This window comes from Phyllostomus hastatus, unplaced genomic scaffold, assembly GCF_019186645.2.
Source record: "Phyllostomus hastatus isolate PE091 unplaced genomic scaffold, TTU_PhHast_1.1 phas_contig_86, whole genome shotgun sequence".
Lineage (NCBI taxonomy): Eukaryota > Metazoa > Chordata > Mammalia > Chiroptera > Phyllostomidae > Phyllostomus > Phyllostomus hastatus.
Genome location: NW_025333977.1, coordinates 4,004 through 76,092, shown reverse-complemented (window position 1 = coordinate 76,092; position 72,089 = coordinate 4,004). Strand labels below are relative to the sequence as shown.

The 72,089-nt window shown below is 43.2% G+C and overlaps 2 protein-coding genes and 1 non-coding gene across 3 annotated transcripts; all 3 read right to left on the bottom strand.

The window, feature by feature from the left end:
* Positions 1-18,327: 18,327 nt before the first annotated feature.
* On the bottom strand, positions 18,328-19,284 carry LOC123826926 (vomeronasal type-1 receptor 3-like). Its single transcript, XM_045851148.1, has one exon. It carries the CDS (start codon positions 19,252-19,254, stop codon positions 18,328-18,330), a length of 927 nt encoding a protein of 308 aa, XP_045707104.1. The 5' UTR covers positions 19,255-19,284.
* A 16,890-nt stretch (positions 19,285-36,174) lies between these two features.
* Positions 36,175-36,278, bottom strand: LOC123827601. The gene has a single exon (XR_006787261.1). It is a non-coding gene; the product is annotated as a U6 spliceosomal RNA (small nuclear RNA).
* A 75-nt stretch (positions 36,279-36,353) lies between these two features.
* On the bottom strand, positions 36,354-67,976 carry LOC123826925 (vomeronasal type-1 receptor 4-like). The gene is made up of 2 exons (XM_045851147.1): positions 67,136-67,976; positions 36,354-36,502 (listed from the first exon to the last, which is right to left on the bottom strand). The coding sequence occupies exons 1-2, from the start codon at positions 67,974-67,976 to the stop codon at positions 36,354-36,356; spliced, it is 990 nt and encodes a 329-aa protein (XP_045707103.1).
* Positions 67,977-72,089: the final 4,113 nt, after the last annotated feature.

Genomic DNA, 72,089 nt, shown 5'->3' with positions numbered 1-72,089 from the left:
AGAACACGCATACTTACCAGTGAATATATGTCATTTAAGAACGGAAGGAAATTATTTCTTTTGTGTTTTTAAATGTCCCCCAAACCTGACGTTCTGTGACAGTGATGAAACAACAAATCTGCCAGAAGATAAAATACACACGTGGCTTGGAAGTGAGCAGTGGCTGGAGCCCACTGCTGGCTCTCTGGAAATGCTGCAGGACTTCGGGTCAGTGGGGCTGGGGCATTCAGCCCAGAGATGTGCCAAGAGCTTGTAGTGCAGACAGACATGGTGACATCCAAAGTTTGTCCAGAGTGCATGGACAGGTCACTCCTGTTAACATAACAGATCATGAAAGCACTGCTTTGAACTTGAAAGAAGATGCTTATTTTCATCAACTTCTAGTCTCTCCTGCCCTTCGTTCTTTGATATAGACTATAGATCAAAGATGGCGACGCTTACCCACCCCCGACCTTGGAAGTGCAGGGCTGTACAGCAGCTATTTCTAACCCTACATGCTGCACAGAAATATAAAGCCTAAGGACCTTTGTCTCTTCATGATTTTACATCCTTTTTAAAGGAAATGGCCAAGAAAACATTTTAACAGAAGTACCATCGTAAGTGTCCTCTCATATTTCATCTCGTTTAAGCCCTTGATACGTGAGTGCCCATTGCCTGCCAGGCACTGCGATATGTGCTGCGGTTCAGACAGAACAAAACAGAAGACATGTGGGCAACGAGCACCAGCCACTGGCGTGCTTCTGCCCTCCAAAGACAATGCGGTGAGTGCTGTTGGAAAGGGATGTCCTGGGTCGTGTGGGGTCTCCGAGGAGGGGTTGCACATGTGAAGGGGACTCCCAAAGGCAGAAGACTCTGGGTCATGGACATTCCTACATGTCTCTCTCTGGGTCCCAGTCCACAAAGCTGGTCTTCCCTTGCCCAAAACAAAAGCCTTTGAGAGGTGGGGTGTGGAAAGGGACTACAGGTCAGGGTCAAGGAACTTGTGTGAATAATGTTTCCCAGAGAGACTGGTGTAATGGATGATCAGCACATAGCTAGAATATATACCAAATCCACTGCAATTTCCCCACCCCCTGAGAGAAAGATGCCATCTGAACAAGAAAATCCTAGACATTGGGTGAGTCTCAGTCTGGATTATAATTCCCCTCTTCGGAATGCCCCACAGAAACCTGTCTCTCCCTCCACATCAAATTTTGCTTGTTGTTAATACACAGATTCTTCTCGAATAGGGACTATGCAGGATTGAGGCTTTACTGGAAGGTCCGTTTGCATCTGCTCATCACCTCCCCCTGACAAACAGTACAAGTGAGCAGCCAGAGTGTGTGTGCAATTCTCAGTCTTCATTTACCCGGACGTAGCAGAACGCCTCTTAGGTAACATCGGCTGTTTCTTATCTAAGCATCCACAACAGTCTCCAGCTGAATATCCTGCCCAGCACACTCAGCATCTAGAAGCTAGCTTTTCCTGGGACATGCCCACTGGTCACCGTACCAGTGAAACCAGTGATGCCCTGACGGGCCTCAGCAGTTGTACGTGAATTACTCACATCCTCCATCCCTGCCTCTCATTGTGTTCTCCTTTTCTCTATGGGTTACCAGTGTTTTGAGGTAACTTCCCCGCCCACTCCCCACCCCACGTTTGTTCACACACAGATTTTGTCCTTATCTGACCTTTTAATAATCTGCTTGTTCTTTGCCAGCCACTGTCTGCTGTCCTGCTGCAACACTCTCCCTTCCCATCCACCGCCACTTGAAACTTGTAGACCCAAAATCCCCAGTTGCATATCAGGGGTTCAAAATGAAACTGTATCTGTGTTTCACAGACCCACCTGGTCATCTAGAGAATATAAAATAGGGTCAAGTTTGCAAAATAGGCTCCCTGAGTTTACTGAGGACACTTGAGACTCTCATACACATTGCATTTACTTATACAATAAATGTCTGTACAACTTTCAACTCTGACGGCCTGAGTACACCATTGAAATCTTGTCGTCTTCATTTTTCACAGTTGTCTGCCATAGTCTGTCTACTGTTGGCTATAATCAGAAATGTGGCAAGGCAACTTTTCTTTTTTTTAATGTATAAGCATATTTGCAATTTTGAAAACTTGGATTGCTAAAATAATTTACCCTGAGCTTCCAGTCATGACAAATGCTTCCAAATGGATAATGCTTCACAAGTCAGAGGGGCAGTGAGGAACTGTGGCATGGCCTATGTACTCACACTGATCAAGCCTGCGCCAGGGAAGCACTCTAAGATGATAGGCTGCCCCCATACCTCGAGTGGTCACTGGGCAGGGAAGAGCTTGTCTGTTCATCAAGGTAGACAGTGTGTTAACTAGGTGCTGCCATGTAACATGCTGCCTCAGAATATAATGGAACCAAAAACCAACCCTTTATACAGCTTAGTCAGCAGGCTGTCAACAGGGCTGCTCAGCTCTGTGCCATGTGTTTCCTCTTTCTCCAGCAGGCTACTGGGCATGGTATCGTGACCTTGGAAAGGCTCCAGGAGAGAGCAGAAGAGCACAGGTATTTTAAGACTGTCTTAGCTTTCTATCTCTGCATTACAATTACCATGAACTTGGCATCTTAACACAACAATCATTTATTCACTCATGGGCCTGTAAATCAGAACTTCAGCACAACGTGACTGCCTTCACAAGGCTACAAACAAGTCCAGGTGAGTTCTCATCTAGAGCCTGGGAGGGGGTGGGAGACAGGAATCTGCTTTCCATCTCATCTTGGTGTTGGCAGAGTTCAATTCCTTGTGGTTGTAGGATGGCAGTTGCTGTTTCCTTGCTGGCTGTCAGTCAGAGTTCACACTCAGCAACCAGAGGCTACCCACACTCCTACCACAAGGCCTTCTCCAAGACCAAGGGCACTCCATAGCTTCTCATGCTTCAGATTTCCAACTTCCTCAGTCTCTGACCTCTAGATCCAGATTTTAAGGACTCATGTGATTTGGGCAAGGCCCACCTGGACAATTTCTTCATCTTGAGGTCAACTGATTTGGAAAGTTAATTATATGTGAAAAATCCCACCTGCTAGAACATGGCTCTTCACGTTCACAGATGCTTGCTGAGGTCAAAACAAGATGCAGCATGGGGGAGGATCACTGCAGGTCCTTGTGCAACTCTGTTTCCAGCAGAGGCCTGGACTCTGCTGGCTCATCATCAGGTCAACCACATTCTAAAGACTGAAGTGGATGGGCCCAAATCCAAACTGTGAGGAACTAGATGCTATCTTTTGATGGAAGGAACTGCAAAGTCACTTTGTAAGGGGACGCAGACAGAGGAGGAGTGAAGGATTGAGTCCCCTTTTTTTTATTTTTTTTGCCATCTGCCACAAAGAGTACACCTGAGACTTGTTTTCAAAGTTCATGTAACCATACCTACTGTAGCTCTTGCTAAAACAAGGCAACCTGGAGAGCAAGCCTATTTCTAATAATGAGGATGAGGATGTGGACAGGCAGACAGTAAATGTCTGGTGGACACTGTTCCTAGGGTAGACCCAGCATCCTTTACCTCCTGATCTTTGCCCCGGGCTCTCTCATCAGCAATAAAACATCAGGATGCCCTCCCACCTCACCTAGAGAGGCTCCAAGTGGGGGAACTTGCTGATGCCAGACCAGAACCCCGAGGAGGTTAATATCCTTTCTAGAAACCCTGCTGAACCTCTTCCCAGAGGAAAGGATGAGAGAGGCAGGAGCAAAGGAAATAAACCAGCCCAGATGGGAAAGTCAAAATGGGCACATAGGTTTCTATCGAGATTTAAAGATTCCTAGTGTTCTAAATATTATCTTTATCATAAGTCCTAGGAGCCCTCGTCTCCCTTCCACACTTCAAATGAGAAGAGGGGGAGGTTTGAAAGGAGCCACATGACAATTCTAAACTAGAATAGAAAGAAGCAAGGGTCTCAACTAGTACAAACTCTTAGAAGGAAAATATTTTCTGTCCTTAGTGAAGTTTTATCGATTTATATTTAATGTTTTTGAGGCTTTGGGGCAGGTCCAAGAAAACAAGACTTCAAATATCATTCAGCTTCTTTTTTGGGGGAGTGGGGGTGAAGTGTTGAAATCATGGCCTACTCATGTTTAAATGGTTTTTCAGAGCCTAATTAGTTTATAGGATGTTAAAAAAGAAAAAAGATAAGTTGATCTATGATTTCTGGGCTGCCTTGGAAATACGCACACACTTGGTAATGAAAGCTTGCAGGGAACGTGTATTTCTTTTCAGAATTCTCAGCAGCTGTACAGAATCATGCCTTTACATACATCACTTTACTGCTCTCACGTCTCAGCCAAATGCACTGAATTTACCAAGCTCTGCATAATTTCACAAGCCGGGCCTGCCAAAACTCTCAGGAGTTTTGATTGCTGATTGGAGTCCAACCAGTAATACACACCTAACATTCAAGAAGGGCAAGAGGGAAGCTCAAAATAAAGAATCACTTTCAGGAGAAATGCAGTGAAGAGCAGGTTGAAGAGAGACACAGAACAGTGAATTACACTGTGTTTTTATTTATTTGGAGATAGATTATTGGAGGGTTCCAGGGTTATTTGCCAGTTTCTTGACATTCCATTCAGGTCATCACTACAGGTGGAGAGCTCAGAATAGCAATAACTTGCTGGCAAATTTGAGCCTCTTTCTACGTACTATTCATTTTCTACCTTCTATTTATGTATGTGTTTAAGTAGCAACAGACATGTTTAACTTCCTTTTTGAAAAACTATTAGGTTAGCTGGTGGTCTGTACTATTTCCATATTTAAGCAATAAACCAGTGTTTCTTTTAAAAATCTGACTCTTTTTTTCAGTTAAGTTTGTTGCCAGATCGCCCCAAAAGACAGCTGAAGTCTACTAAGTATATTGATTGCTATTATTGAGATAAGGTATTGGCACTCTCACAAGTGGGTCACAATGTTGCTGATGTATTTGTCTTCCAGTGTAAGGATGAGGCCTTTCCAGGGAAAGGTACAGAACCTGGGTTTTTATGTGAAGCTAGGGAGTGACTCCCTTCTCACTGTCCTTTTCCTGCTTTCCACCAATCTGAATTTCGTTATCACTTTAAAGAGTAAATCCCAGCAGAGACACTTGGGTCAGCCTTTCAGAATCTTGTCTGTGATCCAGGAAACAGCCCCGTGGAGAGGCAAGAAGCCTTGGCCCTTATCCTCTGGACCCCAAAACAGTAAGGCCTAGGACCAAGAAAAACCATCCAAGGAGGACCCTGGACCCCAGTGTTTCTAATTCAGAGCATTCCTCACTCCATAGTAATACCTGAACTGACTCTCACATTTAAACTCATTCATGCAATAGAAGCCAACAACACAGACTCTTTAAGGACACTTGGGTTTACAATGGGGACAAAACAGACAGCATTGGTGCCATAAAGGGCTCGTTAGTAATTTTAATGCATTTTGATTTCAATTTGTTTTTCCTAATAGAATTATCACAAAATTAGCATTTTGACCATTTTGGTGGTATATGATCATTTTTGAGATCATTAGCTACATCCTAAAACACGAGGTCTGTCCAGAAGGTATCCAGCTATTTAATATGAAAAATAGAGACATTTATTGAAGAAGATACAAGACATAAGAAATACTTTTCATTAGACAATGATATCTTAGTTCTCTTCCCACAGTTCTCCCAAATGCCGTCAGCTGCCCTGTGATATTTTCCTGAATCTCGTTGACGGTCTGAACTCTCTTCCCTTTCAAAGATGATTTTAGTTTTGGGAAAAGCCAGAAATCTCAGGGCACCTAATCTGGACTGTAGAGGAGCTGAATCACCTGGGTGATTTGATGTTTCAACAAAAAACTCAGCATGAGACATGATGCATGAGCAGATGCATTGTCATGATGAAGTTGCCAATCACCACTTGCCTATAGCTGCAGCCTTCTGAATCATCTGAATAATTTCCAACAAGCTTAATACAAAATTTGATGCAAATTAGTTGCTCTACTTGGTCAAGACATTTTGAATATGACAGCCAAACAGTATGCACACTCACTCCACAGTGTCTACTGACCCACAGACTAGTACAGTAAAGTAGTTATTGTTTATGCATACTCATTCGAGTCCACTATCCTTGGCTGCCATGTTACATCAATTTTGTGCAAACTGTTCTTATATTAACACTGGTTGGACTTTTTTCAGACACACTTTGTCCTATACGTATACTAGGTTGTAAACCATGATTAAGAGTTAAAAGTCTCACTTCTGACAAAGATGGAGGTGTAGGTAGATATACTTTGCCTCCTCCAACAACCAAAAGAAGGACAATAAATTTAGAAACAAAAAATAACCAAAACTGCCAGAAAATCGAATTGTATGGAAGTCCACAAACCAAGGAGTTAAAAAAGAAACATTCTTTCAGAATGGTAGGAGGGGCAGAGATGGGCAGTTGGGGCAGAAAGGACTTGTGGCAAGGCAGTGGCTGGAGGACCAGGCAGTCCTACATTTGCATGCAGATAAACTGGGAGGGACACAGACCTTGCACCCCAGGGTTCCAGTGTGTGGAATTAAGCCTCAAAACCTCTGACTGAAACACCTATGGGGGTTGTGGTGGTGAGAGAAACTCCCAGACTCACAGGAGAGTTCACTAGAGAGACCCACAGGGTAATAGAATGTACACAAACTCACCCACCCGGGTATCAGGACTAGAAGGACCCAATTTGCTTGTGGGTAGCAGAGGAAGTGACTGAAAGTTGGTGGAGAGCTGAGCAAGAGGCATTGTTCCCTCTTGGACTCCTCCCCTGGTGAATACCTATGGCTCCATACCTTACTACATAACAGGCCCACTGAGACAAAAAAAATATGGCTCAAATTGGAAATAGATCAAAACTCCAGAAAAAATACAACTAAGCAATCAAGAGATAGCCAACCTATCAGATGCAGAATTCCAAACACTGGTAATCAGGATGCTCACAGAAATGATTGAGTATGGTCACAACGTAGAGGGAGAAGTAAAGGCTAGGAAAAGTCAAATAAAGGCAAATGTACAGGGAACCAACACAGAAGATAAGGAAACAGGGACTCAAATCAATGGTTTGGACCAGAAGGAAGAAATAAACATCCAACCAGGAAAGAATGAAGAAACAAGAATTCAAAAAAATGAGGAGAGGCTGAGGAACCTCCAGGACAACTTTAAACATTCCAACATCCCAATCATAGGGGTGCCAGAAGAAGAGGAGAAAGAGCAAGAAATTGAAAACTTATTTGAAAAAATAATGAAGGAGAACTTCCCTAATCTGGCAAAGGAAATAGACTTCCAGGAAACCCAGGAAGCTCAGAGAGTCCCAAAGAAGTGGGACCCAAGGAAGCACACACCAAGGCACATCATAATTACATTAGCCATGATTAAAGAGAAGGAGGGAATCTTAAAAGCCACAAGAGAAAAGGAGACAGTTACCTATGAAGGAGTGCCCATAAGACTATCAACTGATGTCTCAAAGGAACACTTACAGGCAAGAAGGCGCTGGAAGGAAGTACTCCGAGTCATCAAACTCAAGGACCTACATCCAAGATTGCTCTATCCAGCAAAGCTATCATTTAGAATGGAAGGACAGATAAAGTGCCTCCCAGACAAAGTGCTTGTCCCAGACAAGGTCAAGTTAAAGGAGTTCATCATCACCAAGTCCTTATTATATGAAATATTAACGGTACTTATCTAAGAAAAAGAAAAAGATCAAAAATACAAACAGTAAAATGACAACAAATTCACAACTATCAGCAACCAAACCTAAAAAAAAATAAAAATAAATTAGTTAATTTAAAAAACATGAACTAAGCAAACAACTAGAACCGGAATAGAATCACAGAAATGGAGATCACATGGAGGGTTATCAGCAGGGAGGAGATGGGGGGAAAATGGGGAAAAAGGTACAAGGAATAAGAAGCATAAATGGTAGGTACAAAATTGACAGAGGGAGACAGGGTAAGAATAGTATGGGAAATGGAGACGCCAAAGAACTAATATGTATGACCCATGGACATGAACTAAGGTTGGGGAATGATGGTGGAAGGGTGGATACAGGGCAGAGGGGAATAAAGGAGAGCAAAAAATGAGACAATTCTAATAGCATAATCAATAAAATATATTTAAAATAAGAGTTAAAGGTCTGTTTCCTGATGTTAAAATCCATTCAGAGTGAAACCAAGAAAAATCTAATTTAGGTGTTCACAGACGTCCTTGTGGGAAATTATCGAGAGGACCCAGGTAAACTGACAGGCACGTTTCTGACTGCAATTTGAAGACCTGAAAAGTTTCCTCCCTCTTAATTTTCTTTTGCTACACCACAGCCTTTTCCTGTTTGGCACGAATTTAATTAAATAAATGAACATATAAATAAATAAATAAATAAATAAATAAATAAATAAATAAAACAGATCTTCGTTTTTTTTTTTCCCAAAGAGAATATGGAATTGGCCAGTCAGTTATTTCACTAAGGATTAGTGAGGACATTTCAACCACAGCTAATTAAGGAAGTGTTTCCTAGAATTAGCATATTATATTTAACTACATTAGAAGGAACTATATATAAAATGTCACACACAGAATTATTAAACAGAATTATTCAGAAATAGGGCAGGGGGAGTTATGAGCAAGTGTTAATTAGGGCTGAAGAAAATGGGTGTTAAGCTGTCTTCTCCAAAGTATTCTCTTTTAAGACTTCTCAGTTGGAAGAAAACTAAGTCTTCAACATTAAAAACAACTCCGTAAGCAAAAATTTGCTTTGTCACGCTCTGGAATAGGGCACTGCCCACTTAGAGTGGTCTGTGACAGTGAAAATGTCCTGTGGTAAGGAGAATGTTCCTGTATCTGTGCTGCCCCAATAAGGTGGCCATGAGCCCCACATGGTTATTTAAATTTAAGTTCATTGAAATGCAATCAAATTCACAATTCAGTTCATCAGTCACAGTAGCCATATTCTAAGTGTTTAATAGCAATGAGAGGGTAGTGGCCGCCTTACTAAGCAGCACGGCCATAAAGACCAGGAAGGATGTGTCGGCACAGAGTGAAAACACATATTCACGGTTTGCCAAAGAAGGGTGGAAGTGGAAAATGTTTCCCAGAAAACCTACATGGAGCCCAAGAAAAAAGTCCACTTTGTATCATCTGGAGGATTTTTTTCTCTTTCCATCAAGTTCCAGACAGTAAGTGAAACAAGTTCGCAGTGCTCTTCATCCCAATGCATTCAAAAAATTCTCAAGTCTTTCTAGAAGCATTCCCTGGATATGCTCTTACACAGCCCGTCTACAGAAAGCCTGCTTCCCAAGCACCCAGTGTACGTTTCTCAGGTGAATTCTCTCTCCTGGTCCTTGCATTACATGTTATAGTGGCAATTCCCCTTGCAGAGAGCCCATCTGTATCAGTGCAACCGCACTTCCTAAGGCCAGCCCACAAAGCAGGCTTCTCTACGTGGTTTTGTCTATTTCTGCAGCCCAGACCAGGCACTCAGATTTCCAGACTGGGAAGAAAGATGAAGATAGACAAAGTCCTTGACCATACAGGTAAGCCTCTGGGATGCCTCTATTTCCCTCGGAGAGCTGGCAGAAAGCAGGAATTCACATGACCACATGTCGGGATTTGAAGACCAATCCCAGATTTTTGCCTAGTTTTCAGTTGGTGGGGATCACACTCCACGCACGGGTGATAGAGTTTGTTCATAAACTAATCCACACCAAGTTTCTTCTTACAAAATGCAGCTTGAGGGGGTTTTGTGCGAGAGAAGAGGTGACTTCAACCAGCTTCAGTTTCATGCTGAAAGGCTTCACTCCTAGAAGGTTCTTAATTTAATTAACATTCCATTTATTTATTTTTAGAGAGAGCAGAAGGGAAGGAGAGAGAAACATCAATGTGTGCTTATCTTTTGCACGTCCCCCTCTGGGAACATGGCCCACAACCCAGGCGTGTGCCCTGACTGGGAATGGAACCTGCAACCCTTTGTTTTGCAGGCCAGCATTCAATGCACTGAGCCACACCAGCCAGGGCCCTGTAACATTCTTATAAGCTGAAAATTACAGTGAGACCAGTGGCTATTAAAAGCATCTCTCCGTGCCCCTGAAGACGTGTACCAGCATGAACTCTTAGATGTGATTTGCCTTATTTTTCTGGGGTCTGCCCCAGTCTAGATAGTCGGGAAATAAGCAGAAGTTCAATCTCCTCAAGGAATCTTAAGCAAAACAGCCTGGGACCACCCAGGGCTCAGGCCTGCCAGGAGGAGCTCACATTTGCTGATTTCCACGAGCTCATGGACATATGGACATGACCTACATGTGGACCGTCTCCAACCAGAGGACTGACACCGGGCAAGTGAGCCACATTTGGTCCTGGCCCCTGGGGGACCCGCCTATCCCAAAGTGCATCTCCTTTTTGAAAACTGCTCAGTGCATTCTGTTACCTTCAGGGAGGGTGCTGCTCGTAAATGCGTCTCCATAAGCCCTCTAATATAATCACCAACCTCATTTACTCCCCACGTGGTTGTTCCTTCACAGGCACACGGGTACCCACGAGGTACCTGAGAAGCATCTGCTCCATGACCTTCATACTTAGCCAGTTCCAAGCACAATCTCAAGTCCAACCCTTTATTGCTAAGGTTAAGTAAGACCCAGCCAGGAAGTGATGGGGAGAAATAAGTGAAAAAAGGAGTCATGCCCGGGCCAACATCACGCTTAGACTCATCTCTAAATCAAGTTCAAGAGTCAGTTCTCTAATCCACCCATCCTCACATTTCACCTCCAAAAAAGGTAACATGAGCTCCTGCCTGAAACATATGTGGAAAGTAGCAGCATTTGGGAAGAAGGAGAAAAGCAAGGGTGTCCAAAACGTCCACAGAGGAGTTCAGACCTAAGGCAGTGAGGTCTTTTCAGAAGGACAGTAAGCCCCAGCTCTGAATAGACAAGGCTAGCTATGGCCCACCACCAACTCTGCCTGCCTGCCTGCCTTTGTAAAGAAAGTTTTATTGGGAAACAGCCATGCCCATTGGTATCCCTATTGCCGGCAGCTGCTTACCACAAACAAGGGGCAGAGTGAAGAAGTGGCCATAGAGACCATGTCCCCCCCCAATCACTAAAAAAACCCCTGAAAATATTGACCGTGTGCACCTGTACAGAAAACATTTTCTGACCCCTGGTCTAGAGTTTCAGATTTTTGCTGAGAACAGTCATTATCAGCGTTCCCTGAAACGATTGTTTTTTCTGAGAAGAATATGAACAGACGGAAGTTGAACTGTGTCTGAATGTCTGTCACAAAGAACGAGGAGGTGTCTTCCTCGGTATCAAACGTGGCTCTCAGCCTCGTTACTCTGTTGCCCTGAGTTCTGAGAATTTTTCTTGTTGCTGTTAACATTTCGTAAACTTATCTTTAAGAACTTGAAAGGTGGTTGGGAGCATTTCTGAGGTTGAATTTCAAAATATATTTGAATCTAAAGCTCAGGTTCTCCAAGTGGGTAGGTAAAATAACAAAGTATTTGCCTACAGTTTTTCAAGGGGTGTTGCTGATGGGTGCTTTGTAGTACAGGCCATGGGAGCGAACTCAAAAAACAGGCATAATTGCTTTTCCAAGTTTTCACCATAAATAATCATTTTTAAAAGGTTCCAGTAACTTCCCCACTAAGGAAAAGAAAAAAAAGAAAAAGGAGGGGAAAAAAGTAGAATGGGACAATGACACAGTGGTTTTGCTCTAAAATAATCATGAGTGATGTCAGGCTGCCATCTACAGTATTTCAATGTTTTCACCCAAACACGGACATTTCAATGAGCACTGTAGATCCGGGCCATTCTATGGAGATGGAGGGAAGGGACGTTTTGCCAGCAGGACAGCGAGAGAATCTCCTTGGTCACATTCTTCTTTCCTCCCCACCCAACACAGCACTGTTTTTAAGTTTGCTCCATTTTCTGATCACGCGTGTGTACGCAGTGACACGAAAGAGTATCACAAATCCGTGCTGCGCGGTAGCGGCCGGGAGCGCCGCGGAGCTGTTCAGTGATGCTGGGAGTCGCAGCCTCTCACACTCGGGCAAAGGAGGGCACTCACTGCTGCAGGGGTGAACTCGGGCAACAGCTGCAGTGAGCATGGCTGAAATCCAGGAATGCCCACTTTTACAAAGAACCTCGGTAACTTTGGAGGTTAAAGACTGCAAGGGCAGTGTTCCTTGGGCAGCACAAATACGAAAATTACTACTACACAGATAAGATTAACATGAACCCCATTCAAAGAGGAGGCACAAATTCCTGAAGTGTTCCATAGTTCAACAAAAGGAAAGAAAAGAATCTAACGGGATGTATTAGTTTGCTACGGCTGCTGTAACAAGGTACCACAGACTACGTAGCTTAAACAACAGAAAAGTATTGTCCCACTCTCTGAGGGTTGGAAGTTCAAGATCAAGGTGTCAACAGCGTCATTTCTTTGCAGGGTCTTCTCCTTGGCTTATAAAAGACCTGCCCTCTCACTGTGTCCACACACAGTCTTTCTTCCGTATCTGTCTGTGTCCTAATTTCTTTTCATAAGGACACCCGTTAGTAGATGAGGGCCCCCCTCCCTCAATGAATTCATTTAATCTTAATCACCTTTTCAAAAGCCCTATCTCCAGATATGGGTACATTCTGAGGTACTTGGGGTTAGGACTTTAACATGTGAATGCGGGAGAACATTCATATAGTGTTCAGTGGTATTCACGTTCAATGTTACTCGGTTCATAACAGGAGCTAAGAAATTAAATAAAGTAGTTGTTTTTAAAGTCTGGACCTAAAACGAATGGCATAGAGTAAGTAGCGAGGCATTGGGATGCCAAGAAAGAAATGGGGGAGGAGGAGGAAGGAAGGAAGAGAAAAGCTAGATAAATGACTGGAGTCCCAATTGGCCCAAAGAAGATCTTGCCTCATTAAGGAATTCACCCTATCTCTCCGCCTACTTCAGGAGGAGGAAGAAGTCTAAAACAGGAAAAGGTGCTAAAAGGTGGGTGACCCCAGAGGGTGCGGCCACTCCTCTGTGCCTGGCATGCCCTAGACCACCCAACACGGTCTTGCGTCTGGCCAGAACCATGGCTACCACTGCTCTGTTGCTCTGAGGGTATAAAGAAACCCTCCCCTAGGCAGATCCCGGGGGACAGAGAACTGCCTTCAAAAGTGTTCTTGTGTTCAAAAGTGTTCAAACACTGCGGATTTGATCCAAACTGAGCAAAAATGAAAAATACGCATTTTCTCTTCTCGAAAGGAATGAATGTTTGGTTGGTACACACTGGGCTCTGCGTGTCGACTGAAGCGTAGGGCCCCAGGTGAGTTTTCATTCCTTGACTTGGTCAGCCAGGCAGGCCTAGAAGTCAGCGCACCCTGTGAGGGGTCCCCTGAAGCAATAGCCTGCTACTTCCCTGGCCGCTCCTGGGCCTCGCTAGTCAAGGGTTATTGTGTTTACTCCCTGTTCTCTCATTTCTTCTTAACAACTGGAACCATCACCTCCATTTATTCTGATCCCTGCTATGCATGGGGTAGTTTTGAAAAATGGTCTTATCTGATAATCACCTTTGCAAACGTTTCAACCAAGCAAATGCATTGAACAGAGAACTGTTCTATACAAATGGTTATAAAATATGTAAGTCCTATAAACTATATCATGTAACCATTTTGTTTAATGCATTTAGGAAAAATCCATAAGCTGAAAATGCAAGAGTAAATTATGAACTGAAAGATTTTACGTTGTCTTTGAAATGTGGTGAAGTTGATATATTCTGGCCACAGGGATATTGTACATCAACTCACGTGCTGGTTAGTTTTTTTCCCCCACTAATAATTTGAATCCTAAAATGCACAAAGTCACGGACAATACAATGTTTTGACTCCCATCTTCTTCAGGTAACTGCAGTAGACTTAAAGCAGCCATTCCTAACTACAACAAATGTATTACTCATTTATGGGGTGAATGCAAATGTAAGATAATGCTTGCTTTAAGCATAATTTCCATTACTACTACAAAGGGGAATGCATGTGATTATAGTAGTTTTAGGCTTACAGTAAAATGGAGCCTTTTGGTTGAAGCTTTTTGTAGGGGAATACTGTCATCTGGTGGTTGACATAAAGTATTTCACATCAGTTGGACAGGAGCTCTCCCAACCCTTGAAAATTTCCCAGGCCTCCTCTTGCCCATTTTATTACTCCCCTGATCTGTAACAGGCTCTGACTTGTACACATAGGCAGTGTAGCCTAGAAAGTAGATGAGGTCCTTCCCAGACATCACTGCCTTAGACCCAGACAAGAGGGGAACCTGCTTTGCACCCACCTCACCCCCAATGTAGAAGGTTCAGCTCTCTGACTTTCCCTGCCTGTGCACCCCCCTACAGATCAAGGAGTCCTGGGGCCAAGGGATGTGCCTGTCCAAGCCCACACCTTTTTCTTCCTGCTCTTCCCCCTCTACCTCACCTCCACCACTGCTTGCGCTTACTTGCGTCCTATTAATGCATTCATGCTCTCCTTTTGCCCAAGGTTTTCATGAATAATAGCTAGCTCCCTCTTCCCAGATATCATTTGCATTAGAACAGCTTCCCGAAGTACCATGGCACACCCCTTCCCAGCACCAGTAATAATGAAAAGAAATTAAAGAAAGCAAAAACACACCTCTGGGATAGCTTTCCTCACCCCTCCAGATCCCACATTGCATCTTCAAGAACCAGGAGCTTTCTCCAAACCTTAGACCTCTGCTGCCACCTTCAGGACATTTGTCATAACAGCATGATCTACTGCAGCTGTGTACTTCATTAAAAACATTCCATAATGTTTCAGTTGTACAACATGAGTGAGCTGGAGATATCTGCTGTGTAACATCGTGCGTATGGTTAATGATACTGTATTGTGCACTGGAAACTCGTTAAGAGGGTAGATTCATGTTGAGTGTTGAGTCTTCTTACAAGAAATAAATAAAAGCTACTGAAAATAGGCAGAGGTACAGAGAGGGAGACAGGGAAGGAGGGAGACTGTCAGAAGGAGGAACCCGTCCCAATCTTCTAACAGAGACAGCTGTGAAGGAGTGCCCGGCACTTCCTTTATGCAAATCTAGTGATATATTTTATTTGCTACTTTATCAAATAATAGAAAAATAAAACAGCTAAAACTGCATGTATTGTAGATATGTCAACAAAGCATAGAAATGTCACATATATACCACAAATGTATAGAATAAAGTCAAGTGCATTTACATAATATATACAGTCAGGACAGCTGGCACTTGCATGGCGCTTACTGTGTGGCAGGCAGGGTGCTGTGCACTTCATCAGTGTTGCCATATCCACACATTCAGTTGTCTCTGGCCTCTGTGGGGTGGGCCCTATTATTAGCCCTATTTTCTTACAGAAGAGGAAACTAAGGTTCCGAGACAGTAACGTGCTGAAAGTTCCCTAGCTAGTGCTTGACTGAGCTTGGATTTCAGGCCTGTATATCTGCCTTCAGAATAACAATAGATAACAGAGAGAGAGGAGAGAAAAGGAGGAAGAAAAGTAAAGAAGAGAAATAGAAGAGAGAGGAAAGAGGGAGTAGAGACACAAGGAAGAGGGGAACAAGACGAAAGAGATGAGAGAGATGGGAGGAAAGGAAAAGACAGGAAAGAGGGAGAAGAAAAAGGAGAGAGGAGGGAGATCAAAGAGAAAAGAGAGAGAAATGAGATGAAAGAAAAGTTAGAGAAGAGAGAGGAGAGACTGAGAGAAAAGGAACAGAGAGTAGAAAAAGAAGAAAAAAAGAGGCAGATGAGTAGAACAGCGAATGCAGAGCAAAGAGAGCAGACGTGAAGAGAGAGTAGAAAGAAAAGAGAGAGAAAGGGGGAGGCAGAAGAGAGACAGGAAAGAGGGACGAGAGGGGAGAGGGCAGAGGGATGGAACGTACCCTCTGTTTCATACACACAGCACCAGCTGGCGTGGCTGAAGGAGCGGGGCGGGGATGGGGGGAAGGGACAGGTTGAAAGAGTGGATTTCCCATTATTTGAAATAGTTACTCTCTGTCTTCAAAGTGAAAATCTTCTCACAGATTCAGGAGCCGGGGTTTAATAATTTTTTTAGTTGTTAATTACAGTTGGTATTCAATGTTTCTGTTTTGTTCATTTTGTTCTTTAGATTCAATATATAAAGTTTCTTCCAGCCCAGACAGAGGTGTAGGTACATACACTTTGCTTCCATGAACAACCAAAACAAGGAAAACAACAAATTTACAAACAAAAAATAACCAGAACTGCCAGAAAATCGAACTGCATGGAAGTCCTACAACCAAGGAGTTAAAGAAGCAGCATTCATCCAGACTGGTAGAAGTGGCGAATCTGGGCATCCAGAGCTGAAAGCACACATTGCAAAGCCACAGGGAACTTGGGCTGGCAAGGCACTGGCTGGCAGACTGAATTTCCCACATTTGAATGTGGATAAGCCAGGAGGAACAACTGGGGAGCCACACAAACCACACAACCCAGGGCTCTACTGCAGGAGAAACACAGCTTCAAACACCTCTGACTGAAAACACCTGTGGGGGTTTTGGTGGTGGCAGAAACTGCCAGCCTCACAGGAGAATTCACTGGAGAGACCCACAGGGTTCTAGAATGTACACACACACTCCCCCCACCCCCCAAGAATCAGCACCAGAAGGGCCCAGTTTGCTTGTGGGTAGCAGGGGAAGTGACTGAAAGACAGCACAGAGCAGAGCAACAGGCACTGTTCCTTCTCAGACCCCTCATCCCTGCAAATACCTAAAGCTCCTCCCCTTATTACCTAACAAGCCTGCTGAAACAAAAAGAATATGGCCCAAATGGAAAACAGATCATAGTTCCAAAAATAGAACTAAGTGATGAAGAGAAAGCCCACCTATCAGGTGCAGAGTTCAAACCACTGGGGATCAGGATGTTCACAGAAATAATTGAGTTCAGTCTCAAAATGAAGGAAGAAATGAAGGTTATACAAAGTGAAATAAAGCAGAACATATAGGGAACCAAGAGTGAAGGGAAGGACACCAGGACTCCAATCAAGGAGATGGAGCAGAAGAAAGAAATAAACATTCAACCAGGGCATAATGAAGAAACAAGAAATCAAAAAAAAAATGAGGAGAGGTGGAGGAACCTCTGGGACAACTTTAAACATTCCAACATCCCAATCATAGGGGTGCCAGAAGAAGAGGAAGAACAAGAAGTTGAAAACTTATTTGAACAAACAATGAAAGGGAACTTCCCCAATCTGGCAAAGGAAATAAACTTTCAGGAATACCCAGGAAGCTCAGAGAGTCCCAAAGAAGTTGGACCCAAGGAGGAACACACAAAGGCACATCATAATTACATTAGCCAAAATGAAAATTAAGGAGAGAATTCTAGAAACAAGAGAAAAGGAGACAGTTATTTACAAAGAATTTCCCATAAGACTTTCAGCTGATTCTCAAAAGGAACCATGCAGGCACGGAGGGTCTGGGAAGAAGTATTCCAAGTCATGAAAGGCAGGGACATACATCCAAGATAACTCTATCCAGCAAAGCTTTCATTTAGAATGGAAGGGCAGATAAAGTACTTCTCAGATAAGCTCAGGTTAAAGGACTTCATCATCACCAAGCCCTTATTATATGAAACGTTAAAGGGACTTATCTAAGAAAAAAAAGTTCAAAAATATAAACACTAAAATGACAACAAATTCACCAACATCAACAACTGAGCCTAAAAATAAACAAAAACAAACTAAGCAAATAACTAGAACCAGAACAGAATCACAGAACTGGAAATCACATGGACAGTTATTAGAAGGATGGGTAGGTGGAAAATGGAGGAAAAGGTCCAGGGAACAAGAAACATAAATGATGGGTAGAGAATACACAGGGAGAGGTTAAGAATAGTACAGGAGATGGAAAAGCTCAAGAACTTACATGTATGACCCATGGACATGAGCTAAGGTGGGAGAATGCAGGTGGGAAGGGGTGTGCATGGCACAGGGGAAAAAAGGGGAGAAAAAAGAATGGGACAACTGTAATACTATAGTCAATAAAATATATTTAAAAATAGCATCAAATTGACAGGAGAGAAAACATTTTACAATTTTATGATTTTATAATGTTTCCAATATTACAAAACACCATACATCACATATGTTATTGTTTTGAAGCTTAAATCATGTATAACAGTGTTATTCTAAACACTAAACATTACATATAATGTCTAAAAAGTTTCATAAATGGACAATGCATTGATTTTACTCCCTGTTCACTCAGCACAATGGTGACCAAACACATCCCTCAGGCCATTGATAACCTCGTGACTCTGGACCCATATAAATGAATCTTGTCGTGAAGACAAATACTGAGGATGTTCAAGGATCATTTAATTTACCTTAATGAATAAAAATTCTGCTCCTACTATTGATGAAATTCAATCTGGAAATCCTGTTCTCATTTTTCATCAAAACCAAAGGACAGATGGTTGGGTAACATGAAGAAATAAAGTTATTAATGTACTCCAGTTGCCAATTCCTCTGATGTCCAAACTGTGAATAAGCAGTAAGAAAGCTGTTAGTCCAGTAAAAGAAAATGAAACAGCAAACCAGCATGAGGATGACGTGGGTGGCTGTGTGCTCAGGAGAGCTTCGTGAGGAGTGGACGCTACTGCGGACGAGCCGAGCTACTCTGTGGTGTCTGGAAAGGACAGTCACCATGTAGACGCTACTGCACGCCATTAGGGATAGAAAGAGCACATCCTGAATGAGCACTGTACTGAGAAATGTCACAGCCACCTGGTGATCATATGTACTGACCTTGCAAAAAGGACTGTAATACCCAGATGTAACATCAGTGGTATTCCTGTTGGCCACAGTTTTTAAGATAATCTCAGAATAGATGACCATGCTGATGACCCAGCACAAAAATATGGAGGGTTGAATGAGTGTAGAGATGTTGTTCTTCAGCCAGGCCCATTTAGGACCACTTATATCAATGGTCACCGCCTGGAATGTGCTCTGGAGGGAGGTTGTATACAGAGAAATACTCCGGGTAACTCTCTGAATGTAGAGAACTACTTTACACCCAGTGTCACCTATATCGGGCTTCATTCCAAAGGAACTAATTATACTTGGAACCCCTCTGAATAGGAGGGTCAGGGCGTTAGCCAAAGTTAAGTGGGCAAGGATCCCATCAGCAGGCTTCTTCTTGTGGGACAGAGAAAAGAAGGTGTGCATGTACAAAGCAAACAGCAAGGAGTTCCCCAGGAAACCAGTACCAGTCTGAATGGCGAGGAGGATCCCAAACAGGGTGTCTCTGGACATCACTGAGTGTCTGTCTCTCTTAGATCTTCCAGCCAAGGACAGCACATCCTGCAGACAAATCATTTGACTATGAATGTAAACATAAAAACAAGAATGAGAAGTAGTTTCAAGTTTCAGGGACATATAAATGTAAAGGGGATATAATAACAAGCCCTGTGGGGAAGGAAGTCATTTGTCAGAAACCTAATTTCAAATTCAGGTATGCAGAATGGATTAGGGTTTGCAAGAGAATTTAGACTTGAAGTGAATACACTTCAGCATAAAAATAGGAAAATGAGGAGAAAAAAAGAACAACAATTGTACTCCTGAAAATGTGGACAGTAGCAAACATCCTAGAGACAGCAGAAATACTGTCAATAGCAGGAAAAAGGACTGGTATATGCCACAGAAGCAGGAAAATAGGACAATGAAGAAAATGACATATGATTACTGGTAAGGAAAAGGATTACATGTGTATGTGAAAGAAATAAAACACTGTCGAGTATTTAAACTGGGCCCTGAAAACAAGTGAATACAAACCGAACAGAACGTCCAGCCAAGAGAGAGAAGCAAGGATGGCAGACAGAGCCTGCTGAGATGAGCACTTGTGTGGGGAAGGGCCCCGGAGGGCTGGTCACATGGGAGCCCGGGGTAGATCAGGGCACCAACACGTAATGGTTTTCAGTCTGCTGTCTTGTGTGTGTGAGTGAAATAATAGACTCAGGAAAAATGTCTCAGTTCTATGTTGGGAGTTTTTTTGAAATCAAGGTAAAGAAGAAAACTGAAAATAATGATGAACACAAGCAGAAGTGTAAGCAACACAAAAGAAAATTTTAAAAAATGGGAAATTAACTAGAAAAAAAGAAAAAAAAATGAGCAACAAATTCTTGAAGCTCATCTTTCAAAGCAGCCTGATTTTGCATAAGAGCGAATACCAAGAAGGAAGCTGACACAGAGGGACACACAGCTGTAACACTGGGTTCACATTGGGAATGGAGAGAACAAAACCAGGGGCACAGACTCTGGAAAACACTCACCATCCCCTTCCCTCCCCGAGCCTCCAGTCACAGCAGCATCCTCACCACAGCAGGTCTCCAGCAGGCAGCCCCATGCAGGGGGGTTGCTCTCAGCTGTGCTGCAGGGCAGCAGCAGGAATCCGGGTTATGAGGAGGGGCTGAGTGACTTCATCTCCCTCTGGACACCAGCCACTTTGTTATCCAAGCTGGAAATTGGCTTGTGGACAGTGACTCAGCCTGGCATGTCCACAGGAACCTAGCTGCTGTCCCCAGTGCAGTGTGTCCCCTGTTAGGTTATTAGGATCAGCAATTACCACTCTGCCATCTCCTCCTGAGCTGACACATGGCCTCTGGGTGGAACTAAGTGCTCAATTACTCCTCGGGGTCCCAGAGCAATGAAGGGAAGCTCATCAGAAGTTCATGCTCCCTCCCTGCTAACAGTGGTGATTTTCGGTGTGACACTGGCCACAGGGCAGCAGCCCTGAGCTGGGTGCTGACTGCCTGCTCAGGGCTGAGTTGCAAGTTTAAGAGATGTTCACACAAAACAAGTATCTTGCATTGTCTTCTTCTGTGACCAAAGCAGAGGTTTTATTTCGATTCCCAATACATAGTCAATGATGTCACTTCAACAACTTTAAACAACAGGAAAAATGACCATTTTGTTTAATTTAAGCTTCCATTTTGAAATAATTGTCCATTCACAGGAAAACATGAAGGTAATACAGAGATCCCCACTCACCCTTCCTCCCCTTCCCCCAGTGGTGCATCTTTCATAATCACAGTCCCATCTGAGTACGGTGACTGGGACATGTGCAGCTATAACCTCATGCCCTGTCACCACGGGGCACACTCATGTGACCGCCACCTCCATCCACACACAAGACTCTTCCATCCCCACCAAGGCTTCCCTCCTGCTGCCTCTTCATGCCCACACCCACCCCACGGCCACGGTCCTCTGCTCCATCTCTGTCAGTTTGCTTTTTCAAGAGTGTTATATAGTCATATAATTACGCAGCTTATAATCTTTGGGATCAGCTTTATCATGGGTATTATTCTCTGAACCGCTCCTGTTGTCCCATGTATCAATAGCTCCATCTTTCCTATTGTCCAGTGAGATTCCTCATGTGGATACACCACACTCCACTTAACAGTCCCAAATGAAGGACAGTAGAGTTGTCTTGCAGTTTTGGTTGTTAGAAATAAATAAGTGTGTCTATTACATGTACAACTGTGTTCACGATTCGGGGTGAACGTAAGTTTTCATCTCTCTGAGATGAATGCCCAGGAATGCAATGGTGGATTGTGTGATATGCATGTATTCCATTTTGCATAAAACTGAAACCTGTTTCCAGGGTGGCTACATCTCCTCACATTTCTACCAGCCATGTGTGAGAGATCCAGTTTCTGCCCATCCTGTCCCAGGTTCAGTGTTATCATTATCTTGTTAAACTGTGTGAATAACACATGACATAAAATTCACCATCTTAACTCTAAGTCCACAGTGCAGTGGGGTTTTGTATATTCACCGTGGTGTGCAACAGAGCTTCAAAACCTTGTCATCTTGCAAACTGAAAACTCTGTCCCCATGAAATGAAAACTCTTTCCCCTTTTCTCCCACGCACGTGTGACTACCATTCTCCACTCTGTTCCTATGAACTTGACTTCTTGAGATGCCTCATATGAGGGGCTCACTCAGTGTTTGTCTCTTCACAGCTGGTTGATTGCCCTTAGCTTAATGTCCACACTGTAACATGGGCTAGGATTTCCTTCTGTATTAAGGTTCTTCCATTGTATGTATGTATCGCATGTGGTTTCTTCATTCATCCATCCGTAGACACTTGCATGTCTCCTACCTCTTGGCTGTGCGGCGATGAACTTGGGTGAGCAAATATGTATCTCTTCCGGACCTGCTTTCTATGCCTTTGAATTATACCTAGAAGTGAAGTTGCCAAATTGAGTGGTAGTTCCATTTTTAATTGCTGAGTGATGGTGATACTGTTTTTCATAGTGGTTTTCCCTTTTAGGCATCTCATCCACAGTGCACAGGGGTTCCAGTTTCTCCACATCATTCCCAAACATGTAATTTTCTTATTTTTCATAGTAGCCTTCTCTACAGCCCAAATTCTTGGGTGGACACTGAAACACTGCCCCTTCACCCCATGCGGGCACAGAGCCACCATGCTCGCTGGTGAGGCCCAAACATATGGAGTGAAGCCATGATGTGAGCCCGTCCCACTCCCAGGTTCCTCGCACTGCCCACCTGTGATCTGCTCAGTGATCAACATGAGGGCCTGGAGCACTGTCCTGGACAGGAGTCTGGGGAGCAAGACGTCCTGAGAGCCTGATGGCCACTCTGGTGACTCAGCCTCCTACAGCTTCCTACAGAACCGCCCCAACCCGCACGTGGCCAAACCACATGAAGCCTTGTTTGACATTTGAGAAAGGGACCTCGACTAATACAGAGCCCAGGGGACAACGGGAGGTGGATGTTGTTCCTCAACTCCACTAACCCCTTTTGAGCTTGGAGAGATTGGACCATAGACAAACAAACCCACCCCCTCCACAAGTGGCAGTCTCTTTTGTTCCCTACCCCTTGGTCTCACACAACCTTTTGGAAGGTCCTCACCTGTTCAGCTCTTTCAGTCCCCTGTGGAGTCACCCTGAGCCGCTCCACAGCATGGAGTGGTGAAGTAGCATCTTCCTTCTCACCTCTATTCATTCCCCAAACCTTCCTGTTGATGCCTTCAGTGCATGTAAAGACCACACAATCCCCCAAAAGGCTTTGGAGGGCAGAGAAAGGACACAAGCCTGACCTTTTATTGTGCCTAGGATGGGCCAGAGAGAGCATTCCTGCTGCAGCCGGGGTGTTCTCAGTCTGAACCCCCCACGCACCCAAGGAGGGAGCGCTGAGTGTTCTCTCAAGCTCACCCAGACTCGGGGCACGAAAGGCAGAGAGAGGTGAGCCTTGAAAGCTGTCACAGTCCAACACCCAATATCCAGTCACTCTTAGGTATAGTGTCTTTCCTCACTCATTTGTTCTGGGGAGAAGAAAGCAGCCCATGCGATCAGACAGGCATCAGAAACATGAAAGTTTCGCCTGCTGTTCATGTACATGCTGCAGCCTCCACTGCCCCCCCGAGGGCACTGCTCCCCACCACCCTGGATTCAACATCCCCTCCTGCCTGTCAGGGGACCGCACCTCAGTGTGCTGCCTCCCCACCCACTTCCCCCTGTCTTCTCTCCCAATTCGGGTGATGAGCCTCTGGTGTCAGTTAGAAGAGCTGACTGCAAGCCACAGAAAGGACTTCTGACTGCCCAAGCAAGTGGGGACTGGCTTCAGTGGGGAGTGTCCCTCCCACTTTGTTGAAGGGAGAGCTGGCAGCTTGAAGGACAGGGACGAGTCTGATTTGGGAACTGCGGGTGCCGCCAACAGGGTCCGTCATCTCAGCCTTTGGTCACCAGGTGTGTCTGCTGCAGATTCAAGTCCTGGGAAGAGAGAAACTGATTGTTCCCAGCCAGGTAACATTCCTGCTCTTTCATCCAATGGCCGTGCCTGGTGGGCTGAAGTTCTGTTACTGGCCCAACCCCCACGCCTGCCACTGAGATGGGGCGGAGAATTTGTCATCCACCATGCTCCAGGCCCTGTCCTCAGGAAGGGTGTAAGAGGACAGTGGGGCTCAGAGCAGTTAAGTAAAATGCCAAGGTCATGTCACAAGACATTGGGGACCTCCTATTCTATTACATATTGCTGCTTTGATTTGGTGATATGTTGTGGAGGATTTTTGCACCTGTGTTCATGAGGGATACTGGCCTGTGATTTTCTATTATTTAATATCCTTGTCTAGTTCGAGTTATACTGAGCTCATAAAATGGATTGGGAAGTATTCCCTCCTCTATTTCCTAAAAGATTTTGCACAATACTGACTTTAATTATTCCTTAAGTTCTTCATAGAATTAACCAAGTAAAACTAATTAGGCCTGGTTCTTTCTCAGTGGGAAGTTATAAATTCAATTTTTCTTACCATTTTGAAACAAACCCAAAGAAAATCCAGACATAGCTTTGTGAGAAAATTGCTTTCCTGATACCTCTTCATCCCTGGATATTTTCCTGTGTATTTTTTATAAACAAGACTTCCCACATAGTCACAATGCGTCCCTGGAAGCCAGGATGTTCACGTTGATATCGGGCTGTCATCTAGTCCCCTGGCCCTGCTCAGTTTCCCCAGTCACCCCAGTGCTGCATTTTAATTTTTATTACATTTTATTGATTATGCTATTACAGTTATCCCCATTTTTTCTCCTTTGCCTCCCTCCTTCCAGCACACCCCCCACTCCCTTCAGCTATTCCCCCACCATTGTTCATGTCCATGGGTCACGCACGTAAGTTCTTTGGCTGCTCCACTTCCTATATTGTATTTTACATCCCCATGGCTATTCTCTAGCTACCTGTTTGTACTTCTTAATCCCCTCAGCTCTTCACCCATTCTCCCCCTTCCCCCTCCCATCTGGCAACCTGCTGGTAACACACTGCTTTTCTCCGGCTCCTAAGAGTCTCTCTCTCTCTTCAAACTTTGGCCTTTTCATTATGACGTGTCTTGGAGTGGGTCTTTGTGCATCCATCATAACTGGGACTCTCTGTGCTTCCTGAACGTGCATGTCCATTTTCTTCTCCAAATTAGAGAAGTTTTCTTTCCCTTTTTTTCCAATACATTTCAAATTTCTTGCTCTTTCTCTTCTCCTTCTGGCATTCTTATGATGCCCATGTTGGGCCTCTGAAGTTGTCCCAGAGGCTGTTTACACTGTCCTTATGTTTGGGATCTTTTTTCTTCCTGTTGTTCTATATCACAGGTGGCAAACACAAGGCCCGTGATAAATCCGGCCCTCCACCTTGTTTTATCTGGCCCAGCACCTCCTTCTACCTGGCGGCAGCACCAGGGTCTCACTTAACTGTTAAGGAGTAGTTACTTTTATACAGTCCTACAAGTACATTTGGCCCTTTGAAGGCAACTGTGAGGCTGATGTGGTCCCCGGTGACAATGAGTTTGACACCCCTGCTGTAGATGTATGGGTTTATTTTGGATCCTCAACTCCATTCCATTCAATCAACCATCTGTCTCTCTGCCAGAACCACGCTGTCTTGATCCCTGTTCCTTTGTGACACAACAGTCCCCGATACCCATGGGGGACACGTTCCAAGACCTCTGGTGGATGCCTGAAACCATGGCTAGTACCGAACCCTATACATGCTGTTTTTTCCTATAAACACACACCTATGATAAAGTTTAATTGATGAAATAGGCACAGTAAGAGGTTAACAACAATAAGTAAGAATAAAATGGAGCAATTATAATAATTACTGTAGTAAAAGTTATGTGGATGTTGTTTCTCTGCCTCCAAGTATCTCACTGTACTGTGCTCCCTTTTGCTGATGTGATGATGTGAGACGGTGCAGCGCCTCTGCAATGAGGTGGAGTGAGGTGCAGGCTTTGTGACACAGCATTTGGCTCCTGTAAGGGTCACTGGGACAGAGCAGTGCAGTGCTGCAGTCCATCTGCTGACTGACACAGCCCCTGGGGGACTGAGGAGCAGGTAGAGTAGACAGCATAGCTACACTTGACCCAGGAAGGATTCACCTCCCAGGAGGCACAGCATGGAAGAGCATAAAATTTCATCATGTTCTGCAGAATGGCATACAACTCAAAACACATAAATTGCTTATTTCTGGAATTTTCCACCAGGGTTGAGCATGGGCAACTGAGACTGTAGATGGAGCCTGCACATAAGGCGTGCGAGGGCACCGTATTCCTTCTATTCAGAAGTAGCGGTCTTCCTACCTCATTCTTCTTTCTCGTGGTTTCTGTGGGCAGTTCTAAGCCTCTTGCGATTTTATATAAACTTTGGAATCGGATTGCCAGTTTCTACAGAGAAGAGTTTTGGGATTCCAGGAGCATTTCTGTTGATCCTGCATGCCGTTTGGGGGCGTGTTCCCATCCAGCACCGGTAAGCAGCCTGACATGTGTACACAGGATGCTTTTCACAGTTTGGAAATAAGAGAAATTGGCGACTGGAGAAAGTTAATGCCTTTATTTCTTTTTGTTACCCAACCATATGTCCTTTTGTACTGATGAAAAATGAGAACAGGATTGCCAGAATGAATTTCATCAATAGTAAGAGCAGAATTTTTATTCATTAAGGTAAATTAAATGATCCTTGAACATCCTCAGTATTTGTCTTCATGACAAAATTCATTTATATGGGTCCAGAGTCACAAGGTTATCAATGGCTTGAGGGATATGTTTAGTCACCATTGTGCTGAGTGAACAGGAAGTGAAATCAATGCATTGTCCAGTTATGAAACTTTTTAGACATTATATGTAATGTTTAGTGTTTAGAATAACACTGTTATGCATGATTTAAGCTTTAAATCAATAACATATGTAATGTATTGTGTTTTGCAATATTGGAAACATTATAAAATCATAAAACTGTGAAATGTTTTTTTCTCCTATTGATTTGATGTTATTTTTTAAATATGTTATATTGACTATAGTATTACACTTGTCCCATTCTTTTTTTTCACCTTTATTCCCCTGTGCCATGCACACCCCTTCCCATCTGCATTCCCCCACCTTAGTTCATGTCCATGGGTGGTACATGTACGTTCTTCACCTTTTCCATTTCCTATACTATTCTTAACCTCTCCCTGTCAATTCTCTACCTACCATTTATGTTTCTTATTCCCTGGACCTTTTCCTCCATTCTCCACCAACCCTCCCTTCTAATAACTGTCCATGTGATTTCCAGTTCTGTGATTCTGTTTCTGTTCTAGTTGTTTGTTTAGTTTGTTTTTATTTATTTTTAGGCTCAGCTGTTGATGTTGGTGAATTTGTTGTCATTTTAGTGTTTATATTTTTGAACTTTTTTTTCTTAGATAAGTCCCTTTAACACTTCATATAATAAGGGCTTGGTGATGATGAAGTCCTTTAACTTGACCTTATCTGAGAAGCACTTTATCTGCCCTTCCATTCTAAATGAAAGCTTTGCTGGATAGAGTTATCTTGGATGTAGGTCCCTGCCTTTCATGACTTGGAATACTTCTTCCCAGCCCCTTCTTGCCTGCAGGGTTCCTTTTGAGAATCAGCTGAAAGTCTTATGGGAACTTCTTTGTAAATAATTGTCTCCTTTTCTCTTGTTGCTTCTAGGATTCTCTTCTTAATTTTCATCTTGGCTAATGTAATTATGATGTGCCTTGGTGTGTTCCTTTTTGGGTCCAACTTCTTTGGGACTCTCTGAGCTTCCTGGGTATTCCTGAAAGTTTATTTCCTTTGCCAGATTGGGGAAGTTCCCTTTCATTGTTTGTTCAAATAAGTTTTCAACTTCTTGTTCTTCCTCTTCTTCTGGCACCCCCTATGATTGGGATGTTGGAATGTTTAAAGTTGTCCCAGAGGTTCCTCCACCTCTCCTCATTTTTTTTTCTGATTTCTTGTTTCTTCATTATGCCCTGGTTGAATGTTTATTTCTTTCTTCTGCTCCATCTCCTTGAATGGAGCCCTGGTGTCCTTCCCTTCACTGATGGTTCCCTGTATGTTCTGCTTTATTTCACTTTGTATAACCTTCATTTCTTCCTTCATTTTGTGACTGAACTCAGTCATTTCTGTGAACATCCTGAACCCCAGTGCTTTGAACTCTGCACCTGATAGGTTGGCTTTCTCTTCATCACTTAGTTCTATTTTTGGAACTTTGATCTGTTTTTCATTTGGGCCATATTTTTTTGTATCAGCGGGCCTGTTAGATAATAAGGGGAGGAGCTTTAGGTATTTGCAGGGGTGAGGGGTCTGAGAAGGAACAGGCCTCTTCCTTTCCTCTCTGCCGGCTTTCAGTCACTTCCCCTGCTACCCACAAGCAAACTGGGCCCTTCTCGTGCTGATTCCTGGGGGTGGGGGGGAGTGTGTGTGTACATTCTAGAACCCTGTGGGTCTCTCCAGTGAATTCTCCTGTGAGGCTGGGAGTTTCTCCCACCACCACAAACCCCACAGGTGTTTTCAGTCAGAGGTGTTTGAAGCTGTATTTCCCCTGCACTGGAGCCCTGGGTTGTGTGGTTTGTCTGGCTCCCCAGTTGTTCCTCCTGGCTTATCCACATTCAAATGTGGGAAATTCAGTCTGCCAGCCAGCGCCTTGCCAGCCCCAGTCCACTGTGGCTTTGCAGTGTGTGCCTTCAGCTCTGACTGCCCAGCTTGGCCCCTCCTACCAGCCTAGATGAATGCTTCTTCTTTAACTCCTTGGTTGTAGGACCTCCATGCAGTTCGATTTTCTGGCAGTTCTGGTTATTGTTTTGTTTGTAAATTTGTTGTTTTCCTTGTTTTGGTTGTTCATGGAAGCAAAGTGTATGTACCTACACCTCTGTCTGGGCTGGAAGGAACATTATATATCAAATCTAAAGAACAAAATAAAGAAAACAGAGGCATTGAATACCAATGTTGGGAACCACCCTGCCTGGTATCATAAGCTATAAGTCCCACCAAGGCTAAGGCTGAGGGAGCGACCTTGGACCATAAGCCACCAAGGAGACAAAAGGTTATCTCCCTGGCAGGAGTGCCACTTCTGCTCCTTTTACTTCACCCTGCCTAGCCTCGAATGCTTGGTCGGTTAGCCAATGGTGGGTAAGATTCCCCAAGGGGGGAATGACCTAAGACAGGCACAACCATGTGGCAGGACCACAAGGAAGGACTTTGGGAACTACAGGAAAAGGGGTGATGGACCCCCACCCCTGGGTTATGACAAAACCTGAGTCCTCATTGTCTGTGAGAATATCTCCTTATCTCTTGGCTGTCTTACTAGCCTTGCTCCACCTAAGCCTGAAACAATCACAGAGAGTGGTGCAGCCCTGTGCTGGAAAGGGGGGGTTCCTGGGGCAATTAGGCCTAAGAAAGAAGATCTAAAATCCTGTGAAACCTGCTTTGTTTAGAATGCTCTCAATGAAATGATAAGGGTCCAAGCAAGAAGTAAGTTTGTTCCTCAAAGTTTTACAGCTCTTTAGCTACCTGAATTGGACTCAGAATAGGCCCTCAGAATTCTTTGTTATCTATTATTTAATCCTTACTTCCTGGCAATGATTAATGAGCCTTACCTGAATTTCTGTGTAATGAACCCAATAAAAGCCTGCTCGGGCGGGAGAACAGGGTGCTCTCTACTAGAGAGAGTGGCCATTTCATAACTATTTCCTCTCAGGGCTCCGTTGTCCTTGGGTATGCTTTTCTCCTGTTTCGACGAGCATCCACAGCCACGATGGATACCGCTGTCCGGGTATCCTCCACATACCAGCTGTATTTAGCAACTAAAAAATTATTAACCCCCGGCCCCTGAACCTGTGAGGGAGATTTTCACTTTGAAGACAAAGAGAGTAACTGTTTTTTATAATGGGAAATCAACTATTCCAACCCACCGCCCCCGCTCCTTCAGCAATGCCAGCTGGTGCTATGTGTATGAAACAGAGGGTACGTTCCATCCTTCCGCCCTCTCTCCTCTCGTCCCTCTTTCCTGTCTCTCTTCTTCCTCCCCCTTTCTCTCTCTTTTCTTTCTACTTTCTCTTCACGTCTGCTATCTTTGCTCTGCATTCGCTGGTCTACTCATCTGCCTCTTTTTTTCTTCTTTTTCTACTCTCTGTTCCTTTTTTCTAAGTCTCTACTCTCTCTTCTCTAACTTTTCTTTCATCTCATTTCTCTCTCTGTTCTCTTTGATCTCCCTCCTCTCTCCTTTCTCTTCTCCCTCTTTCTGGTCTTTTCCTTTCCTCCCGTCTCTCTCATCTCTTTCGTCTTGTTCCCCTCTTCCTTGTGTCTCTACTCCCTCTTTCCTCTCTCTTCTATTTCTCTTCATTAGTTTTCTTCCCCCTTTTATCTCCTCTCTCTCTCTGTTATCTATTGTTATTCTGAAGGCAGATATACAGGCCTGAAATCCAAGCTCAGTCAAGCACTAGCTAGGGAACTGCAGGCAAATTAATGTCTCAGAACCTCAGTTTCCTCTTCTGTAAGAAAATAGAGCTAATAATAGGGCCCACCCCACAGAGGCCAGAGACAACTGAATGTGTGGATATGGCAACACTGATGAAGTGCACAGCACCCTGCCTACCACACAGTAAGAGCCATGCAAGTGCCAGCTGTCCTGACTGTATATATTATGTAAATGCACTTGACTTTGTTCTATACATTTGTGGTATATATATGACATTTCTATGCTTTGTTGACATATCTACAATACATGGAGTTTTAGCTATTTTATTTTTCTATTATTTGATAAAGTAGCAAATAAAATATACCATTAGATTTGCATAAAGGAAGTGCCGGGCACTCCTTCACAGCTGTCTCTGTTAGAAGATTGGGACGGGTTCCTCCTTCTGACAGTCTCCCTCCTTCCCTGTCTCCCTCTCTGCACCTCTGCCTATTTTCAGTAGCTTTTATTTATTTCTTGTAAGAAGACTCAACACTCAACATGAATCTACCCTCTTAACGAGTTTCCAGTGCACAATACCATATTGTTAACCATAGGCACGATGTTGCACAGCAGATATCTCCAGCTCACTCATGTTGTACAAGTGAAACATTATGGAATGTTTTTAATGAAGTAAAAAGCTGCAGTAGAGCATGCTGTTATGACAAATGTCCTGAAGGTGGCAGCAGAGGTGTAAGGTTTGGAGAATGCTCCTGGTTCTTGTGGATGCAATGTGGGATCTGGAAGGGTGACAAAAGCTATCCCAGAGGTGTGTTTTTGCTTTCTTTAATTCCCTTTCATTATTACTGGTGCTGGGAAGGGATGTGCCATGGTACTTCGGGAAGCTGTTCTAATGCAAATGATATCTGGGAAGAGGGAGCTAGCTATTATTCATGAAAACCTTGGGCAAAAGGAGAGCATGAATGCATTAATAGGACGCAAGTAAGCGCAAGCAGTGGTGGAGGTGAGGTAGAGGGGGAAGAGCAGGAAGAAAAAGGTGTGGGCTTGGACAGGCACATCCCTTGAGCCCCACAACTCCCTGATCTGTAGGGGAGGGGGCACAGGCAGGGAAAGTCAGAGAGCTGAACCTTCTACATAGGGGGAGAGGTGGGTGCAAAGCAGGTTCCCCTCTTGTCTGGGTCTAAGGCAGTGATGGCTGGGAAGGACCTCATCCACTTTCTAGGCTACACTGCCTATGTGTACAAGTCAGAGTCTGTTACAGATCAGGGGAGTAATAAAATGGGCAAGAGGAGACCTGGAACATTTTGAAGAGTTGGGAGAGCCCCTCTCCAACTGATGTGAAATACTTTATATCAACCACCAGATGACAGTATTGCCCTACAAAAAGCTTAAACCAAAAGGCTCAATCTGTTTTGTTTAAATATATTTTATTGATTATGCTATTACAGTTGTACCATTACCCCCCCTACATTGTTCTTTACCCTGCACACCCTCTCCCACCCTCATTCTCCCCCTTCACTTCATGTCCATGTGTCATAAGTTCTTTAGCTTCTATAGTTCCCATACTATTCTTGCCCTCCCCCTATTTTCTACCTACCATCTATGCTACTTATTCACCATACCTTTTCCCCCTCCCTCCTCCTCCAACTCCCCTGTTGCTAACCCTCCATGTGATCTCCATTTCTGTGGTTCTGTTACTGTTCTAGTTGTCTCCTTAGTTTCTTTTTTCTTTTGTTTTAGGTGTAGTTGTTAATAATTGTGTTTGCTGTCTTTTTACTATATATGGTGTGGTCTTTTCTTAGATAACTCCCTTTAACATTTCATAAAATAAAGGCTTGGTGATGATGAACTCCTTTCACTTGAACTTATCTGAAAAGCACTTTGTCTGCCCTTCCATGGCAAAAGAAACCTTTGCTGGATAGAGCAGTCTTGGATGTAGGTCTTTGAGTTTCATGACTTGGAATACTTCTTTCCATCCCCTTCTTGACTGTAAGGTCTCTTGAGAAATCAGGTGACAGTCTCATTGGAACTCCTTTGTAGGTTACTGTCTCCTTATCTCTTGCTGCTTCTAGGATACTCTCCTTCGTTTTTACCTTGGCTAATGTAATTATGATGTGCCTTGGTGGGTTCCTCCTCAGGTCCAACTTCTTTGGAACTCTCTGAGCTTTCTGGGCTTCCTGGAAGTCTATTTCCTTTACCAGAACAGGAAAGTTCTCCTTTATTAATTCTTCAAATAAGTTTTCCACTGGTTGCTCTTCCGGTTCCCTTTCTGGTACCCCTATAAATTGAATGTTGGATCGTTTCAAGATGGCCTGGAGGTTCCTAAGCCTCTCTTCATTTTTTGAATTCTTATTTCTTCATTCTTTTCTGTTTGTATGTTTTTTTCTTCCTTTTGGTCCACTCCATTAATATGAGGCCCAGCTTTCATTCCATCACTATTGGTTCCCTGTGCATTTTTCTTCATTTCACTTATTGTAGCCTTCATTTGTTCATCTAATTTGTGACCAAAATCAACCAATTCTGTGAGCATCCTTATTACCAGTGCTTTGAACTGTGTATCTGATATGTTGGCTATCTCTCAGTCACTTAAAAAAACTGGTTGCTGAGCTTTCAATTTTCTTTGAGCCATCTTTCTCCCCCTCCCACCTTTGGTCTGGTTGTGCCTACTATGTATGGGGGGCGGAGCCTTAGGTGTTCAACAGGGTGAGGCACCTCAGTTGCTGGTTTGTGATGCTATACGTGGTGGCGGAGTCAGAGAGGGAACAATGGCGCTTGCTCCACTTTTCCCAGGGCCTCAGTCCATTCTGTTGCTCCCCCTGAGCAAACTGGGCCCCTCTGGTGCCAATTTCTGTGTGGGTGGGCTTTTGCATGCTGTGGGACCTTCCAAGGACCTCTCCTGTGAGGCTTGGAGTCTCTCCCTGCACCTCAACCCCCACAGGGGTTTTCAGTATGTGCCCTGAGGCTCTATTTTTCAGCGATGTGATTCTGGGTTGTGAGCAGTGCCTTGCTTCACAATCGCTACCTCGGTGGTTCTGCCAGTTGCCACCCTTTGGCCAGGGTCTGCCAGCTGCAGCTTGCGTGCCCAGGGTCCACCCACTGTGGTCGTGCGTGCCACAGATGCCTTAGGCACCCGGTCCCAATGTTCTCTGCTCTCTGCGCAGCGACCTGCGCCAAGCTGCCCCACTCTGCCCATCCTACCAATTTGGATGAACGTGTCTATTTTAACTTCTTCGCTATCCAGCTTCCATTCAGATCAAGTTTCTGTCAGTTGTGGTTGTTATTTTGTTTCTAAGCTGTTGTTGTCTCTATCTTGGTTGTGCCAGGAGGCACAGTGTGTCTACATATGCCTTCATCTTGGTCAGAAGCCGGCTCGATCTTACTGTAAGCTAAAAACTACTACAATCACATGCATTCCCCTTTGTAGTAGTAAGTGGAATTATGCTGAAAACAAGCATTATCTTACATTTGTATTCGCCCCATAAATGAATAATACATGTGTTGCAGTTAGGAATGGCTGCTTTAGGTCTACTTCAGTTACCTGAAGAAGGCGGGAGTCAAAACGTTGTATTGTTTGTGACTTCATGCATTTTATAATTAAAATTATTAGTGGAAAAAAAAACTAAGCAGCATGTGATTTGATGTAAAATATCCTTGTGACCAGAATATATCAACTTCATCACATTCCAAAAACAACATAAAATCTTTCAGTTCATAATTTACTCTTGAGTTTTCAGCCTATGGATTTCTCCTAAAACTATAAAATGTAAAAATGGTTACACAATATGGTTTATAGGATTTACAAATTTTATAACCATTTGTATAAATCAGTTCTCTGTTCAATGCATTTGCTTGGTTGAAATGTTTGCAAAGGTGATTATCAGATAAGACCATTTTTCGAAACTACCCCATGCATAGCAGGGATCAGAATAAATGTAGGTGATGGTTCCAGTTGTTAAGAAGAAATGAGAGACCAGGAACTAAACACAATAGCCCTTGACTAGCGAGGCCCAGGAGGGGCCAGGGAACTGTTGGGAACCGCCCTGACTGGTATCAAAAGCTGAAACCCCTGCCTAGGCTAAGGCTAAGGGAACGCCCTTGGAACTGTAAGCCAGAAAGGAGACAAAAGCTTATCTCCCTGGCAGGAATGCTGCTTCTGCTGCTTTATTCATAACTGAACCCCAAAAAGCTTGGTCGGTTAGCCAAAGATGGGTAAGATTCCCCATGGGGGGAACGACCTAAGACAGGCACGATCACTTTGGGAGGCCCCCCAAAAGAAGGACTTGGGGGGCTGTAGCAAAAGGGGGTGAAGGACCCTCGCTCCTCGGCTTTGACATAGCCTGAGTTCTCAGCGTCTGGGAGAAAACCTCCTTGTCTCCCAGTTGCCTTAGTTCCCTTGCTCCACCTAAGCCTGAAACAATGACAGGGTGGTGCCGCTCTGTACTGAGAAGTGCGGATTCCCCGGGGTGATCAGGCCTAAGAAAGAACATGTAAATTACTGTGAAACCTTCTTTGTATAGAATGCTCTCAGTTGAATGAGAAGGGTCTTAGGAGGAAGTAAGTTTGTTCCTCAGTCTTACAGCTCTTTGACCCCCAATTCGATAGACTGGCAGAGTTCTTTGTTTTCTATGGTTCCTTACTTCCCCCTAATGAGTACTGTACTTTACCTGAATTATTATGCAGAATGAGCCCAATAAAAGCATGTATGGACTGTAAATCGGCGCGCTCCCCACTAGGGGCGGTGGCCATTTTGTCCCTACTTCCCCACAGGAACTAGCCTGTCTCTGTGCATGTGTCGTTTTTTCTCACGTGTTTATCGTCGAGCCACCCACAGCGTTCCGTGGTCACTGCTGGCCGGTGACCCACGCGCAACAGGGAACTAGCAGGCTGTTGCTTCAGGGGACCCCTCACAGGGTGCGCTGACTTCTAGGCCTGCCAGGCTGACCAAGTCAGGGCGTGAAAACCAACCTGGGGCTCTACCCTTCAGTCTACATGCAGAGCCCAGTGTGTACCAACCAAACATTCATTTCTTTCGAGAAGAGAAAATGCGTATTTTTCATTTTTGCTCAGTTTGGATCAAATCCGCAATGTAAATGCACAAGAACACTTTTGAAGGCAGTTCTCTGTCCCCCGGGATCTGCCTAGGGGAGGGTTTCTTTATACCCTCAGAGCAACAGAGCAGCAGTAGCCATGGTACCATGTGGCCAGCCACAAGACAATGTTGGACGGTCCAGGGTACACCAGGCAAAGGGGAGTGGCCACACCCACTGGGGTCACCCGCCTTTCAACATCTTTTCCTGTTTTAGACTTCTTCCTCCTCCTGAAGTAGGCGGAGAGATAGGGTGAATTCCTTAATGAGGCGAGATCTTCTTTGGGCCAATTGGGACTCCAGTCATTTATCCAGCTTTTTTCTTCCTTCCTCCCTTCCTTCTCCTCCTCCTTTTCCTTCTTGGCATCCCAATGCCTCGCTACTTACTCCATGCCATTGGTTTTAGGTCCAGACTTTAAAAGCAACTGCTTTATTTAACTTCTTAGCTCCTGTTATGAACTGAGGAACACCCAATGTGAAGACCACTGAACACTGTATGGATGCTCTCCCCCACTCACACACTGACGTCCTAACCCCAAGACCTGAGAATGTAACCATATGTGGAGATTGGGCTTTTAAAAAGGTGATTGAGATTAAATGAATTCATTGGGTTGGGGGCCCTCATCTACTGACTGGTGTCCTTACGAAAAGAAATTAGGACACAGACAGATACAGAAGAAAGACCGTGTGTGGACACAGTGAGAGGGCAGGTCTCTTACAAGTCAAGGAGAAGACCCTGCAAAGAAATGACCCCGTTGACACCTTGATCTTGAACTTCCAACCCTCAGAGATTGAGACAATACTTTTCTGTTGTTTAAGCTATGTAGTCTGTGGTACCTTGTTACAGCAGATGTAGCAAACTAATACATCCCGTTAGATTTTCTTTCCTTTTTTTAAACTATGGGACACTTCAGAAATTTGTGCCTCCTCTGAACAGGGCTCATGTTAATCTTATCTGTGTAGTTGTAATTTTAGTATATGTGCTGCCAAAGGAACACTGCCCTTGAAGTCTTTAACCTCCAAAGTTCCCGAGGTTCTTTGTAAAAGTGGGCATTCCTGGATTTCAGGGGCGCTCACTGCAGCCGTTGCCGGAGTCCACTGCTGCAGCAGTGAATGCCCGCCTCTGCCGAGTTTGAGAGGCCGCGACTCCCAGCATCACTGAACAGCTCTGCGGTGCTCCCAGCCACTACGGTGCACAGATTCCTGTTATTCTTTCGTGTCACTGCGTACACACGCGTGATCAGAAAATGGAGCAAACTTAAAAACAGTACTGTGTTGGGTGGGGAGGAAAGAAGAATGTGACCAAAGAGATTCCCTCACTGTCCTGCTGGCAAAACGTCCCTTCCCTCCATAGAATGGCACGGATCTACAGTGCTCATTGAAAAGTCCGTGTTTGGGTGAAAATATTGAAATACTGTAGATGGCAGCCTCACATCACACAGGATTATTTTAGAGCAAAACCACTGTGTCACTGTTCCATTTTAATTTTTCCCCCTCTTTTTTCTTTTTTTTTTCTTTTCCCTAGTGGGGAAATTACTGGAACCTTTTAAAAAGTGATTATTTATGGTGAAAACTTGGAAAAGCAATTATGCCTGTTTTTTGAGTTCGCTCCCATGGCCTGTACTACAAAGCACCCATCAGCAACACCCCTTGAAAAGCTGTAGGCAACTACTTTGTTATTTTAGCTACCCACTTGGAGAACACCAGCTTTAGATTGAAAAGTATTTTGAAATTCAACCTCAGAGATGCTCCCAACCACCTTTCAAGTTCCTAAAGATAAGTTTACCAAATGTTAACAACAACAAGAAAAATTCCCAGAACTCAGGGCAACAGAGTAACGAGGCTGAGAGCCACGTTTGATACCGAGGAAGACACCTCCTCGTTCTTTATGACAGACATTCAGACACAGTTCAACTTCCGTCTGTTAATATTCTTATCAGAAAAAACAATCGTTTCAGGGAACGCTGATAATGACTGTTCTCAGCAAAATCTACAACTCCAGACCAGGGGTCAGAAAATGTTTTCTGTACAGGTGCACAGGGTCAATATTTTCAGCTTTTTTTTGGTGGAGGAGGACACATGGTCTCTATGGCAACTTCTTCACTCTGCCCCTTCTTTCTGGTAAGCAGCTGCAGGCAGTAGGGACACCAATAGGCATGGCTGTTTCCCAATAAAACTTTATTTACAAAGGTGGACCCGCAGGCAGAGCTGGCGGTGGGCCATAGCTAGCCACATCTGTTCTGAGCGGGGCCTTACAATCCTTCTGAGAAAGACCTCACTGCCTTAGGTGTGAACTCCTCTGTGGACGTTTTAGCCACCCTTGCTCTTTTTCCTTCTTCCCAAATGCTGCTACTTTCCACATATGTTTCAGGCAGGAGCTCATGTTACCTTTTGTGAAGGTGAAATGTGAGGATGGGTGGATTAGGGAACTGACTCTTGAACTTGATATTGGAGATGAGTCTAAGCATGATGTCAGGCTGGGCATGAGACCTTTTTTCACTTATGTCTCCCCATCACTTCCTGGCTGGGGCTTAAACTTAGGAATAAAGGGTTGGACTTGAGATTGTGCTTGGAACTGGCTAAGTAAGTATGAAGGTCATGGAGCAGATGCTTCTCAGGTACCTCGTGGGTACCCGTGTGCCTGTGAAGGAACAACCACGTGGGGAGTAAATGAGGTTGGTGATTATATTAGAGGGCTTATGGAGACGCATTTACGAGCAGCACCCTCCCTGAAGGTAACAGAATGCACTGAGCAGTTTTCAAAAAGGAGATGCACTTACGGATAGGCGGGTCCCACAGGGGCCAGGACCAAATGTGGCTCACTTGCCGGTGTCAGTCCTCTGGTTGGAGACGGTCCACATGTAGGTCATGTCCATATGTCCATGAGCTCGTGGAAATCAGCAAATGTGAGCTCCTCCAGGCAGGCCTGAGCCCTGGGTGGTCCCAGGCTGTTTTGCTTAAGATTCCTTAAGGAGATTGAACTTCTGGTTATTTCCCAACTATCTAGACTGGGGCAGACCCCAGAAAAATAAGGCAAATCACATCTAAGAGTTCACGCTGGTACGCGTCTTCAGAGGCACAGAGAGATGCTTTTAATAGCCACTGGTCTCACTGTAATTTTCAGCTTATAAGAATGTTACAGGGCCCTGCTGTAACAGTGCTGGTGTGGCTCAGTGCATTGAATGCTGGCCTGCAAAACGAAGGGTTGCAGGTTCCATTCCCAGTCAGGGCACACGCCTGGGTTGTGGGCCAGGTCCCCATTGGGGGACGTGCAAAAGATAAGCACACATTGATGTTTCTCTCTCTCTCCTTCCTTTCCCCTCTCTCTAAATATAAATAAATGGAATGTTAATTAAATTAAGAACATTGTCACAGTGAAGCCTTAGAGCATGAAACTGAGGCTGGTAAAACCCCCAGCACAAAACCCCCTTAAGCTGCATTTTGTAAGAAGAAACTTGGTGTGGATTAGTTTATGAACAAACTCTATCACCCGTGCGTGGAGTGTGATCCCCACCAACTGAAAACTAGGCAAAAATCTGGGATTGGCCTTCAAATCCTGACATGGGGTCCTGTGAATTCCTGCTTTCTGCCAGCTCTCCGACGGAAGTAGAGGCATCCCAGAGGCTTACCTGTCCAACCAAGGACTTCGTCTATCTTCATCTTTCTTCCCAGTCTGGAAATCTGAGTGCCTGGTTGCGGCTGCAGAAATAGACAAAACTATGCCGAGAAGCCTGCTTCGTGGGCCGGCCTTGGGAAGTGCGATTGCACTGATACAGATGGGCTCTCTGCAAAGGGAATTGCCACTGTAATATGTACTGCAAGGACCAGGAGAGAGAATTCACATGAGAAAGGTACACTGGGTGCTTGGGAAGCAGGCTTTCTGCAGATGGGCTATGTAAGAGCAAATCAAGGGAATGCTCCTGCAAAGACGAGAATTTGTTCAATGCGTTGGGATGAAGAGCACTGCGAACTTGTTTCACTTACTGGCTGGAACTTGATAGAAAGAGAAAAAAATGCTCCAGATGATACAAAGTGGACTTTTTTCATGGGCTCCATATAGGTTTCCTGGGAAACATTTTCCACTTCCAGCCTTCTTTGGCAAACCTTGAATATGTGTTTTCACCCTGCACAGTCATACCCTTCCTGGTCTTTCAGGCCGTGCTGCTCAGTAAGCCGTCCACTAGCCTCTCGTTGCTATTAAACACTTAGAATATGGCTACTGCGACTGATGAACTGAATTGTGAATTTGATTGCATTTCAGTAAATTTAAATTTAAATAACCACATGGGGCTCATGGCCACCTTATTGGGGCAGCACAGATACAGGAACATTTTCCTTATCACAGGACATTTTCACTGTCACAGACCACTCTAAGTGGGCAGCGCCCTGTTCCAGAGTGTGACAAAGCAAATTTTTGCTTACGGAGTTGTTTTTAATGTTGAAGACTTTGTTTTCTTCCAACTGAGAAGTTTTAAAAAAGAATACTTTGGAGAAGACAACTCAACGCCCATTTTCAACAGCCCTAATGAACACTTGCTCACAACTCCCCCCTGCCCTATTTCTGAATAATTCGGTTTACTTCTGTGTGTGACATTTTATATATAGTTCCTTCTAATGTAGTTAAATATAAAATGCTAATTCCAGGAAACACTTTCTTAACTAGTTGTGGTTGAAATGTCCTCACTAATCCTTAGTGGAATAACTGACTGGCCAATTCCATATTGTCTTTAGGAAAAAGAAACAAAAACGGAAGACCTGTGTTATTTATTTATTTATATGTTTACTTCTTTATTTGATTAAATTTGTGCCAAAGAGGAAAAGGTGTGGTGTAGCAAAAGAAAATTAAGAGGGAAGAAACTTTTCAGGTCTTCCAAATGCAGTCAAAAACATGCATGTCAGTTTACCTTGGTCCTCTCGATAATTTGCACAAGGACGTCTGTGAACAGCTAAATTAGATTTTTCTTGGTTTCACTCTGAGTGGATGTTAATGTCAGGAAAGACACTTTTAACTCTGATTTTTAATATATTTTATTGATTATGCTATTAGAATTGTCTCATTTTTTTCTCCCCTTTATTCCCCTCCACCCTGTACCAGCCCTCCCACCATCATTCCTCCACCTTAGTTCATGTCCATGGGTCATCCATATCAGTTCTTTGGCTTCTCCTTTTCTCATACTATTCTTAACTTCCCTCCCTCTGTCAATTTTGTACCTACCATTTATGCTTCTTATTACTTGTAACTTTTCCCCCATTCTTCCCCAACCTCCTCCCTGATTATAACACTCCATGTGATCTCCATTTCTGTGATTCTGTCCCTGTTCTACTTGTTTGCTTAGTTCATTTTTTTTAGGTTCGGTTGGTGATCGTTGTGAGTTTGTTGTCATTTTACTGTTTGTATTTTTGATCTTCTTCTTTTTCTTAGATATTATATTTCATATAATAAGGGCTTGGTGATGATGAACTCCTTGAACTTGACCTTGTCTGGGACAAGCACTTTGTCTGGGAGGCACTTTATCTGTCCTTCCATTCTAAATGATAGCTTTGCTGGATAGAGCAATCTTGGATGTAGGTCCTTGAGTTTGATGACTCAGAGTACTTCTTTCCAGCCCCTTTTTGCCTGTAAGCGTTCCTTTGAGACATCAGTTGATAGTCTTATGGGCACTCCTTCATAGGTAACTGTCTCCTTTTCTCTTGTGGCTTTTAAGATTCCCTCCTTCTCTTTAATCATGGCTAATGTAATTATGATGTGCCTTGGTGTGTGCTTCCTTGGGTCCCACTTCTTTGGGACTCTCTGAGCTTCCTGGGTTTCCTGGAAGTCTATTTCCTTTGCCAGATTAGGGAAGTTCTCCTTCATTATTTTTTCAAATAAGTTTTCAATTTCTTGCTCTTTCTCCTCTTCTTCTGGCACCCCTATGATTGGGATGTTGGAATGTTTAAAGTTGTCCTGGAGGTTCCTCAGCCTCTCCTCATTTTTTTGAATTCTTGTTTCTTCATTCTGTTCTGATTGAATGTTTATTTCTTCCTTCTGGTCCAAACCATTCATTTGAGTCCCAGTTTCCTTATCTTCTGTGTTGGTTCCCTGTACATTTGCCTTTATTTGACTTTTCCTAGCCTTTACTTCTACCTCTACGTTGTGACCATACCCAATCATTTCTGTGAGCAACCTGATTACCACTGTTTGGAATTCTGCATCTAATAGGTTGGCTATCTCTTGATTGCTTAGTTGTATTTTTTCTGGAGTTTTGGTCTATTTCCAATTTGAGCCACATTTTTTTTGTCTCAGTGGGCCTGTTATGTAGTAAGGTATGGAGCCATAGGTATTCACCAGGGAAGGAGTCCAAAAGGGAACAATGCCTCTTGCTCAGCTCTCCACCAACTTTCAGTCACTTCCCCTGCTACCCACAAGCAAATTGGGTCCTTCTAGTCCTGATACCCGGGTGGGTGGGTTTGTGTACATTCTATGACCCTGTGGGTCTCTCCAGTGAACTATCCTGTGAGTCTGGGAGTTTCTCTCACCACCACATTTGCCACAGGTGTTTTCAGTCAGAGGTTTTGAGGCTTATTTCCCCACACTGGAACCCTGGGGTGTGAGGTCTGTCTCCCTCCCCATTTGTTCCTCCCGGTTTATCTGCATGCAAATGTGGGACTGCCTGGTCTTCCAGCCACAGCCTTGTTACAAGTCCTCTATGCCCCAACTGCCCATCTCTGCCCCTCCTACCAGTCTGGAAAAATGTTTCTTTTTTAACTCCTTGGTTTGTGGACTTCCATACAGTTCAATTTTCTCGCAGTTTTGGTTATTTTGTTTTTAATTAATTGTCCTTCTTTGATTGTGGGAGGAGACAAAGTGTATCTCCCTAGACCTCCATCTTGGCCAGAGGTGAGACCTTTAACTCTTACTCATGGTTTACAACTTAGTATAGGTATGTGACAAGTTCTGTCTGAAAGAAGTCCAACCATTGTTAATATAAGAAGGACAGTTTGCACGACATCAATATAATGTGGCAGCCAATGAGAGTGGACTTGAATGAGCATGCATTAACCATAACTACTTCACTGTACTAGTCAGTAAGGCAGTAGACAATGTAGAGTGAGTGTGCATACTGTGTGGCTGTCGTATTCAAAATGACTTGACCAAGTAGAGCAACTAATTGGCATCAAATTTTGTATTAAGCTGGACGGAAACTACTCAGATGATTCAGAAGGCTGCTGCTATGGGCAACTGGTGATTGGCAACTTCATCATGACAATGCATCTGCTCATGCATCATGTCTCATGCTGAGTTTTCAGTTTAAACATCAAATCACCCAGGTGATTCAGCTCCTCTACAGCCCAGGTAAGGGGCCCTGCAATTTCTGGCCTTTCTCAAAACTAAAATCACCTTTGAAAGGGGAGAGAGTTCAGACCATCAATGAGATTCAGGAAAATATCACAGGGAAGATGATGGCAATTGGGAGAATTGTGGGAAGAGAACTAAGACAACATTGTCCAATGAACAGTGTTTCTTATATCTTGCATCTTTTACAATAAATAACTCTATTTTTCATATTAAATAGCTGGATACCTTCTGGACAGACCTCATATTTTAGGATGTAGCTAATGATCTGAAAAATGATCATATACCACCAAAATGGTCAAAATGCTAATTTTCTGATAATTCTACCAGGAAAAAGAAATTGAAAACAAGATGCATTAAAATTACTAGCAAGCCCTTTAAGGTGCCTGTGCTGTCTCTTTTCTCCCCATTGTAAACCCAAGTGTCCCTAAAGTGTCTGTGTTGTTGCTGGCTTCTATTGCATGAATGAGTTTAAATGTGGGAGTCAGTTCAGGTATTACTATGGAGTGAGGAATGCTCTGAATTAGAAACACTGGGGTCCAGGGTCCTCCTTGGATGGTTTTTCTTGGTCCCAGGCCTTACTGTTTTGGGGTCCAGAGGATAAGGGCCAAGGCTACTTGCCTCTCCACAGGGCTGTTTCCTGGATCACAGACAGGATTCTGAAAGGCTGTCCTAAGTGCGCCTGCTGGGATTTACTCTTTAAAGTGATACTCAACATTCTGATTGGTGGAAAGTAGGAGGAGGACAGTGAGAAGGGAGTCACTCCCTAGCTTCACATCAAAACCCAGGTACTGTTCCTTTCCCTTTATCTGGTCTCATCCATACACAGGAAGACAAATACATCAGCAACATTGTGACCCACTTGTGAGAGTGCCAATGCCTTATCTCAATAATAGTGATAAACATACTTAATAGACTTCAGCTGTCTTTTGGGGCTATCTGGCAACAAACTTAACTAAAAAAGAGAGTCAGATTTTTAAAAAGAAACACTAGTTTATTACTTAAATGTGTAAATAGTACAGACCATCAGCTAACCTAATAGTTTTTCAAAAAGGAAGTTAAAGATGGCTGTTGCTACTTAAACACACACATAAATGGAAGGTAGAAAAAGAATAGTACGTCTAAGGGGGCTCAAATTTTACAGCAAGTTACTGCTATTCTGAGCTCTTCACCTGTAGTGATGACCTGAATGGCATCTCAAGGAGCTGACAAACAACCCTGGAGCCCCCCAATAATTCTATCTCCAAATAAATAAAAACACAGTGCAATTCACTGTTCTGTGTCTCTCTTCAACCTGCTCTTCACTGCATTTCTCCTGAAAGTGATTCTTTATTTTGAGCTTCCCTCTTGCCCTTCTTGAATGTTAGGTGTGTATTACTGGTTGGACTCCAATCAGCAACCAAAACTCCTGAGAGTTTTGGCAGGCCCGGCTTGTGAAATTATGCAGAGCTTGGTAAATTCAGTGCATTTGGCTGAGATGTGAGAGCAGTAAAATGATGTATGTAAAGGCATGATTCTGTACAGCTGCTGAGAATTCTGAAAAGAAATATATGTCCCCTGTAAGCTTCCATTCCCAATTGCGTGTGTATTTTCAAGGCAGCCCAGAAATCATAGAGCAATTTATCTTTTTTTCATTTTTAACATCCTATAAACTAATTAGGCTCTGAAAAACCATTTAAACATGAGTAGGCCATGATTTCAACACTTCACCCCCACTCCCCCAAAAAAGAAGCTGAATGATATTTGAAGTCTTGTTTTCTTGGACCTGCCCCAAAGCCTCAAAAACATTAAATATAAATAGATTAAACTTCACTAAGGACAGAAAATATTTTCCTTCTAAGAGATTTGTACTAGTTGAGACCCTTGCTTCTTTCTATTCTAGTTCAGAACTGTCATGTGGCTCCTTTCAAACCTCCCCCTCTTCTCATTTGAAGTGTGGAAGGGAGACGAGGGCTCCTAGGACTTATGATAAAGATAATATTTAGAACCCCAGGAATCTTGAAATCTTGATAGAAACCTATGTGCCCATTTTGACTTTCCCACCTGGGCTGCTTTATTTCCTTTGCACCTGCCTCTCTCATCCTTTTTTATGGGAAGAGGTTTGACAGGGTTTCTAGAAAGGATATTAACCTCCTCGGGGATCTGGTCTGGCAGCAGCAAGTTCCCCCACTTGGAGCCCCCTGAGGTAAGGTGGGAGGGCATCCTGATATTCTATTGCTGATAAGAGAGCCGGGGGCAAATATCAGGAAGTAAAGCAAGATGGGTCTACCCTAGGAACAGTGTACGCCAGGCATGTACTGTGTGCCTGTCTGCATTCTCATCCTAATTATTAGAAATGGGCTTGCTCTCCAGGTTGCCTTGTTGCAGCAAGAGCTATGGTAGGTATGGCTACATGGACTTTGAAAGCAAGTCTCAGGCGTACTCTTTGTGGCAGATGGCAAAAAAAAAGGGACTCGATCCTTCACTCCTACTCTGTCTGTGTCCCCTTACAAAGTGACTTTGAGTTCCTTCCATTAAAAGGTAGCATCTAGTTCCTCACAGTTTGTATTTGGGCTGATCCACTTTGATCTTTAGAATGTGGCCGACCTGGTGATGAGCCAGCAGAGTCCAGGCCTCTGCTGGAGACAGAGTTGCACAAGGACTGCAGTGATCCTCCTCCATTCTGCAATCTTGTTTTGACCTCAGCGAGCATCTGTGAACACGAAATGCCATGTTCTAGCAGGTGGGATTTTTCACATATAATCAACTTTCCAAATCAGTTGACCTTAAGATGAAGAAATTGTCCAGGTGGGCCTTGCCCTAATCACATGAGTCCTTAAAATCTGGATCTAGAGGTCAGAGACTGAGGAAGTTGGAGATCTGAAGCATGAGAAAGCTATGGAGTGCCCTTGGTCTTGGAGAAGGCCTTCTCCAAGAAGGAAGTTGATTGTAGTAACTGCCGTCCTACAACCACAAGGAATCTACCAATACCAAGATGAGATTGAAAGCAGATTCCTCTCTCCAACCCCCTCCCAGGCTCTCTATGAGAACGCAACCTGACTTTTTTGTAGCCTTGTGAACGTAGTCACTTTGTGCTGAAGTTCTGATTTATAGACCCATGAGCAAATAATTGATTGTTGTGTAAAGATGCCAAATTCGTGGTAATTGCAATGCAGAGATAGAAAACTAACAGTCTGAAAATACCTGTGCTCTTCTGTTCTTTCCTGGGGCCTTTCCAAAATCAGAAGATCATGCCCAGTAGCCTGCTGGAGAAAGAGGAACACATGGCACAGAGACAAGCAGCCCCATTGACAGCCTGCTGACTTCTGGAAGAACAGCCACATACCAACCCGTGGCTGACCCCTGATCGCTCAGGTTGCTTGGCCAAGAATAGAAGCACCCCGCTTATTGTAGTTTAGGTTGCTCCCCTGCAGAATCCTGAATGTTGTAGTCTGAGTGTCTGTGTGCCCCTCAGATGCTTGTATTGAACCCTAACTCCCAATGTGATGGTATTGTGAGGTGTGGCCTTTGGGAGGTGATTAAAACGTGAGAGCAGAACCCTCATGAATGGGATTAATGCTCTTATGAAAGAGGCTCCAGCAAGATCCCTCTCCCCTTCTGCCACTTGAGGTTACAGTGAAATGATGGCCATATGAACCTGGAATCAGGCCCTTGCCAGATACCAAATCTGCTGGCATTATGACCGTGGATTTCCCAGCATCCCAAACTGTCAGGAATGAAAGCTTGCTGTTGTAGGCCACCCAGTGTGTGTAATTTTGTGAGAGTAACCTGAGTGGACTAACACACTGACCTGTATAAAGGGTTGTTTTTTGGGTCTGCTATGTTCTGGGGCAGCGTGTTACATAGCAGCACCTAGTTAACACACTGTCTACCTTGACAAGCAGGTGCTACAGTTTGAATGTCTGTACTTAATGCAGACATGTACATGAGCACATTTAGAAAGGATGGAATGGACTGTGCTGAGAATGCGAAGCTCTTCCTTGCCCAGGGATCACCCGAGCTATGCGGACAGCCTATCACTTCAGAGTGCTCAGTGTGGAGCGGGTTTGACTGGCATGAGTACACAGGCCTCGCCACAGTTCCTCACTGCCCCTCTGACTTGTGAAGCATAATCCATTTTGAAGCATTTCTCATGACTGGAAGCTCAGGGTCAATTATTTTAGGAACCCAAGTTTTCAAAATTTTAAATATGCTTATACATCAAAAACAAGAGACTTGATTTGCCACATTTCTGATTAAGGCCAACAGCAGACAGACTATGGCAGACGACTATGGAAAATGAAGATTTCAACGGTGTACTCAGGCTGTCAGAGTTGAAACCTGTACAGACATTTATTGCACAAGTAAATACAATGTGTATAAGAGTCTCAAGTGTCCTCAGTAAACTCAGGGAGCCTGTTTTGCAAACTTGGCCCTATTTCATATTATCTAGATGACCAGGTGGGTCTGTGAAACACAGATGCAGTTTCATTTTGAACCCCTGGTATGGAACTGGGGATTTTGGGTCTAGAAGTTTCAACTGGTGGTGGATTGGGAAGAAATAGTGTTGCTGCAGGACAGCAGACAGTGGCTGGCAAAGAACAAGCAGGTCATTAAAAGGTCAGATAAGGACAAAATCTGTATGTGAACAAACTTGGGGTGGGGAGTAGGTAGGGAAGTTACCTCGAAACACTGGTAACCCATAGAGAAAAGGAGAACACAATGAGAGGCAGGGATGGAGGATGTGAGTAATTCACGTCCAACTGCTGAGGCCCATCAGGCCATCACTCATTTCACTGGTACAGTGACCAGAAGGCATGTCCCAGGAAAAGCAGCTACTAGATGCTGAGTGTGCTGGGCAGGATATTCAGCTGGAGACTGTTGTGGATGCTTAGATAAGAAACAGCCGATGTTACCTAAGAGGCGTTCTACTACATCCGGGTAAATGAAGACTGAGAATGGTACAGACACTCTGGCTGCTCACTTGTACTGTTTGTCAGGGGGAGGTGATGAGCAGATGCAAACTGACCTTCCAGTAAAGCCTCAATCCTGCATAGTCCCTATTCGAGAAGAATCTGTGTATTAACAACAAGCAAAATTTGATGTGGAGGGAGAGACAGGTTTCTGTGGGGCATTCCGAAGAGGGGAATTATAATCCAGACTGAGACTCATCCAATGTCTAGGATTTTCTTGTTCAGATGGAATCTTTCTCTCAGGGGGTTGGGAAATTACAGAGGATTTGGTATATATTCTAGCTATCTGCTGATCATCCATTACACCAGTCTCTGGGAAACATTATTCACACAAGTTCCTTCACCCTGACCTGTCGGCCATTTCCACACCCCACCTCTCAAAGGCTTTTGTTTTGGGCAAGGGAAGACCAGCTTTGTGGACTGGGACCCAGAGAGAGACATGTAGGTACGTCCATGACCCAGAGTCTTCTGCCCTTTTGAGTCACCTGCAAATGCCCAGCCTCTCCTCGGAGAGTCCACACGACCCAAAACATCCCTTTCCAACAGCACTCACCACATTGTCTTTGGGAGGCAGCTTGTGTTCCCCCTCCCCCACGCCAGTGGCCAGTGCTCCTGGCCCACATGTCTTCTGTTTTGTTCTCTCTGAACTGCAGCACACATCACAGTGCCTGGCAGGCAATGGGCACTCACGTAGCAGGGCAAAAATGAGACCAAATATGTGAGGACACGTATGATGGTACTGTTAAAATGATTTTTTGGCTATTTCCTTTAAAAAGGATGTAAAATCATGAAGAGACAAGGTCCTTAGGCTTTATATTTTTGGACAGCATGGAGGACTAGAAATAACTGCTGTACAGCCCTGCAGTTCAAAAGTCGGGAGAGGCTAAGCGTCACCATCTTTGATCTATAGTCTATATGAAAGAATGAAATAGCAGCGGAGACTAGAAGTTGATGAAAATAAGCATCTTCTTTCAAGTTCAAAGCAATGCTTTTGTGATCTCTTATGTTAACAGGAGTGACCTGTCCATGCACTCTGGACAAACTTTGGATGTCACCATGTCTGTCTGTGCTACAAGCACTTGGCACGTCTCTGGGCTGAATGCCTCAGCCCCACCAACCCAAAGTCCTGCAGCATTTCCAGAGAGCCAGCAGTGGGCTCCAGCCACTGCTCAGTTCAAAGCCATGTGCGTATTTTATCTTCTGGCAGATTTGTTGTTTCGTCACTGTCACAGAACTTCAGGTTTGGGGGACATTTCAAAACACAAAAGAAATAATTTCTTTCCATTCTTGAAATGACATATATTCACTGGTAAGTATATGTGTCCTCATGAAAGAGTTGCTTTCAAGCAGATTCGGAATATGCAGAAGTGTAATTATAATCCAGGGTATGGTAGTTTTTCAGGGATTGGGTAGCTACAGATTCAGGCTCCATCACATAGTGTCTCTGTGACCTTGAGTTACTCAGTCTCTTCAAACTTGAATTTCTTTCTGAGGAAAATGGACCTTGTAGTGTAAACAGGGTATTGTGAGTGCTGGGAAGTGCTCATTCCTCACTCCTGGTGTTTCTTTCCATGTGGAAGACCTTGTTTTTTCCCTTTCTCCTCTCTGTATTATTAGCTCCGAGCTTATAGCCTCTCTCAACTATTCCCTTCCTCACTCCATTTAGTGACCCAATTAGTGGGCATGGAAGAGCATGTGTAGTGTACCCCCTTCTGGATCCTCTCTCCTGGGGGCAAGCTGCTTAGAAGGAGGAGGGCTTTTCTGCCATGGCGGGCTGCATCTGAGGAGGTTCCTGGTGATCCCTGCCTCCTGGCATGTATGTCTTTGAGCAAATCTCCCCTGCAGTCGAGTGTGGGCTGGCCTGGTGACTTGCTTCTTATGAGTACAATGTGGCAGAAGTGATGGGATATCGCTTCTGAGACTAGGTTACAAAAAGGTGGGGACCCTGTCTCTCTGGCCTTCTCTCTCCTCTCTGTCATGGAGACCTTGCTCTGGAGGGAAGCAGGCTGCCCTGGAGGAAGTAGTCCCGTGGAGAGGTTCCCATGGCAAGGGGCTAATGTCTCTGACAACAGCCACCAAAGAGCTGAGGCTCTCAGTCCAAAAAGCTGGGAGAAGCTCAATCCTGCCAACTGTCAGTGATAGGAAGCCAGTCTTCACCCTGCTGAACCTTTAGATGGCCACAGTGTAGAAGGAATGTGGAGACGTGAGTAGCTGCTGAACTTTGAGATCACTTCAAGAACAGGACAGGCTTTCCCATGTGATCACAGCGGCATGCCCATGCCACTTTGGAGGGAAATGAAAACAGAAACTAAGGGAACAACCGAAAGGAAAGGGATGAAGAAACAAGAATTCAAAAAAATGAGGAGAGGCTTAGGAACCTCCAGGACATCTTTAAACGATCCAACATCCAAATTACAGGGGTACCAGAAGAAGAAGAGGAAAAACAACAACTGGAAAAGTTATTTGAACAAATAATAAAGGAGAACTTCCCCAACCTGGCAAGGAATATAGACTTTCACAAAGTCCAGGAAGCTGAGAGAGTCCCAAATAGGTAGGACCCAAGGAGGAACATGCCAAGGCACATGATAATTACATTACCCAAGGTAAAAATTAAGTAGAGAATTCTAGAAGCAGCAAGAGATAAGGGGACAGTTACCTACAAAGGAGTGCCCATGAGACTGTCAGCTGATTTCTCAAAAGAGACCTTGCAGGAAGAAGGGGCTGGAAAGAAGTATTCCAAGTCATGAGAGGCAAGGACCTACATCCAAGATTGCTCTATCCAGCAAAGCTTTCATTTAGAATGGGAGGGGAAATAAAGTGTTTCTCAGACAAGGCCAAGTTCAAGGAGTTCATCATCACCAAGCCCTTATTATATAAAATGTTAAAGGGACTTATCTAAGAAAAAGAAGATAAAAAATAGGAACAGTAAAAATAGACATCAGGTTAGGAAGATGGTGCCGGAGTAGGAAGGAGCAGATTCAGCTTCCCTCTGCTCAGGGGAGAAAATCCTGGCTGATCTATGGAGTAGAGAAGCAAGCAACCAAGATACTTCAGCATATGTGAAAATAAGGGACCAAAGATTTTGGCAGAACCAAAAAACTGGACCCTAGGAAGAGTGCTGCAACAAGGTAGGGTCCCAGGGACCAACACAGGGTCTGGGGGCTGCAGCCCCAGGCCAAGAGTCCTTGGGAGAGCTCCGGGACAACTGCACCCTCCCCAGCCAAACAAGGTGTGAGCAGCACTGGGAGGAATCCAAGTGCTAGCAAACACACAAGGGCTATGAGCACATTTGGAGGCTGTGGACACCAGAAGGGCTGAGTCACACAGTGGGCCCTGATCCCCATTGTCACTGGTCTGGCTGGAGAGTGTGGCTGTGGGAGAAGCCAGGCCATTGTGTTGAGCAACAGGCTTGAACAGGAGGAATTTCTCAAGAGGAAGGAGTGAAGAGACAGACACTGTTTCTGCAATTCTCTTAAAGTGATCAATCGCTCCAGCCTCCCTGCCACCCAGCCGAGGATGTATGGGAAAGCATCCCTCCACCCCAGTCCACAGCAGTAACCCTGGGGAAAGTCCTGATTCCCACACCCAGGGCACAAGGCTGAGGAGGCATGTTAACTCCCTAGACAGTGTGAGAGCCAGTGCAGGCCACTGATGGAGGAAGAAAAGCCATACTAATCACCCCTCAGCATGATGCAGCCAGCAAGAGCAGAAAAACTGGTTTGGCCACTTTGAAACCAAGAGACTTTTTAATTTTATTCTATTTTTTTAACAATTCTTAATTTTGAATTTTTATTGTTTTTATTCTCTTTTGATTTCTTTTTCCTCTCTTTCCTGTTTTCTTGTTTTATTCCTTCCTCCTCCCTTTCCTCCAATTTTATCTCTTCTTCCTTCCTTTGTCTGCCTTTTTTATCTTTATTTTTAAAAATTTTTCCTAAATACCAGCAAGTGAGACAAAATCCTGGATCTGTGAAAAGAACAAAATTGAACCCAAAGAAAGGGCAACACAACAGCTAGGACAGTGAAACAAATTTCACTCTGCTATTACAGGGAACCTGAAAGTTATTGCATATTTGTATTATTATTATTTTTCAGTATTCTTACATCTTTTTTTAAATAGTATTTTTGTATCCCTTTCTTTTTGTATAGTCTGCTTTGCTAGACTGATTATATTGTATGACCTGACAGCTTTTCCCTGATATCTCTTTCATAGTGTATTGCTAATCTACTGTCCTATAACTCGCCTGTGTCTCATTAGCACACTACTCGAGGTTCTGTACTCCCTATTCTTGTTCCCTAAATCTCATAGATTCTGTCATATGATTGTTGCCCTATATTATTGTAAATAATTTCTGTTCCATGCAATTGTAATTACTTCACAACACCTCTCCCAGATCTTAGCCCATTTCAAAGTTTCCTGAACTCTATTACTCTAGTGGTTAACTATATTCTCTCACACACTACACCTATTTACTATCCTTTACTCTCACCTTACCTCAGAATCTGATCTCCCACAAACTCACTGCTTTATAGATCCAACTCACAATCCTTCGTTCCCCAACAAGAGTCTTATCTTCTTTCCATCCTTTCTAAAAATCAGCTAGCTGGGTGGGAGATCATGGTTAACACTATACATGGTCAGAGGATCTCCTATCTCTTCTCTACTTGCTACTACTGTAAATACCATGGAATACTCTCTTGCTGTCTTAAACCATTTTGCCTTCCCCCTGCAACTGGTCACAAAAAAGAGTAGGTGGAAGCAGTGAACACCAGGATACCCACTGGAAGAGGAAACCCAACAACAAAGGAACCACTAACAGATAACAACAGAAGAAGGTGAAGGAGGGAGTGGTAACCACACAAACCTCCATCCAGGACCTATCTGGAAATACAAGTAAACAGTAGAGACAGTACCCAATACAAACAACTGAACAACAGCAAGAGAGAATTCTTAAAACCTTATACACACGGAAGAACCAGCTTGAACACAACCTGCCCTCACCAGTACAACAAAATACAAGAGGTGGTGGACAGAGTGACCCTCATTTAACCAGCTGGTGGGTAGGAACCACCAAAGAAAGACCCAACCACAATCAAAACCCAAAGGCAAACACAAAGCCAACTGAAATGAAAGCCCAAGACCAGTGAGTTCAGGAGATCAAGGAAACTGCACCACTGAAACTCACTGCTATTCTACTACAGAGGTTTGCAGCAGAAACCCAGGGAGCCAGAACAGATCAATTTAAGAAGCTGAGGCTAACAAGAAGAGTCTCACAAACAATGGGAAGACAAAGAAACAATCCCCAAATGAAAGGAAAGGAGGAAGCCTCAGAAAGAATGCTAAATGAAACAGGGGCAATTCAACTATCAGATATTGAGATCAAAGCAATGATTGTCAGGAAGCTCAATGAGCTCACAACGAGCTACCAGAAACTACAGGGAAGCTACAATGAACTCACTGAAAATTACATCGACATGAAAAAGGAAATAGAAGCTATCAACAAGGGCCAAGAGGAAATGAAGAATACAATTTCTGAACTGAAGAACACAGTAGAAGGAATGAAAAGCAGGACTGATGAAGCAGAAGATCAGATTAGCAAACTAGAGGGCAAAGGAGAAGGACACACCCAGAAAGAGCAATAAAGGAAAAGAGGCTCAGAAAGAATGAAGAGGGATTAAGAGAAATGCAAGACAATATGAAACGTAATAAAATCTGTATAATAGGGATACCAGAAGGAGAAGAAGAAGAGCAAGGGATAGAACACCTATTTGAAAAAAATCATGATGAAAAAACTTCCCTAGTTTGATGAGCGGAAAAGTCACACAAATCCAGGAAACACAGAGAGTCCCAATCAAGAGGAAACCAATGAGGCCCACTTCAAGACATATCATAATTAATATGGCAAAATTCCAAGACAAAGATATAATCTTAAGGTTGCAAGGGAGAAAGAGGAAGTAACATACAAGAGAGCCCCAATAAGGCTAACAGCTGAATTCTCAATGGAAACTCTCCAAGCCAGAAGAGATTAGCAAGAAATATACCAAGTAATGAGACCCAGAGGTCTGCAACCAAGGCTACTTTACCCAGCAAGGCTCTCTATCAAGATAGAAGGTCAAATAAGAAGCTTCCCAGACAAAAGAAGTCTAAAAGAATACACCTCCACCAAACCAGCGCTGCAAGAGATGCTAAAGGGCCTGTTTTAGGGAAAAGAAGGAAAAGAGAGAGATAGAGAGAGAAACACAGGAACAAAAATGGCAATGAATAAGTACCTATAGGTAATAACCTTAAATGTAAATGGATTAAATGCTCCAATCAAAAGACATAGAATAGCTGAATGGATAAGAAAGCATGACCCACACATATGTTGCCTACAAGAGACCCACATCAGGAAAAAAGTCTACACAGACTGAAAGTGAAGGGCTGGAAACAAATTTCCCAAGCAAATGGACAGGAAAAAAAAGCCGGGGTATCAATACTCATATCAGACCAAATAGACTTCCAAAAAAGGGTCATAAAAAGAGACCTAGAAGGTCACTTCATAATACTCAAGGGAAGAATCCAACAAGAAGACATAAACATTGTAAATATATATCCACCCAACATAGGAGCACCCAAATACATAAAAAAAAAATCTCAGAGGGATCTAACAAGGATATTGACAGCAACATAATTATACTAAGGGATTTTAACACCCCACTGTCAAAAATGGACAGATCTTTCAAACAAAATATTAACAAAGATATTGTGGCATTGAACAATGCCCTAGAGGAAATGGACATAACTGATTTATATAGAGCCCTTCTACCCAAAGAAGCAAAATACATATTCTTTTCAAATGCACATGCAACATTTTCAAAGACAGACCATAGGATAGGACACAAAACAAGCCTCAACAAATTTAAGAAAATTGAAATTATACCAAGCATCTTCTCTGACCAGAAGGGACTGAAACTGGAAACCAACCCCAAGGGAAGAAACCCGAAACACTCAAAACCATGGAGACTGGATAGCATGCTATTAAACCATGAATAGGTCAAGAATGAAATAAGGGAAGAAATCAAAAAGTTTCTCAAAACAAACGAAAATGAACTCACAACAACCCAAAGTTTATAGGAAGTTGGGAACCACCCGGACTGATATCAGGAGCTGAAACCCCCACCTAGGCTAAGGCTAAGGGGACGCCCTTGGAACCATAGGCCAGCAAGGAGACAAAAACTTATCTCCCTGGCAGGAATGCTGCTTCTGCTGCTTTATTCATGACTGAAACCCCAAAAGCTTGGTCGGTTAGCCAAAGACAGGTAAGATTCCCCACGGGGGCAACAACCTAAGACATGCACGATCACTTTGGGAGGCCCCCCAAAAGAAGGACTTGGGGGGCTGCAGAAACAGGGGGTGATGGACCCTCGCTCCTTGGCTTTGACATAGCCTGAGTTCTCAGCGTCTGGGAGAAAACCTCCTTGTCTCTCAGTTGCCTTAGTTCCCTTGCTCCACCTAAGCCTGAAACAATGACAGGGTGGTGCAGCTCTGTGCTGAAAAGGGCAGATTCCCCGGGTGATCAGGCCTAAGAAAGAACATGTAAATTACTGTGAAACCTTCTTTGTTTAGAATGCTCTCAGTTGAATGAGAAGGGTCTTAGGAGGAAGTTAGTTTGTTTCTCAGTCTTACAGCTGTTTGACCCCAACTCAAAATAGACTGGCAGAGTTCTTTGTTTTCTATAGTTCCTTACTTTCCCCTAATGAGTACTGTACTTTACCTGAATTATTATGCAGAATGAGCCCAATAAAGCAGGTATGGACTGTAAATCGGGGCGCTACCCACTAGGGGGGGTGGCCATTTTGTCCCTACTTCCCCACAGAAACTAGTTTGTCTCTGTGCATGTTTTTTCTCGCGTGTTTATAGTCGAGCCATCTGCAGCATTCCATGGTCACTGCTGGCCGGAGACCCACGTGCATCAATAGGATACAGCCAAGGCAGTCTTGAGAGGAAATTTCATAGCATTACAGGCCTACCTAAAAAAGATAGAAACATTTCAAACAAACAACCTAACACTACGTCTACAAGAACTCGAGGAAAAACAACAAAGACAGCCCAGAGCAAGCAGAAGGAAGGAAATAACCAAGTTCAGACCAGAATTAAATGACATAGAGACTAAAAACACAATTTTAAGGATCAATGAATCCAGGAACTGGTTCTTTGAAAAGATAAACAAAATCGACAAGCCTGTAAGCAGGCTATTCAAGAAAAAAAAGAGAAAGGATCCAAATAAACACAATCAGAAATGAAACAGGAAAGATTACAACTGACACCACAGAAATACAAAGGACTGTAAGAAATTACTACGAAGAACTGTGTGACAAGAAATTTGAAAACCTAGGTGAGATGGACAAATTTCCAGAAAAATATAATCTGCCAAAACACAATAAAAAAGAAGCAGAAAACCTGAACAGACCAATAACAGCAGATGAAATTGTAGCAGTAATCAAAAAACTCCCAACACACAAAAGTCCGGGTCCATATGGTTTCACAGAAGAATTCTACAAAGCATTTAAGGAGGAGCTAATCCCTATCCTTCACAGACTTTTCCAAAAAATCCAGAATGATGGAAGACTCCCAAACTCTTTTTACAAATCCTGCATCATTCTAATCCCAAAACCAGATAAAGACACAACAAAGAAAGAAAACTTCAGGCCAATATCACTGATGAACATAGACGCTAAAATCTTCAACAAAATGTTGGCAAACTACATCCAACAAGACATTAAAAAGATCATACACCATGACCAAGTGGGATTCATCCCAGGGATGCAAGGATGGTTCAATATTTGGAAATCCATAAATGTAATACATCACATAAACAAAAGCAAAGACAAAAATCACATGATCATATCAATAGATGCAGAAAAAGCATTTGATAAGGTACAGCACCCATTTTTTGATAAAAGCACTCAGCAAATTGGGAATAGAGAGGGCATTCCTCAACATAATAAAGGCCATGTATGAGAGACCTAGGGCCAACATCATACTCAATGGGCAAAAACTAAAATCTTTTCTACTAAGATCAGGAAAAAGACAAGGTTGTCCACTTTCACCACTTCTATTCAATATATTATTGGAATTTTTAGCCACAGTGATCAGACAAGAAAAGGAAATAAGAGGCATCCAAATTGGAAACGAGGAAATAAAACTGTCAATGTTTACAGATGACATGATAGTGTACCTAGAAAATCCTATAGACTCTGCTAAAAAACTGCTTGACCTAATAAATGAATTTGGCAAAACTGCGGGATACAAAGTCAATATCCAGAAATCAAAGGCATTTTTGTATACCAACAATGAAACAGCAGAAACAGAAATCAGGGAAAAAATCCCATTGGACATAGCAAAAAGAAAAATAAAATACCTAGGAATAAATCTAACCAAGGAAGTAAAAGACCCGTATAAAGAAAACTACACAACACTGAAGAAAGAAGTTAAGGAAGATACAAACAAATGGAAACATATACCGTGTTCATGGATTGGAAGAATTAACATCATCAAAATGTCCATACTATCCAAAGCAATTTACACATTCAATGTAATACCTATTAGAGTACCAAAGGCATATTTCACAGAAGTAGAGCAAACACTTCAAAAATTCATATGGAACCACAAAGGACCCCAAATAGCTGCTGCAATTTTGAGAAAGAAAAGCAAAGTAGGAGGGATCACAATACCTGATACCAAACGGTATTACAAGGCCACTGTAATCAAAACAGCCTAGTACTGGCACAAAACAGACACATGGACCAATGGAACAGAACAGAGAGCCCAGAAATAAGCCCAGGTCTCTAAGGTCAATTAATATTTGACAAAGGGGGCAGGAACATAAAATGGAGTAAATACACTCTCTTCAGCAAATGGTATTGGGAAAACTGGACAGCTGTATGCAAAAAAGTGAAACTCGAGCACCCACTTACACCATACACAAAAATAAATTCAAGGTGGATAAAAGACTTAAATATAAGCCATGTCACCATGAAAGTCCTAGAGGAAAACCAGGCAGGAAAATCTGATATTTCACACAGCAACATTTTTACTGATATGTCCCCCACAGCAAGGGACATAAAGGAAAGAATAAACAAATGAGATCTCATCAAAATAAAAAGCTTCTGCACAGCTGAAGAAAATAGTATTAAAATAAAAAGAGAACCAACTGTATGGGAAAAAAATATTTGCCAATGATATTTCAGACAAGGGTTTGATCTCCAAAATATACAAAGAACTTACACGACTCCACTCTAAGAACACAAGCAACCCAATTGAAAAATGGGCAAAGGACTTGAAGAGATACTTCTCCAAAGAGGACATACACAGGATCCAGAAACACATGAAAAGATGCTCAATATCACTAGCTATCAGAGAGACGCAAATTAAAACCACAGTGAGATACCACTTTACACCAGTCAGAATGGCCATCATAAACAAGGCAACAAACAACAAGTGTTGGAGAGGTTGTGGTGAAAAGGGGACCCTAGTGCACTGTTGGTAGGATTGCAGACTGACACAACCACTATGGAAAACAGTATGGAATTTTCTCAGAAAACTAGAAATGGATCTGCCTTTTGACCCAGCAATTCCACTGCTAGGATTATATCCTAAGAACCCTAAAACACCAATCCAAAAGAACGTATGCACCCCAATGTTCATAGCAGCACAATTTACAATAGCTAAGTGCTGGAAGCAACCTAGATGCCCATCAGTAAATGAATGGATCAAAAAACTATGGTACATTTACACAATGGAATTGTATGCAGCAGAAAGAAAGAAGGAGCTCCTACACTTTGCATCAGCATGGATGGAGCTGGAAAGTATTATGCTAAGTGAAATAAGCCAGGCAGTGAAAGACAAATACGGTACGATCTCACCTTTGACAGGAACCTAAAAAACAAAACAAAGAAACAAGCAAAATAAAACCAAAGACACTGAAATAAAGAATAGATTGTTACCGTTCAGAAGGAAGAGGAGAGGGAATTTCAGGGGAAAAGGGGAACATTTACAGGAACGAGTGTAAGAACACATGGATAAAAACTAGGGGTGGGTGAAAATGGGAGGGAGGAGGGGAGGGTTGGGTGGCTGGTTTGGGATGGGAGTAAATATAGAAAATTGTACTGCAACAACAATTTAAATAAAATTTAAAAATGTTTAAAACAGACATCAAACTCACAGTTAGTAACAACCATATCTAAAACAAAAGCAAATTAAGCAAACAAATAGAACAGGAACAGGACCACAGAAATGGAGATCACATGGAGGGTTAGCAACAGGGAAGTGGCAGGAGGAGAGAGGGGGAAAGATATAGAGAATAAGTAGCATAGACGGTAGGTACAAAATAGACAGGAGGACGGGCAAGAATAGTATGGGAAATGTAGAAGCTAAAGAACTTATGATGAAACATGGACATGAACTAAAGGGGGAGAATATGGGTGGGAAGGGGTGGGCAGGTTGGAGGGGAGTGAAGGGGAAAAATGGGACAACTGTAATAGCATAATCAATAAAATATATTTTTTAAAAAGAACGAGAAACTAAGAGTATTATTGAACAGTTAAACACTTTCCAGAAAGTATTAACAAGGCTACAATCATTTGGATACCCTTAGTGTTTTCTTACTTGTTCTTTCTCAGTTGTGTGTTTAAATGGGCGCACACTCAATTCTGAAGTTTTGGCCAGTCCTGGACATTTTTCAAACATGGTCTAGGAGTGGACACTGCATACATGGCTTCTCACTAGGAGCCACAGCCCCCTGGAGAGGGCGGGATGGGCACTGCCTGCCCCCCTCTAGAGACAGTAGCAGATTTGTGGCTTGAAGGCTTGAGAAGATTAAAATGTGCTGTGTGGATTTCCTCCCTGACATCCTCTTTCAGATTTTTTTTTGAAACGTCAAAAACAGGAGAAAAGCATCTGGATTTTACAAAATCCAACAGATGAGTTCCTACTGGTGGTTTTACCCTGGGGCCTGGCATGGAGAGCAGTTCTAAGAGATATTTGAAAAAAAATCATTAGGTTCACCATAATTCAAGCTGGCCCATGATATTTGGATTTCATCCATTTTAAGAAACCTAATACTTTTTCACATCCAGTGATCTCTGGCTTCTAATCCAGTTGTCTACACTCTGAATTTAGGAAAAAATAAACATGTATTTGTCCACTGAAGACATACTTAGAGTTCTCTCTTATTCTTGGGTTTTGGGGCAAACACTTGGAACTTCTTGAGTAGAAGAGAAAAGCACAGTTGATAAATTTCCCACACTTTAGGGAGGCCCTCGATTTTGAATAACCCCCCAGTTTCTGCTACCCTCCTTTCTCTGTTTCCTTGGGGCCTACCCTGGTGATATATGTATTTTCATATCTGCATTAGATTCCATAGGGTAATCAAAAGTCACAGGTGATAATTATTAAAAAGGATTGCATTTTAGGAGACATCTCATTTTAATCTATAGTTAATATGTAGTATGCCTACACAGTTAATTTATAAAAATACCTGTCATCTAATTAGGGTACTGTGTTAGTTTCCTATGTTCCTGTGACAAATTTACACAAATTGAGGGTTTAAAACAACATCTTTTTTTCTGCCCCACCGTTTTGGAGGTCCGAAGTCTGAAATGGGTCTTGCTGAGCTAGAAATAAGGTGTCCGCAGGGCCGGCTCCTTCTGAAGACTGGGGTTGGGGCGTGGGCGCGGCATCCGCTCTCTTGCCTTTCCCGGTTTCTGGATGTCATCCACACTCCGTGGCTCACAGCCCCGCATCTCTCCAGCCTCTGCTTCCACCATCATGTTCCCTTTGATTCAGACCTGCGTGCCTCCTTCTTTCACTCTTACCGCCCCTTGTGGTTCCACGGAGCTCCCTCAGCCAACCCAGGAAAACCTCCCTGACTCTAGGCCCTTGTCGCTCTGCAAAGTCTCCGTTGCCTGGAAGAGGACATGCTCACAGGCTCCCAGGATGAGTTTGCGGGCATCTTCCTGGGCAGAGGGGGCATTTGTCTCCTCACCACAGGCGCTCTGGGAAGAACATGTATTTCGTTGTCACAATAGGAGATAGTCCCAGTGTCTCTAGCTGAACGTTGGTGTCAAGGCCAGGATGCGACAAAGTCCTTATTGTTATTGCTGTTGTTTAGAAAACAAATATCAAATTTATTGTTTTCTTTTACATTTCCAGGAAAAATCTTGGTAATTCAACTCAAACTGAGACCATTTTGGTGTCTCAGTTTGAGTTGAATTACCGTTCAGTCAGGAAATCCTAGGAACCAACTGGTTGAGACCACCTGATACCACGCACCTTGCTGTGATGAAGCAGCAGCAGACCGGTGCAGATGATTACCTGTGCGCACACACTCCGTGTGAAGTAAAGGTCCATTTAACACCTTTCCAAATCTAACCCAATCACTGCAAAGTTGACACAGAGGCAAGACCTGCCAGCCTGGTCTTTTGAGTTTATCTGCCTGTGGATTTTATTTAATTTTCTGATGTGCCTTCAATGGCATAAAATCCTCATGACCTGTCTGTGTTGCTTCTGCCTGAATGAACGTCAAGATCATTAAGGATGGCCACTGCAGGCGCTTCCCTTGTCCGGGCGTCTCCATGGATTCCTCACTGCCCCTTTAACTTTGCCTCTGTTGTCTCCCCTTTGTTGTATGAACATCGACCACACTGTTCTATTCACTTTTTCCTGAATAAGGGTGATTTCCAGCACCCCTATTTTTGTCATCTTGTTGCCCTCTCCCTTTTCTTCTAGGACAATCTTGAGTCTCAACTGACAACCCAAATCAGATTATTTGCTGAATAATCTGGACTTGGTGAACCCTGTAACACTCAGAATGCAGGCTGTTTGCTTGCTATTTTGAGCAGACTCTTTTAATTTGTGGTAAGGTCCAACTTTGAAATGTTAACTAATACACTATTTTTATTTCTGGTAACCCTTTGTCCCCTGTTTTTTCCTTCCTTTTCAGACAGCTACCAGAGCTTTAGGGTTTCATGAACTTGTCCCAAGGATGATGATATAGCCAAACCAAGGAGTTAATTCTCAGTGTTTGGGTTTCAAAAAACTGACCTTTGAATTTCACAAGGCAAGGGTCAGAAGGACCCTTGTCCTTCAGTGTGTGTTTAACACCCTGAGGATTCAGGCTTCCCAAGGGGCTGTGCGGGGATGTGGGCAGTGTCAACCTGTCCGATCCTCAAATTTTCTGTGTCTTCTTTTCTCGGGGTGATTGGTCTATAGACACATTGACTCTCTGTAGGGTTTCTTCTTGTTTTCTTTTCACACTTGCCCTTTTCCCACTCCCCTCCCCCCTTATTCATCCCTGGTCTTGTTGTGGAGGAAAAATCCCTGGGTGTCCAACCAGGGGACTGTGGGAAATGCTGATGTTGAAAAGGCAAACTGCTCTGATGACTGCCAAGCACGTCCTCTTACAGTTCAGACGGGTTTAATGCTTCGCTCCAAACCAAAGTGAAGACCTACTCAGGATTATTCAAACAAACCTCTGATGACAGACCTCTCACCTATGTTTGGATGGAGTTTAGAAAGTTCAGAAAATTGAAAGACATTGCTATAACAAAATCTATTCCATTTCCAGCTACACTTTATGTTTCTAAAAACAAGTCTTATCAGTGTCCGTTTCTAAAATGAGGAATAACATTAACTATGGCCTCTGTCTCATTGTAGCAACAAGTATTATTCATTCATGAAGAGAGGGACTAATTAGGAAAAACAAACTAATCCTGTCCATTTCATTGAGAAATAATTTTCTGGTAGAATTTGTATGTTTATCAACATTTTAAGTGTATTTGATCCTTTTGATTAACTGTGTACTAAATGAGAAGTATAATGACATTTTATCCAAAGAAAATAAAAAATGTCAACTTGTATACTCACAGGAAATTAAAAATTAATGTCAACTTACACCTTTTTTCAGTCAATTATGAGATAGGCCTATTTAGCAAAATTGTTTCACATATATTTTTATATTAGGATAAAGTTCTCTGGGGACAATGAAATGAAAATATCACTTGAAGGAACATTCTAAAACAAGATACACGTGGGCATTTGTTTTTGAATGGACCAGGATGAGTATCAATATCTTCTTGGATTTATATTTCATTGGAAACATTTAAAATAATGGAGTAACAATTTTATTTAGATGTTCAATATTTATAACTTGCTAGAAGTCCCATCTAGGAACTAAATTTTTGATTAAAAAAATATAGATGTCAACTTAAATAGGGTGTGCACAGTCTTTTGAAACTATTTTAGGAAATAGATGAACAAAAAAGGTTGAAGACTAGGTCATAAGCATCACCCATAATGATTTAAAAGTGAGATTTCAAGTGAGATTAATTATCCATAGGCTGGGGTTGTGGACAGCACTGTTAGGAAGAACAACTGACTTGCCCCTGATGGTAGATGGGGCTTGGGGCTGGGGATGATACAACCTGCAGAGTGCGGTGTGAGGACTGGCAGAACCCAAGCCCTCACTCTAGCCCTCAGCACGTGGGAATCAGGTGAGGCGTGTATGGCAGCAGGGGAGTAGGGTTGGCTGCGTGGGATTTTGTAAGGTTCTGTTCATGTGGTTCCTCCTACTGTCCCTTCTGGGTTCAAAGCCGAGAAGCCGACAGCAATTGCCTTTCTCCCTGGTACTGTTTAGGTTATCTACCTTCCCTGACTCACTTTTCCCGCTGCCCCACACAGGATTCCTGAGATCATCTCCCATATAATGTGCCTGCGCTCCAATTCTATCTCTGAGGTCTGCATTTGGACCATCCAAAAGATGGCCAAACCAAGACAGGCACCAAAAGTTACTTTCTTGAACAAAATGAATTTAATTCCAATTCCCTTTAAAATGCACATATTGAATGCATGCAAGGTTGGCTCTAGGGGCCCTCAATACCTACTTATTGATTAATTAATTAATTGTATGGATTGGCCAAGATTGTCATCTGATCTTTTTTTTACTGAGTATACATAAAGAGATTTGGGAAAATCTGACCTTAGAGAAATTAATCTTTACAAGTGACAATATGTGAGGTGAGAAGCTGATCTGTCAAAAGTCAGGAAGCAAGTGCATAAACAGAATAAACAGAATAAAAGTTGAGTATTTGATGCTATTCATTTGGAATAACTGTAATTTTCCAGCAAACGTTTTCCCTTCCTATGAAATTTGCTGCTGTTTTCTCATAGTAACTGGAAATCATAAAATAGTCCATGTGTAGTGTCTGGTTTTAAAACAGCAGTTAAGCTTTATTTGTAAGGGCAAAGAAGAACCACATTCCATTCTGAAGTTAATAAGAAATAAGCAAGTTCCTTCCCCTAATGTTCATCCTGGCTCATGTAAATGCTGGTAATGCAGTTAGGTAAATGTGTAGCTGAGGTGTGGAGTGCTGCCTTTACTATTGAACTGTGAAATTATAAAATATGTAATTAGCATATTAATTTGTACTAGTGGTCTAAATGTTATAAACAAGGCTCTACAGAGAAAGCTTTAAAACAGAGTCTTTGGCTGTGGGAATATACAGCCTACTGAGTATTTGGCCTTGAGCTTTGAGCAGAGGGGCATGTTTATAAGTATAATTGGAAAAAACCCAAATGAGAGAGAAATAGTGTGTTAGTAACTCTAGTAAGTTATTTACAAGTTTACAAGTAGAGCCAGAGGGCCTGGAGGGGCCCAAGTCTCAAACCTCTCTTGGATGGTTCCTTCACATGTGTGACCTTCAATGAGCTGTGTCCTCGTCTTTCCATCAGAGAAGATGGGTCCTACCCATGTCACTTAGAGTCATCACTAGGGTATTGGTGTCAGCTGGTTGGCTTTTTGATGCTCAAAAATGACTGGATCAGTTTTTTTCTTCACCATAATGTTGCAGCATTTTAATAAGGAACAGATGGGGTCAGAAAGAAAAAAGAGAAAATGGTAAGGCAATGCTGGCTGCTTATGTCTGGGCTGGAAAGAAGCTCAAGTATCATCTAGCATTTAAAAATCATTATTGGGCTCTTACTGTGTGCTAGGTGTTGTGCTAGACACTTTAAAGGGATGACCTCACTCCCTTGTGTCATCAGTCTACAAGGCGGGCAGAATGGTCTACATCTCATGGATGAAGAAGCAGGCTCCGGAGGCGGCCAGCGTTTTAGACAAGAAGTCAAACAGCCAAGATTTGTTATGATTTCTTTTAGCATCTTTTCCTTAATTTTAATCAGATAACATTATTAATTGATATATAGCACCAGTATGCATTTTGATCTTATTTTATTGTGGGAAGAACACTTAACAGGAGACCTAACTAGTGAGATTTTGAGTGGACAGTACAATGTTGTCCACCAGGTCTCTGGAACTTACTCATCTTGTTGATCTAAAACTCTGTGTCCTGAGTTTTTCCACCCCCTTCGCCTCTGACAACCATTGTTACTTCTACTCTGTTTCTGTGAATTTGGCTGTTTTAGATACCTCATATAAATGGGATCATGCAGCATTTGTCTTTCTGTGAATGGCTTATTTCTCTTAAACTAATGTCCTCGAGGTTCAGCCATGTTTTCACAGACTGCAGAATTTCCCTGTTTCCTATGGCTGAATAATATTCCAGGGCGTGTATATGCTACATTTTCTTTATTCACGTGTCTCTCATGGACACTTGGGTTGTTTACACATTGGCTCTAGTGAACAGTGGTCCAGTTAGCATAAAGGTGCCAATATCTCTTTGAGGTCCTAATTTTAATTCTTTTGAATAAATACCCAGAAGGAGAATTGCTGGCCCATGTAGTGATTCTATTTTAAATTTTTGAGGAGTCTTCATACAGTTTTCTATAGTGACCACACAATTTTTCACTCCCACCAACAGAATGCAAGAGTTTCAATTTCTCCACATCTTTGCCAATATTGCTCTTTTTTGGATAACAGCCATTTCGACAGGTGCAAAATATCAAGTCTTGATTTGCATTTCTCTGACGATTAGTGGTGTTGAGCATTTTTTCCTATTCCTGTTGGCCATTTGTATGTCTTCTTTGGAGAAATGTGTATTAAGTCTTTAGTCTGTTTCAGAAATCAGGTTAGTGTTATATTATTGTGATATAGTGGCTCAGAGGGTTGGGTATCATCCCACAGACTGAAAGATGGTGGGTTCCATTCTCAGTTAGGGCACAAGCCTATGTAGCAGATTCAGTCCACAGTCAGGGTGTATTTGAGAGGTGATCAATCGACATTCCTCTCTCACATTGATTTCTCTCTCTCTATCCCTCTCCCCTCCTCTCTCCCACACTCTCTCTCCCCCTTCTCTCTCTCCTTCCCTCCCTCTATCTCTGTCCCTCCCTCCCTCCCTCTGTCTCCCTCACTCTGTCTCTCTATTCCCATCTCTCTGAAATCAATAAGCATGCTCTTGGGTGAAGAATAAAGAAAAAAGAAAATTGGAACCTAAGGCTAAAAGTAAAACAAAACATCTCAGATCCAAAGGTAAGAGCATGTCTATCAAACTATATAACAAAACAGAAGTAAAACATAATAATCTTGAATTGGCAAAACCTTCTTAAACATGAAGTTAAAAGGACAAGCAAAAAAGAAATCAAACTCTACCTTAACCCAAACCCTAACACTAAACCCAACCATAAGCTCTAACATTAAGCCATATACTCAGCCCCAAACATTAAGCCTAGCTTCAGCCCAAACCTGCACTGCCAACTCTAACCCTAACTCTGACCCTGGTCCCTACACTAACCCCAACTCTAATCCTAACCTAAATGCAAACCACAAACTGGACTCTGACACTAACCTCAAACCTGAACCTGAACTTAAACTTGACCCCTCACCCGAAGACCAAATGTATTGACACTGCCACTATTCTGTATGCTTAGGATGCACCCCTTGGAGGAATAGGTAACACTGAGAAGCCCTTCCATCTGTCTCTGCCCAGAGGAGGTCCCTAGATCTTGAGCATTGAACTTTTGGTCCCTTTGTTCTTTGAATCTTGAATTTTCAAAGCCCCAGTTTGCCTGTGTGCTCAACAGTCCTCATGAAAAATGGTGTTTCTCTCTCAGTGTCCCTGCTCCACCTCATTGTAGGTAATTACTACAAGTTGGAAGGCATTTCTAAATTGATATATACATCTAAAGAATTTAGGTTTAAAAACTAAACCAAAAGTATTTCGGACATACTAAAGTGTAGAGTACAATTTAACACACACACATATATTTCATCACCTCACTTGGTGTTATAATGAACTTATACTCAAAAGAAAACACTGCCCTTTGGTTGGTTTATCAGTTTTTATAATATTATGATTTTATAATGTTTCCAATATTACAAAACACCATACATTACATATGTTATTGTTTTAAAGCTTAAATCATGTATAGCAGTGTTATTCTAAACACTAAACATTACATGCAATGTCTAAAAAGTTTCATAAATAGACAATGTATTGATTTTACTTTCTGTTCAATCAGTACAAGGTAAACTAAAAATATCCCTCAGGCCATTGATAACCTTGTGACTCTGGACCCATATAAATGAATCTTGTTGTGAAGACAAATGCTGAGGAGTGTTCATAGGATCATTTAACTTACTTTGACAAAAGAAAATTCTGGTCCTTCTATTCATGAAATTCACTCTGGAAATCCTGTTCTCATTTTTCATCAGTACAAAAGGACAGATGGTCGGGTAACATGTAGAAATAAAGGCATTAACATTCTCCAGTTGCCAATTCCTATTATTTCCAAACTGTGAATAAGCAGTAAGAAAGCTGTTTGTCCAGTAAAAGAAAATGAAACAGCAAACCAGCATGAGGATGACGTGGGTGGCTCTGTGCTCAGGAGAGCTTCGTGAGGAGTGGATGCTACTGCGGACGAGCCGAGCTACTCTGTGGTGTCTGGAAAGGACGGTCACCATGTAGACGCTACTGCACGCCATTAGAGAGAGAAAGAACACATCCTGAATGAGCACTATACTGAGAAATGTCATGGCCACCTGGTGATCATAGGTACTGAGCTTGCAAAAAGGACCATAATACCCAGATGTAACATCAGTGGTATTCCTATCAGCCACAATTTTTAAGATAATCTCAGAATAGATGACCATGCTGATGACCCAGCAGGAAAATATGGAGGGTTGAATGAGTGTAGAGATGTTGTTCTTGAGCCAGGCCCATTTACGACCACTGACAGCAATGGTCACCACCTGGAACGTGCTCTGGAGGGAGGTTGTGTACAGAGAAATACTCCGGGTAACTCTCTGAATGTAGAGAACTACTTTACACCCAGGGTCGCCTATCTCGGGCCTCATTCCAAAGGAACTAATTATACTTGGAACCCCTCTGAATAGGAGGGTCAGGGCGTTAGCCAAAGTTAAGTGGGCAAGGATCCCATCAGCAGGCCTCTTCTTGCGGGGCAGAGAGAAGAAGGTGTGCATGTATAAAGCAAACAGCAAGGAGTTCCCCAGGAAACCAGTACCAGTCTGAATGGAGAGGAGGATCCCAAACAGGGTGTCTCTGGACATCACTGTGAGTCCATCTCAGATCTTCCAGCCAAGGACAGCACATCCTGCAGACAAATCATTTGACTATGAATGTAAACATAAAAACAATTAAGGCTGAGAAATAGTTTCAAGTTTCAGGGACATATAAATGTAAAGGGGATATAATACCAAGCCCTGTGGAGAAGGAAGTTATTTGCCAGAAACAACTTCAAATTCAGGTATGCAGAATGGATTAGGGTTTGCAAGCAAATTTAACCTAAAATATAGTAGATTTTTAAAAAAGATTTTATTAATTTATTTTAGAGAGGGGAAGGGAAGGAGAAAGAGAGGGAAGGAGACATCAGTGTGTGGTTGCCTCTCATGCACCCCTTGTTGGGGAACTGGCCTGGAACTCAGGCATGTGGCGTGACTAGGATAGAACTGTTGACCCTTTGGTTTGCAGGCCGGTGTTCAATTAACTGACCCACACAAGCCAGGGCTAAAAGATAGTAGACTTAAGCATAAAACAAAATGCTTAAGAAGAAAAAAGAACAACAATTATACTCCTGAAAATGTGGAACAGTAGCAAACATCTTAGAGACTGCAGAAATACTGGCAATAGCAGGAAAAAGGACTGGTATATGCCACAGAAGCAGGAAAATAGGACAATGAAGAAAATGACATATGATTACTGGTAAGGGAAAGGATTGCATGTTTACGTGAAAGAAATAAAACACTGACGAGTATTTAAACTGGACCCTGAAAACAAGTGAATACAAACCGAACAGAACGGGCAGCCAAGAGAGAGAAGCAAGGATGGCAGACAGAAGCCTGCTGAGATGAGCCCTTGCCTGAGGAAGGGCCCTGGAGGACTGATCAGAGAGGGAGCCTGGGGGGTGATCAGGGCACCAACACTTAATGGGTTTCAGTCTGCACTCCCATGTGTGTGAGTGAAATAATAGACTCAGGAAAAATGTCTCAGTTCTATGTTGGGATATTTTTTGAAATCAAGGTAAAGAAGAAAACTGAAAATAACCATGAACACAAGCAGAAATGTAAGAAAGAGAAAAGAAAACTTTTAAAAAAGGGGATATTGTTTTTAATATACAAGGGGGACTCCCCAAAAAGGTTATTCATAAAAAATGGTGCATTTAATTTTACATGTTTAAAACAAGAAGGAAGAATTAACCAGTAAAAAAGAAAAGAGTAAATGAACAACAATTTCTTGAAGCTGGTATTTCAAAGCAGCCCGATTTTGCATTACAGCGAATACGAAGAAGGAAGCTGACACAGAGGGACACACAGCTGTAACACTGGGTTCACATTGGGAATGGCGAGAACAAAACCAGGGGCAGACACTCTGGAAAACACTCACCATCCCCTTGCCTCCCCGAGCCTCCAGTCACAGCAGCATCCTCACCACAGCAGGTCTCTGTAGGCAGCCCAGTGCAGGGGGGTTGCTCTCAGCTGTGCTGCAGGGCAGCAGCAGGAATCCGGGTTATGAAGAGGGGGCTGAGTGACTTCATCTCCCTCTGGGCACCAGCCACTCTGTTATCCAAGCTGGAAATTGGCTTGTTGACAGTGACTCAGCCTGGCATGTCCACAGGAAACTAGCTGCTGTCCCCAGTGCAGTATGTCCCCTGTTAGGTTATTAGGATTGGCAATTACAACTCTGCCATCTCCTCCTGAAGTGACCCATGGCCTCTGGGTGGAACTAAGTGCTCAATTACTCCTCGGGGTCCCAGAGTAATCACGGGAAGCTCATCAGAAGTTCATGCTCCCTGTTAACAGTGGTGATTTTCGGTGTGACACTGGCCACAGGGCAGCAGCCCTGAGCTGGGTGCTGACTGGCTGCTCAGGGCTGAGTTGCATGTTTAAGAGATGTTCACACAAAACAAGCACATTGCATTGTCTTCTTCCGTGACCAAAGCTGAGGTTTTATTTCAATTCCCAATACATAGTCAATGATGTCACTTCAACAACTTTAAACAACAGGAAAAATGACCATTTTGTTTAATTTAAGCTTCCATTTTGAAATCATTGTCCATCCACAGGAAAACATGAAGGTAGTACAGAGATCCCCACTCACCCTTTCTCCGCTTCCCCCAGTGGTGCATCTTTCATAATCACAGTCCCATCTGAGTATGGTGACTGTGAGATGTGCAGCTGTAGCCTCATGTCCTGTCACCTCAGGGCACACTCATGTGACAACCACCTCCATCCACACACAGGACTCCTCCATCCCCACCAAGGCTTCCCTCCTGCTGCCTCTTCATGCTCACAGCCACCCCACGGCCACGGCCCTCTACTCCATCTCTGTCATTTTGCCTTTTTCAAGAGTATTATATAGTCATATAATTACGCAGCTTATAATCTTTGGGATCAGCTTTATCATGGGCATTATTCTCTGAACCTCTCCTATTGTCCCATGTATCAATAGCTCGATCATTCCTATTGTCCAGTGAGATTCCTCATGTGGATGCACCACACTCTGCTTAACATTCCCAAATGAAGGACAGTAGAGTTGTCTTGCAGTTTTGGTTGTTAGAAATAAGCAAGTGTGTCTATTACAGGCACAACTGTGTTCAGGATTCGGGGTGAACAGAAGTTTTCATCTCTCTGAGATGAATGCCCAGGAGTGCAATGATGGATTGCATGATATGCATGTATTCCATTTTGTACAAAACTGACACCTGTTTCCAGAGTGGCTACATCTCCTCACATTTCTACCAGCCATGTGTGAGAGATCCAGTTTCTGTCCATCCTGTCCCACATTCAGGGTTGTCATTATCTTTTTTAAACTGTGTAAATAACACATGACATAGAATTCACCATCTTAACTGAAAGTCCACATTGCAATGGGGTTTCGTATATGCAATGTGTTGTGCAACAGAGCTTCAAAACCTTCTCATCTTGCACACTGAAAACTTTGTCCCCATGAAACAAAAACCTTTTCCCCCTTTTGCCCCATGCACGGGTGACTACCCTGCTCTGCTCTGTTGCTATGAACTTGACTACTTGAGATGCTTCATATGAGGGGCTCACTCAGTGTTTGTCTCTTCATGGCTGGTTGATTGTCCTTAGCTTAATGTCCACACTGTAACATGGGCTAGGATTTCCTTTTGCTTTAAGGCTCTTCCATTGTACATATGCATCACATGTGGTTTTTCCTTTCAAACATCTCCAGACACGTGTTTTTCCACTTCTTGAATGTCATGCCTGGTGCTACTATGAACGTCATTGTGCAAATATCCCTTCAAGTACTGTTTGCTATTCTTTGCAAACTGACCTGAAAGTGAAATTGCTGAATCATGTGGCAGTTCTATTTTTAATTTTGGGGGAATGGTCATACACTCCCAGGGTGGTTTTAACATTGATCTCTGAACTTAGGGCCTCAGTGCACAGCCAGCACTCTCCGACCATGGAGGCTCCTCCTCCAGGGGTTCTAGAATCCCACACACGATGCCCTTGCTGAGTAAGACCGTTGTGTAGCTGCACATCAGTTGGGGCTTCAGATACATGGAAGGGGAAGGACACACGTTAATCCACCCATAAAATAAAGCCTGCATCCTGGTTCATTTAGGAAGACTGCACCCCTAATTATCTAATCATTACTAAGTTCCCTTGTTACAACGTCTAGAGGGGCTCAGTTTCATCCCCACATTGTCCTGGTTATCTTTTTCCAAGATCTCTGCATGGAAGTGACTCTGGGTGTCATGACAGACAGGGATATTATGACATCATCATTTGAGCCACAGAAATTCTAAGAAAGAAGTTACCAGTGAATTAGGAAGCAGAATTTTGAAGAGCACTTTTTGAGGAAAGATTAGCAGGGACTCAGAGACCCCCTTGTCAGGGCCACTCACGTTAGAGATAAACATGGAGTCCACAGAACAGGGCCAGCGTGATCAGTGAAGGGGACTGACCCCTGGACCTGTACTTCCTGTCCTCTGTCCTTGCCCAGACTGTGAAATGCCTTTCCAGATTTGGGGGCATTAGCCCTCTGTCCATGTAGGGAGGGAGGAAGGAGGAGCAAGGAGAAAGGGGGACCTGGGAAGCAGGTGAGAG

Bases quoted from the DNA above. Each gene is read 5' to 3' on its own strand.
- LOC123826926 (XM_045851148.1), bottom strand. From the start codon at position 19,254: ATGTCCAGAGACACCCTGTTTGGGATCCTCCTCGCCATTCAGACTGGT.
- LOC123826925 (XM_045851147.1), bottom strand. From the start codon at position 67,976: ATGCACACCTTCTTCTCTCTGCCCCGCAAGAAGAGGCCTGCTGATGGG. The intron at 36,503-67,135 runs GTAAGTTAAATG...GTGTGTACGCAG, and splicing joins CAGAATTTTCTTTTGTCAAA to TGACACGAAAGAATAACAGG.